The 70,409-nt window shown below is 46.3% G+C and overlaps 3 protein-coding genes, 1 non-coding gene and 1 pseudogene across 7 annotated transcripts; all 5 read right to left on the bottom strand.

Moving 5' to 3' along the window:
- Positions 1–6,065: 6,065 nt before the first annotated feature.
- Positions 6,066–11,353, bottom strand: LOC114699995 (glutathione S-transferase Mu 2-like). Of its 2 annotated transcripts, none has more exons than XM_028879410.2 (8): positions 11,250–11,353; positions 10,820–10,895; positions 10,411–10,475; positions 10,040–10,121; positions 9,841–9,941; positions 8,779–8,874; positions 8,584–8,694; positions 6,066–6,627 (listed from the first exon to the last, which is right to left on the bottom strand). In XM_028879410.2, exons 1-8 carry the CDS (start codon positions 11,283–11,285, stop codon positions 6,538–6,540), a joined length of 657 nt encoding a protein of 218 aa, XP_028735243.1. In that variant the 5' UTR covers positions 11,286–11,353; the 3' UTR covers positions 6,066–6,537. The 2 variants fall into 2 exon arrangements, with proteins under 2 accessions (XP_028735243.1, XP_037062887.1); XM_037206992.1 differs by having other exon boundaries at positions 11,172–11,339.
- Positions 11,354–18,300: 6,947 nt separating this feature from the next.
- LOC114700017 lies at positions 18,301–18,432 on the bottom strand. The gene has a single exon (XR_003735632.1). It is a non-coding gene; the product is annotated as a small nucleolar RNA SNORA70 (small nucleolar RNA).
- A 19,914-nt stretch (positions 18,433–38,346) lies between these two features.
- On the bottom strand, positions 38,347–44,237 carry LOC114699990 (glutathione S-transferase Mu 7). Of its 3 annotated transcripts, XM_037206993.1 has the most exons (9): positions 44,043–44,177; positions 43,698–43,773; positions 43,199–43,263; positions 42,836–42,917; positions 42,636–42,736; positions 41,476–41,571; positions 41,286–41,396; positions 40,861–40,973; positions 39,127–39,220 (listed from the first exon to the last, which is right to left on the bottom strand). In XM_037206993.1, exons 1-9 carry the CDS (start codon positions 44,076–44,078, stop codon positions 39,214–39,216), a joined length of 687 nt encoding a protein of 228 aa, XP_037062888.1. In that variant the 5' UTR covers positions 44,079–44,177; the 3' UTR covers positions 39,127–39,213. The 3 variants fall into 3 exon arrangements, with proteins under 3 accessions (XP_028735237.1, XP_037062889.1, XP_037062888.1); XM_028879404.1 differs by lacking the exon at positions 40,861–40,973 and having other exon boundaries at positions 38,347–39,220; positions 44,043–44,237; XM_037206994.1 differs by lacking the exons at positions 40,861–40,973; positions 41,286–41,396 and having other exon boundaries at positions 38,347–39,220; positions 44,043–44,174.
- Positions 44,238–50,546: 6,309 nt separating this feature from the next.
- LOC114699993 (glutathione S-transferase Mu 6) lies at positions 50,547–55,427 on the bottom strand. Its single transcript, XM_028879407.2, has 8 exons — positions 55,266–55,427; positions 54,938–55,013; positions 54,470–54,534; positions 54,095–54,176; positions 53,896–53,996; positions 52,919–53,014; positions 52,724–52,834; positions 50,547–51,032 (listed from the first exon to the last, which is right to left on the bottom strand). Exons 1-8 carry the CDS (start codon positions 55,299–55,301, stop codon positions 50,943–50,945), a joined length of 657 nt encoding a protein of 218 aa, XP_028735240.1. The 5' UTR covers positions 55,302–55,427; the 3' UTR covers positions 50,547–50,942.
- Positions 55,428–63,452: 8,025 nt separating this feature from the next.
- LOC114699950 lies at positions 63,453–69,185 on the bottom strand (annotated as a pseudogene).
- Positions 69,186–70,409: the final 1,224 nt, after the last annotated feature.

Below are 70,409 nucleotides of genomic sequence, written 5' to 3' on the forward strand. Positions count from 1 at the left end.
AAACACTGCCAAACTTTTTTTATGAGGCTACAATTACCCTGATACCCAAACCACACAAAGATACAACAAAGAAAGAGAACTACAGACCAATCTCCCTCATGAACATTGATGCAAAAATACTCAACAAAATATTGGCAAACCGAATCCAAGAATACATCAAAACAATCATCCATCACGACAAAGTAGGATTCATCCCAGGGATGCAAGGATGGTTCAACATACAAAAATCAGTCAATGTAATACACCATATAAACAAACTGAAAGAAAAAAGCCACATGATCATCTCCTTAGATGCTGAAAAAGCCTTTGACAAAATCCAACACCCCTTCATGATAAAGGTCTTAGAAAGATCAGGAATACAAGGAACATTTCTAAACATAATAAAAGCAATTTATAGCAAGTCAACAGCAAACATCAAATTAAATGAAGAGAAACTCAAAGCGATACCACTAAATTCAGGAACAAGACAAGGCTGTCCACTCTCCCCATATTTATTCAATATAGTACTAGAAGTTCTAGCTAGAGCAATAAGACAACAAAAGGAAATCAAAGGGATACAAATTGGCAAGGAAGAAGTCAAACTTTCACTATTTGCAGATCATATGATAGTATACATAAGTGACCCCAAAAACTCTACCAGGGAACTCCTACAGCTGATAAACTCCTTCAGTAAAGTGGCAGGATACAAGATCAACTCAAAAAAATCAGTAGCCCTCCTATACACAAATGATAAAAGGGCTGAGAAAGAAGTCAGAGAAACATCACCCTTTACAATAGCCACAAATAATATAAAATACCTTGGGATAACACTAACTAAAGAAGTGAAGGACCTTTTTGATAAGAACTTTAAATCTCTAAAGAAATAAATTGAAGAAGATATCAGAAAATGGAAGGATCTCCCATGCTCATGGATAGGTAGGATTAACATAGTAAAAATGGCAATCTTACCAAAAGCAATCTACAGATTCAATGCAATCCCCATCAAAATCCCAACACAATTCTTCACAGACTTGGAAAGAAAAATACTCAACTTCATATGGAAAAACAAAAGACCCAGGATAGCTAAAAGAATCCTATACGATAAAGCAACCTTTGGAGGCATCACCATCCCTGACCTCAAACTCTACTATAGAGCTATAGTAATAAAAACAGCTTGGTACTGGTATAAAAACCAACATACGGACCAATGGAATCGAATTGAAGACCCTGACATTAATCCATGCACATATGAACACCTGGTTTTTGACAAAGGAGCCAAAACTATACAATGGAAAAAAGAAAGTATCTTCAACAAATGGTGCTGGCATAACTGGATGACAATATGTAAAAGATTACAAATAGATCCATATCTGTCACCATGCACAAAACTCAAGTCCAAGTGGATCAAAGACCTGAACATAAATCCAGTTACACTAAACTTAATAGAAAAGAAAGTAGGAAGCACTCTTGAACTCATTGGCACCAGAGACCATTTCCTAAATAAAACACCAACAGCACAGACCCTGAGCACAACAATTAATAAATGGGACCTCTCGAAACTGAGAAGCTTTTGCAGGGCAAAAGACACGGTCAATAAGACAAAAAGACAGCCAACAGAATGGGAAAAGATCTTCACCAACCCCACATCTGACAGAGGATTGATCTCCACAGTATATAAAGAACTCAAGAAACTAGACATCAAAATACTGAACAGTCCAATTAAAAAATGGGCTAAAGAGCTAAACAGAGATGCTGTGGGATGGTCTGTATGTCAAATTGCTCTGATTGGTCAATAAATAAAACACTGGTTGGCCAGTGGCCAGGCAGGAAGTAGGTGGGACAAGGAGAGAGGAGAATTCTGGGAAGCGGAAGGCTGAGGCGGAGAGACACTGCCAGCCGCTGCCATGACCAGTAGCATGTAAAGACGCTGGTAAGCCACCAGCCATGTGGCTAGGTATAGATTTATAGAAATGGGTTAATTTAAGATATAAGAACAGTTAGCAAGAAGCCTGCCACGGCCATACACTTTATAAGTAATATAGATGTCTCAGTGATTATTTTATATGTGGATTGTGGGACTGCGAGGCTTAATGGAACCTGGAGAGAAGCTCTCCAGCAACAAACAGAGAATTCACAAAACAAGAACTACAAATGGCTGAAAGACATTTAAAGAAATGCTCAACATCCTTAATTATCAGAGAAATGCAAATCAAAACGACTCTGAGATACCACCTTACACCTGTCAGAATGGCTACGATCAAAAACACCAATGACAACCAATGTTGGAGAGGATGTGGAGCAAAGGGAACACTCCTCCACTGTTGGTGGGAATGTAAACTTGTACAACCACTGTGGAAATCAGTATGGTGGTTTCTCAGAAAATTAGGAATCGAACTACCTCAAGACCCAGCCATCCCACTCTTGGGCATATACCCAAGGAATGCTGATTCATACCATAAAGATACATGCTCAGCTATGTTCATAGCAGCACTATTTGTAATAGCCAGAACCTGGAAACAACCTAGGTGCCCGTCAACGGAAGAATGGATGGAAAAAAATGTGGTACATATACACAATGGAGTACTACTCAGCAGAGAAAAACAATGAAAGCATGAAATTTGCAGGCAAATGGATGGAACTAGAAAAAAATCATCCTGAGTGAGGTAATCCAAACCCAGAAAGACAGTCATGGTATGTACTCACTCATAAGTGGATTCTAGAAATAAAATAAAGAACAATCAGACCACAACCCATAGAGCCATGGAGGCTATATATATAGCATGGAGGTCCCTAGGATGACTGTGGCTTATAATAAATTTCGGTTTTACTCAATTATTGAAAAAAAATAGCCAAATGAATGGAAACACATGAACTATGAACCAAAGGCTGAGGGGCCCCCAGCTGGATCAGGCCCTCTGAATAGGTGAGACAGTTGATTGGCTTGATCAGTTTGGGAAGCAACTGGGCAGTGGGACCAAGTCCTGTGCTCAGTGCATGAGTTGGCTCTTTGAAACCTGGAGCTTATGCAGGGACACTTGGCTCAGTCTGGGAGGAAGGGACTGAACCTGCCTGGACTGAGTCTACCAGGTTGATTGCAGTCCTCGGGGGAGGATTTGCCCTGGAGGAGGTGGGTTGGGGGTAAGGGGAGAGTGTGGGAGGGGAGAGAATAGGGGAACCCGTGGCTGATATGTAGAACTGAATGGTATTGTAAAATAAAATAAAATTTAAAAAATAAATAAATAAAACCAGACACCATGACATCTCACCTGGCTCTTTTTTTTGGGGGGGGGCAGGGACTGGGGGTGAGGAGGTATACAGGGTCTTGTTATGTAGTTCAGGCTGGCTTGGAACTTAGGAACTTAGCTTCCCACGTATTGAGATTATAGATATGTCCATGGTTCACGTGGCTTTCTTAGCTCTTGTGAACAGTGTAATCCTGTCAATAGGTATGTCTTCAGAGAGACAACTGCTATAGAATCACACTAAGCCGGCATCTTGTTCTGCATTTCTCTACATTTAATTGTTTGAGGAACTATTGTACATTCCCACCAATGATGGGAAAGGCATTAACACCTCCACGCCCTCACCAAATGTTTTATTTTTTGAGTTTTCATGGTAGCCATCCTAATGTCCGTGAAGTAGAACTTCTTACAGCTTTGCTGCACCTTTCTCTAGTGATGCATGATTCATGACTTTCCCAATGCTCCCCGGCATTTGCATGTCTTTTTGAAGAGAAACAGCTGCTCTAGTCTTGTCCACTTTTGAATGGTGATGTTTGCTCTTCATGTGGTTGTATCACTTGTGTTTGTAAAGAAAGTTCTGCTGGGCTCGGCTCTAACCATTCATTATGCATGGCCTATGGCTGCTTCTACAGGAACGAGGCAGAGACGAAGCGTGTGAGGGACACGAGATTGCTAGTCCACCCACGATATTAGCCTGTTGTGGGAAGTGTTGTAAGTCTGCTCTAAATCTATGTGTAGATGAACAATCTTATTAAATAGGAAACACAGAGCCAAATTTAGAGTTAAAAGCCCAAGAGGTCAGAGCAGTAGCTAAGAGCTGAGGTTAAAAACCTTGCCCTTCACTGCCGCTGCTGTCCTACCTCTCCGCAAGAGACCTACTTCCTGTGTGTTTGTCCTTTTTATTGTTTCTTCTGCCTTCTCATTGGTTGTAAACCCAACCACATGACCTCCTCGTCACTGCCCATCTATATAGACTTCCAGGTCTCCTATGGTTGGTATTGAGATTAAAGGCGTGTGTCTCCATGCTGGCTGTGTCCTTGAACACACAGAGATCTGCCTGTCATGTGATAGGGATTAAGGGTGTGTGCTACCACTGCCAGACTTCTGCTAAATGGCTTGCTATCAGCTCTGACCTCCAGGAAACTTTATTTATTAACATACAAATAAAATCACATTTCAGTACAAATAAAATATCACCATATCTATGTGTACTGCAGTCTGGATTAATAATGTATTCTTTCTACTTAATTTTTACTATACTCTCACTCCTAACTTCCATTGCTTTCTTTCCATTTCATTTTAGTTTAGTTTTTGAAGCTCTGGGGATTGAATCTACCATGTGCATCCTAGGTAAACGTTCTACTACTGCCTTATACCCTAATCCTGTTTTCTTTTTTAAATTTTATTTATCTATAAAGTTTAATGAACCTTTAGCCTAACTAATTTTTATTTTATGAGTTTCACAAATTTTGAGCATCTCTGGGCTTTAATATTACTAATTATTTTTTATTTTATTATTTTTTATTAATCCCAAGAGACCAAATCACTCTATGCAGCCCAAGCTGGCTTAGAATTCACTATGTAGACAAAGCTGGCCTTAAACTCACATAGATAACCCTGCCTCTGCCTTGTGAGTGTGAGGATTAAAGGTGTGTACTACCACACCTGGACAGTTCCCTATTTAATGACTCATTTATTTCACAATGACCCTCACAAGTTGCCTGTAGTCCTTGGTTTCCTAAAGGCAGCAAGTAACTTCTAGCAGCTGGAACAATGCCCAGCAGGGACCTCCTCCAGATCTACTCCCTAGTACAGGCAGTGCTGATCAAGGTCAGAATCCATGGTCTAGCGGCTGTCACAGGAACCGGTTCAGCAGATGCTTCTCCAATTAGTCCAGCTCCTTTGTGGATGAGCTGATACAAAATACCCATGGCTCAGCTGATCACATGCGGCTGCACTGGGGCCCAACAAACTAGGCCTGCCCCATCTCAGACCATGCTCTTCCAAGGGCAGCTGGGGAGCCTCTTAAACCCTTGCATGGAGAGACTCTGGTTCAGACTAATTCCTGAATGTGGAAACCCTTCTGCATCTCATTCTGTACCTCGTCAGGCTAAGAGAATACTTCCCAGAGTGCCAAATGCCGCTGGCTGTATAGTTCGGCACAAGCATGGCTGAGCACGGTACTTTACAGTTTCCCAACTGCAAGAGCAATGGGGGCGGGCCAGGCTCTCTCACGCATATCAGAGATGCAAAGTCCAACAGGACCTGCATCTCCCCATTGATCATCTTAGGATGGAGTTCAGTAAGACACCCCAGACACAGAGTGTGAACGGTGGGGACTGTTTATGGGGAAGCATCCTGAGAATAGGAGGAGAGCTGTCTGGTTTAGGAAAGGCTTCTGGGAGAAGGAAACAAAAGGTGCTTAGCCTAATGGAGCCCTCTCCCATCAGCCCAGAACCTCTCTGAGGGAGGCACTGTGGCGGCTGAATGAGTGAGAAACCCCAGCACACAGGAGAAGAGAAGCACCCTTCTCTAGGAATCCCAGGGTGAGCAACACAGAACTAATGACCAGAATATCAGGGAGTTTCAGTGATCTTATATTTTGTATGACCATCAAGATCTCTCTCTCTCTCTCTCTCTCTCTCTCTCTCTCTCTCTCTCTCTCTCTCTCTCTCTCTCTCTCACACACACACACACACACACAAACACACACACACACACACACACACACACACACACACACACACACACACACCCCTGTCCCTTCTATGAACAACAGAACAATGACCACCCAAACAAGTCAATGCAGTCCTGAGAACCACAGGCAAGAAGGCACAGAGCAAACACGGTCCAGACTTTACCGAGGAGCAGCTGGTGCTGGACAGTCCCATATTGGGGGGCTAGGCTCTACACACTAGGGGACCGGTCTTTCTGGCAATGCTGGGCAGCCTCACACTGAGGGTGGGCACCTGAACATAGGCAGGACTGGCTTCTTTGGCAGTGCTGGGGAGCCACAGAGCCGAGTGCATCCCTTCATTACCCTCAGCAAAGCCGAGGGCTGCTTGGATCCGGGACAAAGACAAGGAAGGAGAGGAAGGGGACTCTGAAGGAATGGGGAGCCGGAGTTGACAAAAGCTTGGCTTGGGAGAGGCTGAGTGGGAAAAGGAGGTTGCTAAGGCCTTTCGGAGGAGAAGAGAACGGACAAAGGGAAGGAATGGGAAGACGGACGCGGAGGTGCGGGGACCCAGATGTGCCCCGGGCCAGTGGTCAGCAGGCGTAGTCACAGATCGCCTCCTGGCCCTGGCATTAAAGGGTCCTACTTGTTACCCCACAGGGCTGTCTTCAAATATATGGGGCCTGAGAGGAAGCGGCTGGACTTCATATAGGCAGCGATCTTCTCCAGGGCCTGTAAGTAGGAGAGAGAGAGCGAGCAAAGCTCAGGCCTGTAGCTTCGCTGGGCTGACCAGCTCCACCCCATGAACTCCATGTAGGCCCAAGATCCAGAGCAGAACAATCAATCTCAGCTCTGGAAAAGAAGCTCTTCAAATTCCTTTCCTTAGTGTCCTACCTGAAGAGGGACATCAGTGGAGAAACAGTACTATCCCGGGCCTTGGTGTCCTCTAGACAGTGCTTCATAGGTTTGGAAAAAGTACTCAATGGCCCTGCAAAATCCGTCCTAACAGATCATTTACCAGGAGGGAACCTGAAGTCCAGGGAGGTTAAGCAGCGCCCTCCTATTCACCCAGCCTTGTCGCTGTCTGCACAGGCCTGGTCTTTTTCCCCAGGGAAGCTCCTGCCTGTACTTGAGCGTGGAGGAAGGAGCTGGCAGGGAAAAGGAGTTCACAGAGCATGCCGGAGCAGCTTGAAAAAGAGCCCAGATCCCACCCCATGACTCGGCAAATCCTGGGTGGAAATATTTCAGATGGAGGGAGGCCCACCAGGAAAGGCAGGGCGGGGTTCTGACCCATTCCCAGAGAGGAAAAAAGTCCAAATTTCTCCATCTGGCACCTAAATCCAATATTATTATAGCCCAATCAAATTTATCTCTAGCTCTAATACAGGAATTGTGCCAAATTCAGTCACCCTGAGTGAATTTTATCAAGATTCAGTTCCCAGATAACCAACTGCTGAAGAATTCTAAACCCCAGGACTACCTGTTTGCAACAAGCCAGAGCACCAGCCCTCAGGGGGCAGCTCTTAGCTCTCCCTCCCCCTTCCCCACGGTGATGCCAGCTCTTACATAATCCCCAACTTGGACCAGAAGCAGAGCTAATGAGAACTAGCTGAGAAAGCACATCACTAGCTAGGAAGTGAGGGATGAAAACAGATTCCAGGCCTGAGAGAGAGAGAGAGAGAGAGAGAGAGAGAGAGAGAGAGAGAGAGACCAAGCCAACACACACACACACACACACACACACACACACACACACGCACGCACGCACGCACACATGCAAATTAAGTCAATGTTTCCAACTGTCTAATAAAGTAGATTTGGGGGTTTCAAACACAGGGACCTGGATGCCATATGAGCAGCAGTGAGGTGAGGCTCGGGCTTGGCTCTCTGGCCCAGGTGATACCACACACACCTCACAGTCTAGCGCGCCCCACCTCACTGTGAGCTCTACTTGGTCCAGTATGAGGGTATAGGACACGTCCCCTGGGACCTGACAACATGCTCACATGAAAGAGGTCAGCAAATAGGTGTTAAAATAAGTGTATGACCTTATCTCGCAGATGGAAACTGGAGCGTTAGAAGACAGAAGGGAGGAAAAGATAAGCCTTCTACAAGGGCCCTCCCTGCTTGTCCATGAAATCCAAGCACCTTCGACAGCCCTGAGCTCTCCGTGTGTCCACGGTAGGGACGTGAGAAGCAAAGTGCTCTCTCTGCAGGTCAGCTCTGAAGACTCTGCGTCGTGAGACTTCACATGAACCCTGCTGTCCCTTGCCTTCCTGATGCCTAAAGCCAGCTGACTGCACACTTCCGTCACATTCTACTTCTCAAAAGGGTCCCAGGCAGGAAACCCTGGCTGAGCGAAGGCCTGAAACCTCAGTTCGAGTGTTGCCCATAGAAGTCAGGGGCCCACACAGAACAGGCCTCCACGGGTGGGAGTTGAGACCCTGAGCAAGGGATTCACCCTCCAGTCTCAGTTTATCTTAGGGGTCTGATAATCCTATCTACCTCGTAGGAATCTTGTAGTGATAAATTTAATCCTATAAATGTTAGATGCTGAGCACAGGTCCTCCCAGAAAGCCGGGGCGCAAGAAATGCTAATTTTTTTTTTTTTAATTTAAAAGATTAGGAAATCATCCTGGAAAGGGGGCAGGGAAGGACAGTCAAGAGCAAGGAGGACCAGGGCATCACCTCAAAGCGGGCCAAGAAGTCCTTCAGGTTTGGGAAGGCATCCAGGCACTTGGGTTCAAACACTCGTTGCTGATCAAGGACATCATAGACAAGGAAATCCACATAGGTGATCTGCAGGAAGCAGGGTCAGTGGGATGGGATCTGGTAGCCCTGGAAGAATGGCAACTCCTTCTTCCCACCAGTTACCCTCTTGACCTTGTCCCCTGTGAACCATGGCCGCTTGCCCAGGAACTCAGAGTAGAGCTTCATCTTCTCAGGGAGACCCTCTAAGTACTCTGGCTTCCGTTTCTCCTGAGGTAGGGGGGAAAGCAGTCACCACCCTCAGACACCGGCTCCCTGGCAGAGTTTGACTTCACGGGAATGCGGGGGAGAGTGTCCACCTTCTCAAGGCTGGGCCCGAGTCGGCTTCCTGATTTTAAATTAGTTCACCACTACTAACCAGACTCCCACAGGCACCAGGTCCCATTTGTTGGAGATGATGAGAAGTCAGACAAGAATACAGCACTTTCATTGAACTCTACTTATTCCCCACGTCAGATCCTGTGGGTTAGACTCAGAGGTGCCCGTGTACCTGACACACTCTGGACTCAGACAGCTGGTGCCATGAAAGAAGCAAAAGACCGAAACAGCTCAGGGGAGAAGGCATTCCTAGTGGATGGCAGAAGAGTGGATACTTGAGTACTTTTTATGAAGTGAAGGAATGTCTGATGCTGAAAGGAAGGAGTGGCAGGGCCAGCGTCCCTCTGGCCAACCCCCGAGCTGCCTATTGGGAAGCAGTCCTGATTCCTGTGGCTACTGAGGGCACAGTTCTGGAGGGACAGAGAGCTGAGCTCGGAGAGATGTCTGAGGCCAGGGTGTATAACACGCCCCCATCACCACCACCACCGGCCACCCAGTTTCTTTATTTTAACTCATGGCTTGAGTCTCCATATTCCAAGAGCAGACAGAGGACATGAAGAGCCGGGACAGAAGGTCTATGGAAATTAAAGGAGATGAAAAGGACTCTTAATACATTCTCTAATGTTTAAAAACTGTATTTCCAGCTTGTGGAATCCAACCGCCTCCTAGGAGCGGTAGAAACTGACTCAGTGGTTATTTGGCAAGATTATGGAGTCATGAAGGCCACTTCGCTGCTGGGATAAGTAAGGCCTTAGAGAGTCAGTACTGCTAGAGTCAAGTGCTAACTTTGACCAATACAGGTGTGAACATAGGACTTTAACTCCAAACCCTGTCTTCCCCATCCACAGGGGGACTCACAAACTCAGGGCTGTAGCAGACCATCACAAGCTGCATGCGGGTATCCATGGCCTGGTTCTCCAAAATGTCCATACGAACCCTCTCCTCTTCCGTCTCCCCACCTGCAGCACGGACAGCATAGACTCACCCTCAGCATCCCACCCCAGCCAAGCCCAGGGCGATGGCCACCGTGCCCCTCCCTGCAGCCGGCCCCACTCACACAGGTTGTGCTTGCGGGCAAGGTAGCACAGGATGGCGTTGCTCTGGGTGATCTTGTGCGGCCCATCAATTAAGTAGGGCAGCTAGATGGACAAGCAAGGATGGTCAGATGGGACATGGGGTCCCTGCATCCCTTCTCTGGTGAGGACAGACATGGGGCCTGGCACTCCATGGGCCTGGCATGGTGAGCCCTCCATGAGCACACTGCACACTGAAAGGAGGAGCTGGGACCCAGCCCATCACAGAAATGCTGTGCAGCCACCAGGAGTGGGAGCAGGAGAGCAGAAGCTCTGACCCCAACCCCCTCAGCCAGGCAAGGAGATGAGGTGAGGACACCATGCCTTCCCCAAACCTCCCCTTCCCTGAACCTACATTGGGAAAGTCCAGGCCCAGCTTGAATTTGTCACTCAGCCACTGGCTTTGGTCATAATCGGGAGCTGTAGACAAGACGATGTGAAAAGAGATCACCCTAGTTCCCAGTCAGGCAAGCCCCCACCCCACCCCCACCCCCGCCCCCAGGCAGGGAATCTCAACCTCTCACGCTGAGTGTGTCATATTCCAAGGTTACCAGAGTGAAGTGTTTGGGACTGTGGGCCCTGCATATCAAAGGCTTACGAAAGGTTTAGGCAAACACTAAATCACAAATAGAGGAAAAGTCACAGCCCTGCATTGGAAGACCAAACTGTCTTCACAGGGGTTTCTTGAAGGTGTAAACTCTAGTTCTAGCTGGAAGAGGCCCCCAGGTCTGGGCAACAAGGAGCCAGGCACAGGGAGTCATTACCGTCCCCCATGGTGTATCTCTTCTCCTCATAGCTTGAGTCTGTGTACTCCAGGAACAGACGGATGGCCTGACACAACTAAGAGACAAGGCTGATCAGAGAGGTACTGGGACCCCTGACTCTGAGACGTCTTCTCTATATCTGAATCCCTACACACTTGATCTAACAGTACACACACACACACACACACACACACACACACACACACACACACACACGCGCGCGCGCGCGCGCGCGCGCGCACTCACACACACACACGCGCGCGCGCGCACACACGGGAGGCGGGGAGGAGATTAGTATCAAACATCTAGAGCTCTGAGACGTTACAGGCTGAGGAATTCACCAAGGCCTTACAAGAAAGATCCATTTCCTAGACCGGCACGTCCCCGCCCCGCGTCCCCATCACACTCCGCTGTCAAACTTCTCTCACACCCCACGGATATCCCAGTAGCCCAGTGTCATGGGCATGGCGCTGGTGCTGTCTGGCCTCAGCGAAGCTAGGCAAACTGTGACTGTACCCTGATGCACAGGAGAGAAGCAGCAGAACGGATAGTGAGTCCCGCCCTCCCGTCTTGGCTCCGCCCCTTCTTTCTCGGCCCCGCCCCGCTCCTGTTAGGCAAGGCTCTCGCGGAGGTCTTCTCTCAGCTTCCAAGCCTAAACAAGGCGGAGTCAATTTTAAAGTAGCTTTGGCTGTGTGACCCAGGTTGTCAGGTTTGGATATGACCCCTAAAACCTGATGGGTGACTCTGTAGGCCTTGTCCCTGCCTGCGCCACGCCGCTGCTCCGTCTCCTCCTTCCCTCCCCATTCCCCAAGCTGTCAGTGTCCCTGGAGAGAGGCCAGATGTTGGAAATGCAATGATCTCGCCTTTCCCCTCCTCTTATCACTCAGCCTGTTGCTAGTCCAAAACAAGACACCCTCCAAGGAATAGTTTAGTCCTATCTCTGGAACAGCAGGACCCTGGCCAATTTGAAAAACAAACTAAACAAGGAATGGTATTCGCTTCTTTACAGGCACAATAAAATGGACCTACCCAAGGACAAAGGGCAGACAGACTATCAAGTGGTTTCGGTGTTTAGCATCTTGGCTGTGTTTGCAACTCTCGGCTCTGAGCGCACTGCGAATCTGAGACTCCCACAATCACAGACGGCCTACCCTGACCACCAAAGTGGTCGACTGGAAACACAGTACTCACAGCTGGAGTATGCTAGGGTGGGAGAGCATGTGCTCCAAGGGAACAGACACCTCTCCTGCTTCCAAGGGACAACAGGATGCTGTCCAGAGGCGATCCTTGGGGAGCTCTGCACAGGACACAGGGAACCCAAGGCCAGATCTTCAGCTGTCAGGGTCCCTGACCCACATGTGTCTGGTTATGAGAGGGAGGTCCAAGGAAGTAGCTTTTCAAGTCACCCTGTGACATGGATTTTGTGGTGCAACCTCCAAAAGGACAAAGGCCTATCAAGAACACTGTCGCACCTGCCATCCCATGTCCTTGAAGGCAAGATTGTTTCAAAATCAAGGGGTGTGTGAGAAATTGAACTTTAGTTGACTTTGTCCCAATTAAGGAAAGGGAAAGACAAAATGAATAACGAAAAACGATGATCCAGACCTTGCAAATCAAAGGGCAGAGCTGTTGCTGTGCAAAGTACATTTTGAGAATTAATACCCGTTGGGACTTCAGGGTAAGGTATAAGCATTCCTGGGACAGGCAGAAGCTACCTCAGCACTAAGGGCAGAGAAACCACATACTCCGGGTCTTTGTGAAGCCCAGAGCTCAGAAACCATGTCATGGGGCTAGCAAGGCGCAGTGCTGTGGCAAATCCTCCCAACTCAGCTCACTAAACTGCACCTGAGCTCGAGAAGGAGCCGGATGCCCCAAAGTAAATTCTCACATAGCTTTCCCCAGACCACTGTCTACTACAAGGCACAAGTGCATGTGCACACATGCATGCATGGGTCCCTGAATCATTGTTAACTATCCATATGCTAGATACTTTTATATCAACTTGTCAAAAGCTAGAGTTGTCTGAAAAAGGCCTCCATAAGACTGACCTATAGGCAAGACTGTGGGCATTATCTTGATTAATGTTTTATATGGGAGGCCCATACCACAGGGGTGAAATGTGCAACCTCTGGGCTGGTGGTCTTGGGTGCTATAAGAAAGCAGATTGAGCAAGCCATGGAGAGCAAGTTAGTAAGCAGCACTCCTTCATGACCTCTGCATCAGCTCCTGCCTCCAGGTCCTGCCCTGACTGAATTCCTACCTTTATTTCACTCAGTGATGGACTGTGATGTACAACTACAAGCTGAAATAACCCCTTTCTTCCTGGTGTTGCTTTTGGTCACAATGTTTAATCATAGCAGTAGAAACCCTAACTAAGACAGGGCATGTCATTGTCTTCATAATTATGAGCAGGGAGATATAAAATTCCTGGCTCTAATTGAGGAGATAATCTCTAAGAAAAACTCTAATGTGAATTAAAATAATAATCTTAAAAATATAAAGCAGGGCTCTAGAGAGGTTGGTCAGCAGGTAAGAGCACTGGCTGCTCTTCCGGAGGACCCAGGTTCAATTCTCAGCACCCACATGGCATCTCACAACCATCCATAACTCCAGTTCCAGGGGATCTGCTGTAAGGATTCAGTCCTTGATTACATCATCAGCCTTCGATGGTGTCCCAGCCTAAAAATCGGGTGGGCCCTCAGTGCGTCTCTCTCTTTCCTTTCTGCTCCTTCCTTCCATCTGGACCTCCTTCTTCTCTTTCCTCTCTCTCTCTCTCTCTCTCTCTCTCTCTCTCTCTCTCTCTCTCTCTTTCCCTCTCTGTCTCTCCCCCACCCCAATAAAGCTCTAAAAAGGTAACCATGGCTGTGATTCTTCCAATCAGCACCCTCCTCCGCCGGCATGGCCACCGTGGGCAGCAGCCAGCCTCGAGGAGCCACAGCGTAACCAACATCTGCAACACCCTCTTCTGACCTCTGCAAGCAAAACACCCGTATACCTAAAATAAATTTAAAATATATCGAACAAATACTGGAACATTGCTGTTTATTCACCTGGTCCCTTCCGTACTATTTTTTTTTAAGCAGTTGTTGACACCTTCCCACAGTCTGGGCCCCATGCATAGCGTGACTCTTCTATAGACTGTCATGATTCAGGAAATATGAGGCACACGGGAGAGGAAGGCGAGGCAACACAAGAGGAGCAGCCATGCCGGCCAAGGTCTCCTCTGGAAATTTCTTCACAGTCTCTGGAATATCATTCATCTAAACTCAGAAAACTCCAGGATACAAAACAACATTTTCTTAAATCTAAAAATAGGAAAATAAAATCTCATTCACAGGACACTGACAAACTGGAATTCAGTAAAAGAGATTTCCCACCTGCCTCAGATACTAAGAATAAGGCAAAACAAAGTTTTCCAGAAAGCAGAAATGCAATAAAACCTGAAATTATAGAAAACAAGAAACATTTCTAAAAAGGGAAAGTTTTTTTTTAAAAAAAATATTTATTATGTAGTTTTATTTTAAGTGTATAAGCATTTTGCCTGCGTGAATGTCTGTGTCCCACATGTGTGTAGCGCCCTCAGAGGCCAGCACAGGGTGTTGGATCCTCTAGAACTGAAGTTATAGATAGATGACTATAGGCTGCTATGTGGATGCTGGGAACTGAACCCAGGTCTTCTGGAAGAGCAGCCAATGCTCTATGAAGGGACTCTGGCCAGCTCAAACATGACAGACATGCCTCTGACAGGCCTTGCTATTCTCCCCGTTCCCTCTGCCTTGCTAAAAACCATTAGATTACCTTCTGAAAGCTAGCCACCAAGGTCTAGTCCTTTATTTAGTCATTTCCTTCTCCTGAGGCTGACTACCAAGGTCCAGCAATCAAAGTATTGAAATAATCGATATTACTTCAATTACAGCAATCAAAAATCCCCTTTGGCTCACCTAATCAACATGCTCGATTAAACACTTCATTCTGACACAGGGTTTACCCTTTTCCCTGTATAAACTGCCATTTTCCTATGGGCCACACCTGTCTCCTCCCTATCCAGAGGCAGTCCCTTGGCCCACTCTGGGACAAGTGCCCCCACTCCCTCTCCCTGTCCCCTCCCCATTCTCTCTCATCTCTGTCTCCTGTCTTTGTCTCTTATTCCCCGTTCTCTGTCCCTCTAGGGCAAATAAGTCACCTTTGTGCTGAGAATTTGGTCTTGGATATCCTGAGCTGACACTTTTCTTTCCATTCTTAAGGGCCAAGTCACCTCTCCAGCCACAAAACCGAAAAACTTACCGATATGTTTCTTAAAGGGATAGCTGGGATTCTAAAAATAATGGATTTCTAACAACCCAAACATACAACTTTAGAAAAGGTCATCTGGCCTATCCATGTCCATACTCGGCAAGCCGTGGAGATTCTGGAGATATCCTTCATGTACCAAGGCTTAAAAATAGCCAGACTCCTAACTGCAGCTAGCTAGGAGTCTAATTGGAATAAATACACTGTGAAGTAACTCGAATTACACCCCTTCTCTGTGTATCTCTTAATAACATAGAATTTAGCGCTGTAGTCGAGAGATCCACTTGTCTCCCCATTCCTTCCCAGATTTATTTTCACTGTCTAAAAGCACAAAAGCATCAGGCTTTAGTCATTGCTTTAGACTTCAGTCTCGTGTGAAGATTCCCATGTCCACGTAGAGTAAATGAAATGCTTGTATTTTTCTCTTATATTACTTGGGCTCCTAGATCCAACCTACAATCCCAGATAAGAATTGTCCTCTGCAAATGGATGGAACTAGAAAAAAATCATCCTGAGTGAGGTAACCCAAACCCAGAAAGACAGTCATGGTATGTACTCACTCATAAGTGGATTCTAGATATAAAATAAAGAACAATCAGACCACAACCCATAGAACCATGGAGGCTATATATATAGCATGGAGGTCCCTAGGACCACTGTGGCTTATAATAAATTTTGGTTTTACTCAATTATTGAAAAAAAAAAAGCTAAATGAATGGAAACACATGAACTATGAACCAAAGGCTGAGGGACCCCCAGCTGGATCAGGCCCTCTGAATAGGTGAGACAGTTGATTGGCTTGATCTGTTTGGGAGGCATCTAGGCAGTGGGACCAAGTCCTGTGCTCATTGCATGAGTTAGGCTGTTTGAAACCTGAAGCTTATGCAGGGACACTTGGCTCAGTCTGGGAGGAAGGGACTGGACCTGCCTGGACTGAGTCTACCAGGTTGATCGCAGTCCTCGGGGGAGGACTTGTCCTGGAGGAGGTGGGAATGGGGGGTGGACTGGGGGTAAGGGGAGGGTATGGGAGGGGGGAGAATAGGGGAACCCGTGGCTGATATGTAGAACTGAATGGTATTGTAAAATAAAATATACATACATATATATATATATATATATATATATATATATATAATTAAAAAAAAAAAAAAGAATTGTCCTCTGACCTCTTGACACTCAATGTGTGGCTTACCCTCACTGACTGGAGCAGGGCTCAGCCCATCCCTAACCCGCACAAGCTGGCTCCGCTGAGATCCTGGGCCTCAGACTCAAGGCTGACACAGGGTGAGGCTACTTCCAGATCCTTCTGTACTGCCTCTCATAAGGCGTACAGCTACCAAGAAAGACCAACCATAGTCTTCCGAAGTCCGTTGTTGATACTGGCCTACAGACTGGTAAATCTATGATTCCTGTTATAGCAGTATTTGTTTAGACAAAAGCTTGCTGTGGATCCCTGAAACAAAATAAATAAATAAATAAATAAATAAATAAATAAATAAATAAATAAAAACACCCAAATCGAAATAACAACAGCATAAAACAAAAAAAAAAAAGTTAAGGTTCCCCCTTGTGCCCCTTGTGTTACATCCTAGGAGTTTGTTTTGATGAGCAAAGAGAACACCCTCTCCAAATTCTGCTTTCTGAGTGCACAAGTGTTCACCCATATCTAGGCAACCAGCTAAGAGTCCAGGAACTCAGTGTCCTGCCATGCCAAACTTGGGGAGTCTGTACAAAAGGGGTTTACTCATCGCCGTTGCCTGGCCAGTGCTGGCAAACTGTGGCTGGAAGCTAGTGTATTTTTGTAGGAGGCTGGATGGTATCATGCATACAGGCAAACACCATCTTTAATCTCCTGTGGCAACAAGTGTCTTTTACTGTTTCGGTCAGTCCCCAAGAGTGAACTGGGGTCCTAGCTGGGACATTCTTGTATCTACTTGGGGATAGCTCTGGCTTCCGAGTCAGTTTCTGCTGACACAGCCCTGTTTACGGTCTGCTTCTGCTAGCTTTATCTTGGAGTCTGTTACACATTGGCAGTTTTTCTTTGTATTTAATGATTGCTCCTGACTCACTACAGGTGCTTCAAATGGAATGGAATTTTATCAGCAAAATATTGCACAGTATGACGCCTAGGGCTGACTCTGCTCTCCCCTGTCCTTCTCACTGAGAAGTGATGAGGCAGGGGTCTCCGGGTGCTTTTCTCAGACAGATCTTACCATGTTTTCAAAATGGATTTTTTTAAATTTATTTAACTTTATTTTATGTGCATTAGTGTGAGAGTGTCAGATTCCCTAAAACTGGAGCTACAGACAGTTGTGAGCTGTCATGTGGGTGCTGGGAATTGAACCTGGGTCCTCTGGAAGAGCAGCCAGTACTCTTAACCACTGAGCCATTTCTCCAGCCCCTCAAAATGGATTTTTAAAAACATATCTTGTAATGCCTTCTCAGTATCTCTGTCTCATAAAATCACATCATAAACTCCTTTCTCAGTGAATTCCCTTAGGCTCAAGAGAAAAAAAAACTGCTTTATTTTAAATGGTTTGTGTGGCTCTTGAATTTGTATCATGATCATCTCTTCTTCCATGGACAGCTTTTGAATTCCTGCTTATCTTGCTGTTTTGACATTCCTTCTCTGAGGGAGTTACACAGTATATTGAGACTTTGTGTACAGAAGATCAGAATGAGGACCCCAAAATATGACTAGGCAAAAAAGCGGGTAACAACTCCTTTTGTAAAAATGTTTGTTTTGTTTTGTTTGTTTGTTTTCAGACTGGATGTGAGATTTACTACTGAACATGATTTGGTAGGTACAGGAGAGCACTGTGGAAGCCCTCAGGAGTGCAGGGCTCGCCCCTTGTCCAGGGGACCACTACTGGAGATATATTTGACCCCACGGTCATCAGAAATTAGCTGCTTCTCAGCAATCACGTCTTCAAATTCATCTGCATTAAACTTGGTGAAGCCTCACTTCCTTGAGGTGTGGATCTTCTGGCGGTCAGAGAACTTGAACTTGGCTCTATGAAGAGTCTCAATAATATGTTCCTTATTCTGCAGTTTGGTGCGGGTGGACATGATGACCTGGCCAATGAGAACCATGGCCACTGTGCCCTGGGGATTCCCAAAGGCACCACGAGTACCTATCTGGAGCCTAGACTGGGGACTGAAATCAGAGACTTGAAAAGAAGCTGCCAGAAAATTGTCTCCAAGGTCTCTTAGGACAACCCATATAGGCAACAGGTTGAATGCACTACAGTGAAGCTGTTGTTTATAACCATTGCACACCAGGCCCCCTGGGAAAGGGACCTGGTCAGCTTAATTAACTGCAAGTGGGTAACAACACTTGTGTGTGATGAGGAAATAAATCATTTTGTCTTTCACCTTGTATTAGAAGTCAATGGGGTTTTGACAGAAAGCATTGTTTCCTCATTGGAGAGCTTGATTCTTTTGATTTTTTTAAAATATTTTTTCTTAAAAAAAATTGTTTTCAGCTGGGTGGTGGTCGCGCATGCCTTTAATCCTAGCACTTGGGAGGCAAAGGCAGGCAGATCTCTGTGAATTCGAGGCCAGCCTGGTCTCCAAAGTGAGTTCCAGGAAAGACGCAAAGCAACACAGAGAAACCTTGTCTCGAAAAACAACAACAAAAAATTGTTTTCCCTTTTCAAGATTAAACCCAGGGCCTTGCACGTGCTAGGTAAGTGCTCTACCAGACAGAATTCCAACTCCATCTCATTCTTATTTGTTTGGGTTTCACTGGTAAATAGTGGTTACAGTTTAAGCACACCTCTGGTTTAAAAATTTGCTTCATTTCCAGAACATGACCATAATTTTGCTTTATTTTTTTCCCTCTGGAGCTGAAATGAACTATAGACTCAAGAGAAGAATCATTTAGGATATATCTCAATGATAGAGAACACACCTACATGGATGAATTCCTAGGTTCAGTCTCTAGCACACTGTCCCCAAAACCCACTTGTCAAGACATTTAAAAGACAAGCCATTTGTGCATTTGTAGTGGTCAGTTTTCCAATACTTCAGCCAAAAGCCTGAAGTAATCAGCTTAAAAAGATGAAAGGTGTATTTTTGGTTCAGTTTGGAATGTTGAGTCCATGGTTCACAGTCCACCGCTTTGGGGCCTGCAGCAAGGTAATCCATCACAGTAGGAGCACGTGGCAGAGGAGGCTCCTTCACCTTATGGATGAAGAGAGAGAGAGAGAGGAGACAGAGCCCCACAATCCCTTTCAAGGCCATATTCCTATTCCCCAAAACCTCCCACTATATTCTACCTTTCCACCAGTTCTCAGCCATGGCCAAGCTAAGGACCATGCCCTTAACATGTGGGCCTTTGGAGAATGTTCCAGATCAAAACTATAGAACCACTCTAAATTTATACCAGAGAACTTTTTTGTCTTGCTTTATTGAGACAGGATCTCACATATCCCCAAGCTGGCCTTGAACTCACTATATTGTAGAGGATGACCTTGAATTCCAGGTTCTCCTGACTCCACTTCCTGAGTACTAGGACTGTGTGTCCAAGAACCTGTCCACACATAACCATACCTGGCCAGAGAAACTTCACTCCCATTTGTTGTAATTTGGATGTTGAATATCCCAAGGTCTGCCTTTTAAAGCCTTGGTGCTCAGAAAGTCCTACAGGGAGGTGATAAAGACTATGAGAGGTAGAACAGAAGGGAGATTATTATTGCATGGATATGAAATGTCCTTCCAAAAAGGTTGTGATACTAATCGTGTCAGCTTGACACACCGGCAGTGGGAGAACCTCAACTGAAGAATCACCTCCATCAGATTGGGCTGTGGACATATTTGTGGGGCATTGTCTTGATTGTGGTTGAGGTAGAAGGGCCCAGCCCACCATGGGCAGTACTGTCCCTAGAAAGGTTGGCCTGAGCAGTATAAGAAAGCTAGCTGAGGATATAAGGGTCATCCGGCTGAAACATCTGTCACCCCATTGATCGCCAGTGTTGATTTGGCTGATGTGGCGGGTGTTCCTCACTGTTCAGTGTGCATCCCTCCTGGTCAAGGGTGTATGAGTAGCTGTGCTTCTCTGCCAGAACCTCCAAACAAGCTCTCAAGAGAGCTGGCTGAGCATGCCAGGTAGAACAGCAAGCCAAGTAAGCATCCCTGCACTGTGGTTTCTGCTTCAAACTCCTGCCTTGACTTCCTGTCATGGCTTCCCTCAATGATGAACTATACCCTGTAAGCTGAAAGAAACCCTTTCTTCTCCAAGTTGCTTTTCATCATGGTGTTTATCACCATGACAACAACAGAAACCAAACTAGAATGGATATCATATGTTAAAAGCTTGGTTGCCAGCTGATAGGGTCTCAGGAATTAATAAGATGAGGGCTTGACCTTATTAGTAAATTCTTGATAGGCTCATAACATGCTATCATTTTTGAGAGATGGGACCTACTTGGAAAAAGAAGGTCACTTAGGGGGCATGGCCTGGAAAGATACTGGGTCCTTCCAGTCTCTTCTCTAGTTCCTGGCCACATTAGGTATCTTTTCTCTGCCACATGCTCCCTGCCAGGCTGTTTTAGCCTTGCCTCAGGCGTATAGTAATGGAGCCAGAGCATGGGACTCTTAATCCCAGGGTCATAGGTTCATGCCCCACGTTGGGCCCCAAATGTAGATGTAACCAACCATCTTATTAAATAAGAAACACAGAACCAATATAAAAGAGAAAGCCACGAGGTCAGAGCTCAGAGCTAAAATCTTATCCTTCCTCCTGTGGTGCTCCTAACTCTCCGAAAGAGACCTACTTCCTGTGTGTATGTCTTTAAATAGTCTTTCTGTTCTGCCTTCTCATTGGTTGTAAACCCAAACACATGACTGCCTCGTCACTGCCTGTAAAGTACAGCCCTCCAGGTCTTAAAGGTGTATGTCTCCAATGCTGGCTGTATCCATGAACACACAGAGATCTATGGGATTAAAGGCGTGTGCCACCACCGCCACGCTCTTCCTATGGCTCTAATAGCTCTGACCCCCGGGCAACTTTATTTATTAACATACAATTAAAAATCACATTTCAGTACAAATAGAATACCACCATATTACTCAGAGGCAAGATAAACTCTTCTTCTTAACGCTCTGTCAGGTGCAAACCCAACCAGCACAGATGTCCTTTAGGGGTTTGTCTTTGAAGAGGATCATCAGACTCTGGCTCCTTCCTGCTCCTCCTTTGCTTTCTGGCCATGTGTTCTACCACATTCTCCTGCCGTCATGTGCTGCTCTGCCACAGGCCCAAAACAATGGGACCAATCAGTCACAGACTGGCACCTCTCAATCTGTGAGCCACAGAGGCCACCATGAGCAAGGCAGTCATGGTGGGCTCTCTGGGAGAGATGAGACCTTGAGAGTTGACATCTGCTTTGCTAGGCTTCCATTTGGCCATTTAGATAAAAATCTATACCCTTGTTATCTTCCTAGTCCTCTCTTTCAGAATAGGAATATTTACACTGTCCTTCTCCAAGCACTGAATCTTACAAGTATGTAACTTTTAAAATGTGTGTATGTATTTATTTATCTATTTTTATAGAGCCTCCTGCCTAAAAAAGGTTTCTTTGAGATTTGAGGTTTTGCACTTGGACTTGTAAGCCATTAGACTCTGGGAAGAGGTGAGATAGAATATATGATTTGTATTGTAAGATAAACATAAACATTTGGAGGTCAGAGTCAAATAGCTATAGTTTGGACATGGAATGTTCCCCGTAAGTCCATGTAATAAAGGCTTGTCCCAGAGTGGCATTATACATGGTAATAGAGCTTTGGAGAGATGGGGTGTTACGGGTAGCCCTTGGGACTTTGGAGGCACACCATTAAGCAGATGTGGAACCCTGCATTCTTCCTCTCTTGCTTCCTGACTGCAAATTGAGTGGTTTTCTCTGTCTTGCTGTGGTGTGCTCATGACTGCTCCAAAGACTGGAACCTTCATGACTATGTGCTAAAAATTTCTCTTTGTGAGTTAATTATCTCAGGTATTGCTTTATATAGCACAAAGTCAAACAATGTGCTACCTTAGCTAAAAATCTGTACCCTGCTGTAAAGGAACAGATTACCAACTACACAATTAGGTGGTCATACCCACCTCTGGAGATTCAGATCCCATCACAGTTCTTGGGGAAATTAAAAATTGAGTGTCGTTCTTTTTCTTGGCACACTCTAGGAGGTCAGTTAAGCCAAATGAAGCTGAATATCTCCTTCCAGACACGACCTATCAGAAATTTACTGAAGTGGCTCATGACCACAAACTTTGTCCTTTCTGTGAGATAGATGTGCATGGTTACAGATATTGCTGCTGATGTTCTGGGTGAATATGGAAGGGTTATGTACTCTGAATCAGTGCCCAGATCAGTAAACATGGTTTTCTCATGAAGCAAGGTGTCTTGGTCCACAGCAGAGTGCTCCTGTTATTGATTGGGGGTCAATCTTTTTATTCCTATTTATTAACATTATTCTGTTTATTAACAAATAAATGACCATTGTTATAGACCAAGGGGAACTGGAGAGAGGAAGCACAAGTCTGTTCAGGATGCATTGTGGATGTCAAGCTGAGTGTTCTCAACTTGGTTATTGTTTTAAAGACACACGGATACAGACACACACACACACACACACACACAGAGAGAGAGAGAGAGAGAGAGAGAGAGAGAGAGAGATCCCTGGACTTACAGATACTACTACTGTGCCTTGGCAGTTGGGGCCCAAAAGAGCTAGCAGAATCCAAAAAACTTTCAATCTCACTAAAGAAGATGATGTCCACCAATGCTGTTAGAAATCCCTCAAAGAAAGAAAGTAAGAAGGCCAAGACCAAATCACCCAAGATTCAACATCTTGTTACTCACATGTCCTGCAACACACATGCTGATGTATTGCTCTGAAGAACCCAGGCACTAAGAAAAACAAGGAGCAGGCTGAGGAATCTGCTAAACTTTTGGCCAAGAGAATAAAGGAAGCCAAATAAAAATAATTTTAAAAATGCCAGGAACGCATTGCCAAGAGACGGGGGCTGTCCTCGGTGAGAGCTTTCACTTCTGAGTCTGAGTCCAGTCAAAACTAAATCTTTAAGAGTAACAAATAAATGAACAAACCTTGGAGTAGAGGGAAGCAAATGTCTTTGTCTTACAAATCGAACCACTACAAAGACAGAAATATACCTCTGAAAACCTACCCTATCTATCTCAGAATACCTTCAGGTATTATTAAAATTAAAAAAGAAAAGAAAAGAAGTAGGAGAAGCGAGATGGCTAAGTGGATAAAGGTATCTGCTACCAAGCTTGATGACCTGAGTTTGATTCCTGGTGAACCACACGGTGGAGGGAGAGCCCACCCCAGGGGTCACCCTGATTCCACACACCCACTGTGCCACTACCCCAAACAAATGCTTTAAAAACATTGAAACTGAGTCTGCTTAAACAGAAGGTCAGGGATGTGGTCATCCAAACAGTGCCTGTCCAGGTCTGTCCCACCTGCCATTGATGAGCTGTCTGGAATTCAGGCTCATCCTGCAAGGTGGTCTGACAAGTTATTGAACTGTGTTATTAGAGCTGTGAGGAACCTCTCTTCAGGGAAGAGATTTCTTCCCACTGTCTGGTTTCAGGCTTCAACCTTTTCCTTCTCCCAGCAGGAGATGCCTGGAGAAAACTCCAGTTTCCTGGAATCCATCGTTTCAATGGTCTGAAAGCCAGATTGGGGGACACAAGTGTCTCATTAGAATTGACTCCTTCCCTCCAGGCCAGTGACAAGTTTGCTGTGTAGATTCCCACAGGGAAAGGAGTTCTAAAGGTGGCATTGTTAGCCTGCTCTGTCCTTGTGTGACCAGCATACCAAGGAACAGCTGATTTCATATCCGCACGGGAGGCAGGTTCTCAAGTCGATAACACAAGTTTGCCCCAGTTCCCAGCATGCCTGACTGGGAGGCAGTGGCCCTCTAGATAATCCCTATCTGAATGTCCTTCCTGGTCTTGGCCCACTTTCTTTCTTTCTTTCTTTTTTGGTTTTTCAAGACAGGGCTTCTCTGTGTGGTTTTGGCTCCTGTCCTGGATCTCACTCTGTAGACCAGGCTGGCCTTGAACTCACAGAGATCCGCCTGGCTCTGCCTCCCGAGTGCTGGGATTAAAGGCATGTGTCACGACCACCTGGCCTTGGCCCACTGTCAACAGAGGCCATGGTGCTAAATGTCTTTCTTTCTTTACTCATTGGACATCATCAGCCAGGGATGTTTCTTTGTCTTGGATGGAGATTCCTCATGTGGCTGTGGTGGATTGTTGACTGACAGTAACTGTCTCTCGTGCCTTTAGCCTCTAGGGTAGCCTGGGGCTTCTGTCATTGATTAATCCTGAAGTCAAGAACATTAAAACAGCCAGCGCCTCAGAGCTTTTGACCCAGTTCCAAATAAGAGGATCCAGGACGGTGGCGTATGACACCTACAGGAGACTGTAAACAGACTACAACAGCACTGAAGGACTTTGTAGAGTGTAGTTGCTGTTAAATGCTAAAACCTGAGAGTTCTTAATTCATTCCTTCAGAAGCTCTTAATTCATTCCTTCAGTCAACACATCACTACACAGTACCTTGGAATTTTTTTTTTTTTTTACAAAGTGTAGGAATTTCCCAGAAATTAATATTATATGAGGAAAGTTTGTTCCACCTGAGAAACTAGAGAGCGTTCAGAGAGTGGCAGGGGTCCCTATAACCTTGCCTCACGTTGCTGGTATTGGAGTAAAAATCTCAGCTGGGAGTCCAGCACAGGAATGCTCTGGGTGGTTGAGCTTGTTCTAAAGGTAACAATCTTAGCTAGCTCTCCTCCAGGCCAGGTGCGCATGCAAAGTCAAGGAATGAGCCTGTACCTGAGAATGGCTTGGAAGTGTGATGTTTACAAACACAAAAACATACAATTTAGCTTTCAAGAAAAAAATGCCATAAAAAAAAAAAACAACAACAACAAGAAAAGCCCCAGGTGGTGGTGGCAGTGCACGTCTTTAATTACTGCACTTGGGAGGCAGGTGGAACATATGTGCATTTGAGGCCAGCTTGATCTATGGAGCAGTTCCCAGACAGCCAGGGCTACACAGAGAACCCTGTCTCAAAAAACAAACAAACAAACCAAAAGAAGAAGAAGGAGGAGAAGGAGAAGGAGAAGGAGAAAAGAAAAAAGAAAGAAAGAAGGAAAGAAGGAAAATGATCATGAAATAAAAAGGCTGAAATTCTTGGACACCTTTACTTTATCTATATTGCATGGCTTATTTTATAGATAAAAAGAGTTTATTAAGATATGATATGATCTAGTTATTGATGTATCCAACCGTCTTATTAAATAAGAAACACAGAAACAATGTAAAAGAGAAAGCCGAGAGGTCAGAGCTCAGAGCTAAAATCTCACCCTTCCTCCTGCTGTCCCAGCTTCACGAAAAAAGACCTACTTCCTGTCGGGTCGTTTTTTTATAGTATGTTGTTCTGCCTTCTCATTGGTTGTAAACCCAAACACATGACTGCCTCGTCACTGTCTGAATGTACAGCCCCCTAGGTCTTAAAGGCATATGTCTCCAATGCTGGCTATATCCCTGAACACACAGAGATCTTATGGGATTAAAGGCGTGTGCCACCACTGCCACACTCTTGCTATGGCTCTAATAGCTCTGACCCCCAGACAACTTTATTTATTAACATACAATCAAAATAATAATTCAGTACGATTAGATTACCACCACATTTCCCCTTTTCTATTTTAATAAAAAGAAAAAAAGCAAAAGGTTATAACTAACAAAAGAAAAACTATATACAAAAGTACAATAACTATATACAATATATACAAGTAATAAATACCTAAACAGGTATTTGACAAATCAGAGAAAACAATTCCATTATCTATCCTATTTTGGTAAATCCAAGATGTATCTAATGCACTTTCTATCCTAATTAATTTTCAACTATAACTAACTAATCTTCAACCATAACTAACTAATCTTCAACTCCCTCAGAGACCCAAGAAGGGAATAATATTAGCTAACAAAAATAAAAACAGGAAGTGCATGCAAGCAACTTCCAAAAAATTTTGTGAGTTGACAGAAACAGCCAGCTGCCTGGGCAGTCACCTGAGGTTTCTCCGCAGTGTTGGGGCATCATCTTCAGCCTATAGGCTTAGTGTATCTGACAGACTTATTTGTGAAGTAGGATGTACACAAGGTCAACAGTTCAACCTCACATTGGGTGAGAGCAGTCCACGTACCAGAAACACCTGAATTCCACTAGTGTCCTGTCATGATTCAGGATTTTAAATTCTGGAAATTGTTGACAGTTTTTTAATTCAGCTGTCCATTCTTCTTGGCTGTGTATATATGGCTTCATCTCAGCATCCCCTTCTTCTCCACATCCCTCTATTAAATGCCAGTCTACTTTTGAGAGGCATGAGCTTTCAGCTGCTGTTCCATTGTACAACAGAATCCATCGGCCCTCTGCCTGTTAAGCTGCCTTCAAAGAAAAGGGCACTGTACCTTTTCCGGATGCGAAGGCCACTTCAGGGATGGGGCCATATTGTCCTGGCCTCAGAAGATGCCTTTTGATAAAGCCATAACCACACTTATTTTGGCAAGAATCAGTAGTCCCTTGTTTCGTGATCTGTCTGTCTATTTTGTCCTGTTGATTCGAGGATACTTTGTTGTCCAGTGGCTAACTTTTGCCAGAATGAAAGTTGACTCCATATGCAGTTTCTTCAATGCCCATATTTTCTCTAAAGTAGATTGGTACTGCCAGGAGCCGACATGTCTCAAAAAAGAAAAATTTTCTAAGTTATTAAAACATTTTAAATGCCATATTCTGTAGATCTCTGAAGGGTTTGAAGATGACCTGTCTAAAACATCTCTGCTCAATTTTTAAAACATATCTAATATGACTACAAGTTCTATGATAATGTCTAACTACTAGCTTTCATTTCTTTATATCCTAATAGTTGATAATAATAACATTCAAGGATCAGAAATTTGCATTACATTGTTAAATGGATGGAATAAATACAATTAGAAATATACATATAGCATTTTCTAACAATATCAGTTTCAAATTTGTATACAATATAAAACAATTCAATCCAATGTAAAGTATTTAAAACTAGTAATTGTCTTTTTCTTTTCTTTCTTTCTTTTTTTTCTTTCTTTTTTTTTTTAAACAAGAACCTTAAATCTAATCTCCTTTGCTTAGCCTTTTTCCTAACCCTTGACAATAACTTGTAACCAACCCCCCTAAATACTGAAAATTATCCCAGACCCAAAACCCATTAAAAAAACCAAAAAACCACCCGCCCCACACCACCTCTTTGGGAATGTGGGCGTCGTATTCTTAAAATTGCTTCCTGCTGGGTATGGGCGAAGTTTTCTTTATCCTGAAAGAAAAATTTTAGGTTAATTGTCAAATTCTAGGAGAGGTAACTATATCCTTCATTATCCAGTCTGTGTATAATGCCAAAGTTCAGGGTTTATCTCAAGTCCTTATTCAAGTAGTCTTTGAGACTGGATCATCTCAGCTAGTCATCTCAAATTTGCTCTGAGCACCTTGTAGTTCAAAGCTGATCTATGGATGATGTTTGTCAGCTTAATGATATTATTATTGTCCACGTGGAATTGTTGTTGTTGTGGGCCCCATCTTCTTTCTGGAGACTTCAGTTGATGTTAGGCCTGGCCGTGATTTCCTGCAGAAAACTGATAAGAGACTCGAACACAAAAACATATATATGCAGCTAGCCTTTTTTCTAGAATTAGTTAGTACTCTATGTGACCATTCATATCTTAACAAAGTTTAAAATGTATATATATATTAATCTTGTAAATTTTGATATAAAATTTATACTTTGAGAAAAGTTTAAAGAATCAGAATAGAATCAAAGAGTTGAGATTAGTAATAGAATAGTCCCTTAATTAATTTTGCTTTTGTCCTGTACCATAGCAGAAGATGGCTCTTATTCTGGCATGATACAGGGAGTTTGCATTTTCCTTTTAACAACATGCTTGAGTTTAAAGAAGGAGAGAGCCATTCTCCAACTCCAAAGTCAGCTTTAAATTTTAATTGAACTGGGACTATTAGAAAACCAATAGTGTTAAATCTTTAGAGAAAAGCAGAAACAAACATTTAGGAAGACATAAAAAATTTTTTAGATAATATATACCCATACACCGTTTCACTCTGTTTCTTGGGATAGATGATTTGTCACTTTTCTTCAGTTGTCTCATTTGTCCAGTGTTCTTCAGATTCCTTAACCTTCATTCTCCTAAAAGACAAAAACAAAAACCTTTCCCCAAGACTAATTTTGGGGATGTTTCCTTTTGACAAGTTATTATCTGATTAAATGAAAAGGCATGTGTTATTGATACAAGTTAGTTTAAATTGGATGTTCATGCTGGTTGATGAACTATCACCTCCTCAATTAAGAGGTCTCTCTTGTTCAAATCGAACCTTTATCAATTTTGATGGTACCCACAGCTTATCTTCTCCTGTAGAAACAAAAGCAAAACCTCGTCCCCAATGTAATACATACCCTGGTTTCCATTCTGAGGTCAGCACATCCTTAAAGTATATAGGCTGATTTAATTCTGTAGTTTTTTCTATTATCCAATGTCTCTCTGCAGCTGTTGTTCCTTTCTCATTGGCATTCAGAAAATTCAAAGTTAGAAGAGCATTATGCAGTCTATTTCTGGGGGTTTTTGTTACCCATTTCTGTTTGTTTAGCATATCCTTTAGAGTTCTGTTTGATCTTTCTATAACTGCTTGACCTGTAGGATTATGTGGTATGCCTGTAATATGCTTTATATTGTAATAAGCAAAAAACTGTTTCATTTTAACAGAGACATATGATGGAGCATTGTCAGTTTTGATTTGTGCAGGTATACCCATGATGGCCATAACTTCTAGCAAATGAGTGATTGCAGAATCAGCCTTTTCAGAACTCAAAGCAGTTGCCCATTGAAATCCTGAAAAAGTATCAATGGTGTGGTGTACATATTTCAGTTTTCCAAATTCTGCAAAGTGAAACACGTCCATCTGCCAGATTTCATTTCTCTGAGTACCCTTTGGGTTACATCCTGCTGGTAATGGCGTTTGATTGTAGAAGGAACAAGTAGGACATTTCTTTACTATTTCTTTGGCTTGTTGCCAGGTTATGGAAAAATCCTTTTTTAAACCTTTACTATTAACGTGATGTTTTTTATGAAATTCTGAGGCCTCCAGCACATTTCCTATCAATAATTTATCAATCTCATCATTGCCTTGTGCTAGAGGGCCTGGCAGACCAGTATGGGATCGAATGTGAGTTATATATAAAGGATGATTCCTTTTCCTGATTGTATCTTGTAATTGAATAAATAGTGAAGTTAATTCTGAAGCATCAGGGATAAATTCTGCAGTCTCAATATGTAACACCACTCTTTCAGCATACTGAGAGTCAGTTACTATGTTGAGAGGTTCTGAAAAATCCATTAATACCAATAGAATAGCATACAATTCTGATTTTTGAACTGAATTATACGGACTTTGAACCACTTTACTTAAATTTTCTGATTTGTAACCTGCCTTTCCTTCTTTGTTGGCATCTGTATAAAATGTACGAACTCCAGATATGGGTTTTTGCCGTACAATTTGAGGCAAGATCCATTCAGCTCTCTTTATAAGATCAATTCTATTGCTTTTGGGATATTTGCTGTTAATTTCTCCCAAAAAATTACTGCAAGCTCTTTGCCAACGTTCACTTTCTGTCCATAATTTTTCAATGTCCTCCTTAGTTAATGGTATGACAATTTCTGCTGGGTCTATGCCTGCTAATTGACGAAGTCTCAGTTTTCCTTTGTAAATAAAGTCAGAGATTTTTTCCACATAAGTTTTTAATTTTTTATTTGGTTTATTTGGTAAAAATATCCATTCCAATATAATATCTTCCCTCTGCATTAATATTCCAGTAGGAGAACGCCTAGAAGGTAAAATAACCAAAATGCAATCCAGCTTTGGATCAATACGATCCACGTGTCCTTCATGCACTTTCTTTTCTACCAAGGCCAATTCTTTCTCAGCTTCAGGTGATAATTCTCTTGGACTATTTAAGTCCTTGTCACCTTCTAAGGTTTTGAACAAATTAGTTCATCATTTTTTACCCCAACAATAGTTCATAGATGAGAAATGTCTCCAAATAATCTTTGAAAGTCATTAAGAGTCTGTAGTCTATCTCTCCTAATTTGCACCTTTTGGGGTCTAATTTTTTGTAGCTCTATTTTATATCCTAAATAATTAATAGAATCTCCTCTTTGTATCTTTTCAGGAGCAATTTGTAATCCCCAGCAAGGCAAAATTTTCTTTACTTCTTCAAACATTATTTCTAAAGTATCTGCATTTGAGTCAGCTAGTAAAATATCGTCCATATAATGATAAATTATAGATTTAGGAAATTTTTTACGTATCACTTTCAATGGCTGTTGCACAAAATATTGGCACAGAGTTGGGCTATTCAACATTCCCTGTGGGAGGACCCTCCATTGAAATCTTTTAACCGGTTGAGAATTATTATAAGTAGGCACTGTAAAAGCAAATCTTTCTTTGTCTTTTTCTTGTAAGGGTATTGAAAAGAAACAGTCTTTTAAATCAATAACTATGAGAGGCCATCCTTTTGGTAACAGAGTAGGCAAAGGCATCCCAGATTGTAGAGAGCCCATTGGCTGAATTACTTTGTTAATTGCTCTAAGGTCTGTTACCATTCTCCATTTACCAGATTTCTTTTTAATAACAAATACAGGAGAATTCCAAGGGCTGGTTGATTCTTCAATATGCTGAGCATTTAACTGTTCTTCTACCAGCTCTTCTAAAGCCTGGAGTTTCTCTGTTGTTAAAGGCCATTGCTGGACCCATACAGGCTTGTCTGTTAACCATTTTAAAGGTAGAACTGTTGGTGTCTTTGGAAGATCATCAGTTATTGTGCCCTGTTCTTGTATAATATGGGTGGCTGGTGACCACTCATTAGAACAATATCTTCTAATATTTCTCTCAGTAACATGTGCTAGTTTATGATTTGTTTCTGAGATTGGAGGGATGTTAATCTGAGTATTCCATTGTTGCAACAAGTCTCGACCCCACAGGTTCATAGTTATGTTAGCCACATATGGTTTTAATTTTCCTCTCTGTCCTTCTGGACCTATACATTCCAGCCATCTTGCACTCTGTTTCACCTGAGATAATGTCCCAGTTCCTAATAGTTGAACGTTTACCTCCTGAAGAGGCCAAGCTGGATGCCAAAATTCTGGTGCAATTATGGTAACGTCCGCACCTGTGTCTACCAGACCAGACAACAAAATACCATTTATTTTTATCGTTAATTTTGGTCTCTGTTCATTAATAGAAGTTTGCCAAAAAATTTTCTTTATGTTTTCTCCTGAATTTTCTATTCTCTCTGTTTCATCATCCTGACCAGCATGATTTATTCCAATAGGCATTTGGTTATTTAATTGCTCTCCAGAGCAGGCATTTCCTCTATGGTTGCAGGAAAGGTTTGAACTGGATTTGCACTGGGGGCCTGCGCGAGGCCCCTCTGGGAGTTTCCCGAAGACTGAGGCAAAGGATTACCCTGTCTGTCCTTTGTTGATCTACATTCATTGGTCCAGTGTTTTCCCTTACCACACCTTCTGCATACTCCAGAAGGAAGGGGCATTCTGTTGCCATTGTTCCTTGAAGAAACATTGTTTCTGGAATGACCTGTCTACAGTCCCTTTTCAAATGTCCTTGCTTTCCACATCCAAAACATCTAACACTCCTCAAACCTTTTGAAATTACTTCTCCTACCCATGTATCATCATGCTCATCAGCTTCAACATTAATTGTTTCTCTAATCCAATCTTCCATAGGTGCAGATCTTGCCCTTAATGGCCTGATTATTCTTTTGCATGCTGCATTCGCATTCTCAAAGGCCAAAGATTCAATTATTGCCTTACCAGCTTCTGAATCCGAGACCATTCTCTTTACTGCTGAAGCCAGTCTTTGTAAAAAATCTGTAAAAGACTCTTTTGGGCCTTGCTTCACCTTTGTAAATGACTCAGATTTTTTTCCTGGTTCCTCAACTTTGTCCCATGCATTCAAGGCTGCCGTTCGACATAAAATTAGGGTTTGGACATCATATAAACATTGTGTTTGTGCTGAAGCATATTGGCCTTCGCCCATAAGCTGATCCTGGCAAACTTGTATTCCTTTATCCCTCCATTGTTTTTCTATGTTTTTAGCCTCCTCCTTAAACCAAGTCAGAAATTGAAGTCTCTGGCTGGGTTCCAGAACACCTTGTGCAAGGTCCTGCCAGTCCTGTGGTACTATCCTATTATATGTTGACCAAGAGTTTAACATTTGCTTTACATATGGGGAATGCATGCCATAAGATACTATTGCCTCCTTAAACCTTTTTAAATCCAACAATTCAATTGGAGCCCAATTATTTTGTGTAGCCATTTGATCAGGCATCTGCTGTACAGTTACAGGATAAATTAAGGGTGACTGTGTGAAAATAGGCTTTCTTTCTGCAACCTTATGATCCCGACTTGAAACAACTTCACTGTTAATTTCTTCTGTCTGAATTTTTACAGGTTTAACAAGTTCTTCTAAAGCTGTTATCCTGGCACTTAAATTGACTATCTTTTTAAATATTAAAATGTGGATTATTATAGTGATAAGGTGCATAATTCCACCAATACTAATATTATATAGTTGTTCCATTGCCAGACTGCCTAAAATTTCGAACAAAAACCAATTTTCTTCCAATGTACACATAAAACCCATTTGTTTTTTAATGTGGAAAAAATTCTCTTTTAGATAGTTTCCTTTAAAATATCTGATATGTTATGACTTACCAAATCTGCGTAGAACAGTAGAAATCCGAGGGGATTTTCAAAGCAGCCACCTAGTGTCCCAGGTGTAAATCCAAAGAGAAAGAGAGAGAGAGAGAGAGAGAGAGAGAGAGAGAGAGAGAGCAAGAAAGCGTAGCTGGCTAAAGTTTAAATGCAGCCACGTGTTCCCTCTTGTGCCGAGTCAAGGCTTGGGTCTGGCTTCCCTAAGCTCCGACCACGTGCGTTGGCTTTACAGGCAGGGCCCTGTTCGGCAGGGCAACTCTGAGTTGTTTGTAGCACCGGCTTTAAGCAAGCAGGATTTAAGCAAACAGCTCACCGATAGTCCAGCCTGAGGTCAAGCAGAACTAGACCCAGGCTAAGAAGCCACTGCTCGGACTAAGAAGCCGATCGCCGCCGGCCGCCGCGTGCCGCCTGCCGCCCTTGCGGGAAAGCGGACCTGCCGCCAAGCCAAGCAGTTTTTAATGGATTCTTGTCACGTTGGGCGCCAGATATTGATGTATCTAACCGTCTTATTAAATAAGAAACACAGAAACAATGTAAAAGAGAAAGCCGAGAGGTCAGAGCTCAGAGCTAAAATCTCACCCTTCCTCCTGCTGTCCCAGCTTCGCGAAAAAAGACCTACTTCCTGTCGGGTCGTTTTTTTTATAGTATGTTGTTCTGCCTTCTCATTGGTTGTAAACCCAAACACATGACTGCCTCGTCACTGTCTGAATGTACAGCCCCCTAGGTCTTAAAGGCATATGTCTCCAATGCTGGCTATATCCCTGAACACACAGAGATCTTATGGGATTAAAGGCGTGTGCCACCACCGCCACACTCTTGCTATGGCTCTAATAGCTCTGACCCCCAGACAACTTTATTTATTAACATACAATCAAAATAATAATTCAGTACAATTAGATTACCACCACATCTAGTAGCTTCAGTTCCTTATTCTTTATTATGAAGAGTGTGTACATTTCATTTTATCTTACAAATCAAACACATTTTTATCTGCCTGCTTGCACATAACACAATGTACTGTGTATGAAATAGACAATGTACAGAAATGTGTATCACCCAGGTCCCTCTTCATTAGAGTCTAGTTACAGGCAGCGGGACTAACTGATAATAACCTCTTATCTTTGGGAAGATAAAATACATTTTTCTCCTGGTAGAAAGCAAATGTTAAATATGTGATGGATTTAAACTCCCATATAGAAATCAAGATGGTTAGTGTCTGTTCACCTACTGCAGTAAAATGAAGTGATGTGTGTGGTTTTTTGTTTTTGTTTGCTTGTTTGTTTGTTTTAATTATTAAGCAGAAAGAGTTTTTTTTTAAACTTACTTTAAAATTAAGTTATGGAAATTCCCCATTTTCACTAACTTTTTGTAATTAAGATGGAGAGGACCCAGTCTATGATTCATGAATGGGTTAAAATCTGCAATTGAATTTTAACTACTTGAGAATTGCTGGCTGGCAGGTGAGGGACCAGACTGGACATGACCCTGGAGGAGGAGTTACCTGCAGGGAGAACCTGGAAACTGTCCTGCCCCAGGGGCATCAGGCTGTACATAAGAAGGAGAGATGGAGAGCTGGGCACCCAGAGAGGCAGCCTAGTCCTCTAGGGTACAGGGTAGGGAGGGGGTGACTCTTCAGTCAGACAACTGCCCCCCCTGCAGTCTTCAGCGGCCTGTCCCAGGCCCCAGCAGCCCCTCCTGTGACTATGGAGATGGAGGAAGTCCCACCACCCTCAGTCAGAAGGAAGCAAGACTAACTGGGCTGTTAAATGCATCTGAATTGGTAGCCATGACAGAGGAGTGAGTGACAGGGAGATGACGTAAGTCTCTGCTTACCCAAGACCAGAGAACCAGGAGCACAGAGTTCCCAGCACCAGAGATGGATGTCCTCACCGAGCAAAGCTACCAAGTTCACACTTCCCCAACTTCCATCAGATCTAGGCCCTGATGGATGGAATGTCTATCTGCCTGATCGGTCAGGATGTTTCTTCGATACTCAGTCTCCTCATTCATACTAATCCCTTCTGCAAACAGCCTCACAGACACAGCAGAAGAGTATCTTCACAGCTGTGTGGGCATCCATTTGTCCAGTCAAACTAACACAAAAAATTAAGCATCTTATTTTATGATAGAAACCCTGACCCTGAATATCAATTCATAACACTGAGCTAGAGGGGAAGAGTAGATCTTAACTGCCAGCAGCCCATCTTTTAACTGTTCACCAGAAATTGGCTAAGCCCTGCGGAGATTTTGGACAAACAGTTTTACACGGGGAGATTTGTAGGCCTTGATCCATCAAGCGGAAACAGGTACACACAGTAACAATTAGCCAAGAATGAAGGCAAAAAGCATCAAAGAGTCATTGTAAACTTCAAAGGCACCAAGACATGGAACAGTGGACTCCAGTGCTTCCATGACACATGAAAGGGGCCACATGTCTTCCTGGTGACACTGTCAATGTACTCATAGAACAGGCACATAATCTCTGCAAACACCACACAACTGTTCTTTTCGTGTGCCCCAGACTCTGTCCTTTGGGGATCATCGAAAACCCAGGAACCAAAGAAAAGGGAGACAACACAATTAAAGGCAACCGTACTGGTGTAAAGAAAGCTAAAGGTTAGAGGTACCCCGTAGCATGAGAAGGACTAGGAAAATCGTGCTTTATCTACAGGTATGATTACTAGATAGCAGCTAAGTCTCATGAATGTACATGTAAGCGAAATGCTGATACATCCCACTTTTTAAAAATAGACACTGCTGGGGGCTAGAGAATGGCTTACTGGGTAAAGTGCTTGGCATGCGAGTGTGAGGATCTGAGTTCGGATCCCTAGTATCCACTTTAATAAGGCAGACTTGGGCTGGGCACCTGTAATCCAGGCCTGGGAGACAGGGACAAGAGGATCCTAGAAGTTCACTCACTAACAATTCTAGCCAACTAGAGGTTCAGATTCAGTCAACGACCTGTCCTAAAACTTAAGGTGGAGAACAATAGAGAAAGGCACCCATTGTTGACCTCTGGTCTCCACATGTTCACACACAGACACTTGCAACTAACACACACATGTATGCACACACACCATATACATATACATCACACAGAGAAGGGGGGAGGGAAGAAGGAGACAAACAGAGAGAGACAGAGAAAGAGAGAACAGACTATGGTCTTTCTTTTCCTTTCATTTCTTTCTTGGGCAGGCAAGGGGGTCCCAGCCAGGGCTCTGTGGGTGCTAGGCAAATACTCTCTACCAATGAGCCACACAGCCAGCCCCAAAATGTTTTAAATAGAAGGTTAAAGCCAGGATGAGCAGATCTTGTAGGGAACAGAGGAAGCCCTAAGTGAGCGAGGTCCTGAGTGAATGTTGTTTTGATACGGGCGCAGCTACATTGAGAACTACAAGACCTTGGACCCATGAGACTATTGGCAGAACCATTATGGCTCAGATTCAAGAGGAACATAAAAGCTTTTCTTGGGGTCAGAGTCTTTATGAACAATTGATCAGCGTGTTCAAAGACTAGCAACTGTAGCTTCCTCCTCCAGGATGTTCACAGCCTAAGACTGTATGATTACAGTGACCTCCAATCTAGACTAGCTCACCCCACCCCTGTGCTCTACCTAAAAAACAAGCTGAGGATCCAGGTTATAGTGGTGGCAGAACCCTACCGGATCCTAGCGTCACTGTATGTGTGTCTGTCCTTTCTCCGTTCCCTCACTGCCCCAGTCAAGGTTCTGGGACCCAAGCCACACTGATCCTGGCAAGAATGTATGTGCACAGATTAAAGCAGGCATTATTAAAAGTCAAGAGAATCTGAAGTGATGTGGTTAAATAGACATTTGTCAAGTCTCTACTATGATCTGGGCATTTTCTAGGCCCTGAACACTAGAATACTAATGAACAAGAAGAAACCAAAATACATGCAATTTTGCCATTATCATCCATAGGCAGAAGCACACAATAAATGTGAACAGTAAGGTACGCAATATGCATACTTTCCACCAATGTGTAACTCCCATGCAATAAATGTACAGCTCTTCAGTGTATACCTATGTGAATTTGCTCTCTGTATTCTTCACGTAATTACCATCCAGATCTAGGTAAGGGATGTTTCTAGCACTCCACAAGTTCCTGTCAATAAACAACCCTGCCAAAATCAACATGCGTTTGACCCAATCACACTTCCCATCTAAATGGAATGATAAAGGATGTACTTTCCATGTGTGTGAATCAACATTATGTCATTATCAACATCGGTCAACATTTTGTCACGGAGATCCATCCATGCTGTGGTGTAGAGCATTGCCCCGTTTATCTTATGACATACTATTTCATTACATGATAATGGCTTTATATTAGTAAACTACACTAGATTTATTAATTTCCTGCTGGCGAAATTGAAAACTAAGCTACTTCCCACATCCTTGCATAAGTCTTTCACAGCTTTTGGAAGACAACAGCACAGGGAGACAGTCCTGGGTGAAAGGTCTACTTGCTCAACACGAGTTGACGTTGTCAGCGTTCCAAAGTGGTTATACTCCCAGCAATACACAAGTTCCATTACTTCATAAATTACCAGCTGTTGTCATCCTGTTGGATCTTAGCCATTCTAGTCGGGTCTATACTTGGATATTACAGTGTTTACCATGACTGGGGTTTGTTGTGACTTTACAAACTAGTAGGCTACTTGGATATTCACTTTTAGGAAATGCCTGTTCAAGCCTTGATGGGTTTTGCAAGTTATCTTTCTGGATATATTGTTTCTGGATAAGCAGTCTTTGTTGAGTAGCCATATTCTCCCAACCAAGCCTGGCCTGAATGCCTACCTGTAAAGCAGCTCATTCTGGTACCATGGATGGGAATCACTGAGATCCTGAAGGAATTTCCCAGGGGTTCACTCTTTGGTGTGGTTTGAAATCACTTTGGGAGTATGTGACGCAAACGAAGAACTGGTGATGAAGGAATCTGAGTCGACCAACTCTTACACTAACAGTGTGTATAAAAGAATGTGAGGGGGCTGGAGAGATGGCTCAGAGGTTAAGAGCGCTGACTGCTCTTCCAGAGGTCCTGAGTTCAATTCCCAGCAACCACATGGTGGCTCACAACCATTTGTCATGAGATCTGGTGCCCTCTTCTGGCCTGCAGTCATACATGCTGCATACATAATAAATAAATTTTAAAAAATCTAAAAAAAAAAGAATGTGAAGAGTCACATGGCCCCATGAAGTGTGGCTTTTGACTTAGAGACCTCAGAAGGACCAAGGAGATGGCCTTCAGTGTTGAAGAGCATCTGAAGAGGTACTGAGTCCATTAGCATCAGGCTTCTCATTGGTTATTTGTTGTTGTGACAAAATACCAAACAAACATGACCTAAGTGGAGAACGATTTATTCTGGTTCATGGTTCAGGAGATAGAGCTCAAAGTGGCAGGGGAGGCTAGCAGTAGGCCTGAGTCACAGATGTAGTGACACATGCTTCCGTCACAGTGCAACTTGCTCATGTCTTGTTCAGCGGGACACAGAGAGCAAGCAGAAGAGGACTTGGCTACAAAGGTCAAAGTCTATGCTCCTAGCAACCTACTCTCTCCAGATAGACCCCCACCTGCCAGAGAACCCACAACTGCCCAAAGTGGCCATCCGTGGGAACCAAGTATCCAAAGACATGAGCCTGTAAGGGGCACTTCAGTATAGAAGGGTACCTTGGAGCCTGTAGGGGGCATTACAGGGTAGAAGGGTACCTTGGAGCCTGTAGGGGGCACTGCAGGGTGGAAGGGTACCTTGGAGCCTGTAGGGGGCACTGTAGTGCAGAAGGGTACCTTGGAGCCTGTAGGGGGCATTACAGTGTAGAAGGGTACCTTGGAGCCTGTAAGGGGCACTTCAGTATAGAAGGGTACCTTGGAGCCTGTAGGGGGCACTGCAGGGTAGAAGGGTACCTGGATCATGGAAAGGAGTTGCTGGGCATAGAGCACCTATGTTGGGCAGGCACTGAATGAGCCTAAAAAGAGAGCTGGTGAGCCTTGGGGGTCTGGACGGGATGGAAAAGAAGGGAGAAGGAAACAGTGGCTCTGGGGCTGCAGAGGTCCTGGCTGCTCCACAGGGCTCCCTGCAAACCAAGGACATCTGGCATCTCAATCCTAAATCCCACCCCGCCAAGGCCCTACTTGTTGCCCCAGATGGCGATCTTTAAGAACACGGGTCTTGGGAGGAAGCGACTGCTCTTCATGTAGTCTGAGATCTTCTTCAGGCCCTGTGAGTGAGAAGGAGGGAGTAGGAGCTCAGGCCAGCGGCTCCTGGGATAAGCAGCCCCACGCCAGGAGCAGCTTTTCCCGGAGGCTCTGGTATTAGAGTTCTGGATAGGGAACTAACTCTTCAGTTCCCTACAAAGACTCTGCGCAACGACGGCTTTGGACCCATATAGATTATGCTCATGCTCAGAAAACCCACTTGATCCTTCAAGATCAGTCTCACTGTGTCTACACATCAGCAAGAGCTGAGGTCCAGAGGGGTGAGGTGGCTTCCTCCTGCTCACACAGCTAGTCCACGGGACAGGGCCTGAGTCAGCTGCCTCTAGGGCTCCCATTCTGTGCCCTCTCTGCCCAGTCCAGTGCCCTCCTGTCCTCCCGCAGGAGACCCTGTCACCCCCAGTCTTCACAGACACGCTCCTTCTTCACAGGGAACACCTTCCTGGCTGGTGTACACAGAAACTACCTGTCACAGGACAAGGAGGGTCAGAACAGGCCAGTGCAGCAGAACAGAGAGCCCAGACCCCAGCCAGTGACCTCCCTGGCAAACCCTGGATGAAATGCACAAGGGGGAGGGGCGACTTGGAGTGCTGAGCAGCTCTAATCACCCCTGAAAGTAGTGGTCCAACCTGTTCTATGTGCAACCTCAGGCCCATCTATCTCACTGTGCCCCAAGCTGCCTCATATCCAGCCCTGCTACAGAGGACCGTGCAAAGAGACGCTGGGTGTGTTTTGTTCCATCCTGCCAGGAGAGCCTGCTCGGATACTTCCTACAGTGTTCAGAGACCTAGAGCTGACTGTTACCAAGCAGGCAGGTGGAGCAGGCCGTGGGCTGCAGCCCTCAGCTCTTTTATCCTTCCCTATCATGAGCACACCATTCTGATACACTTCAAGGCCACTGTGTGTGGACCAGAGCCAGAGCTGGTGAGAACTAGCTGAGATGTATCGCTTGCTATAAGGAGCAGGTTCCAGACTACAAACCTGTTGTTCCGGGGCCTGCAGTTGTCAAGTCTCTAAAAGAACAGATTCTGTGGGTGCTGAGGAGACTCTGGGGGACCCATGACTAGCTTCGCAGTGAGGGCCAAGCCTCGATCCCAGCACCCAGTTGGTACCATGTCTGTTATGTCCATAGCTCTCTGCTACTCCGTCTCTGAACGGAGTTCTTTCCATGTCTCATTGGGTCTGACACTGAGCCTCATATAGAGGAGAAGGCCGGTGAATAGGAATGGAAATAAGTAGGTGAATACACAATGGCCTCATGGAGACACGGGGAAGAAGACAGGGAAGGAAAGCCCCACACCATGCAACACTGGAGAAGAAAACCCTGAAAAGGGCCCACATACACTCTCAAATCCAGCACCCAAAAACAGCCCTGGGGTTTGGCATGGATTCAGATGGGGTGAAGCATTCTGAGGATCAGGTGTAAGTATTGTATACACACGGCTAGTTCACACAAATCCTACTATGCCTCCCTCTCTGAATGCCTGTGGCTTACACACTCCTGCCATGTTCTTCCTTCTCCAGAGCAGCACAAGGGTCCAAGGCTCTTCCTTTGGGCACAAAATAGGGACACAGCTACTGCCTGCTGACCTTAGAGGCCAGACATAAGAGACCCTGGTGCAACCTCTGCTAGTGAGGGACTTACCCTCTATAGTCTGTTTCCTTATCTATCCAACGGGACTCGAAGTTCAATCTGCCCTGTAAGCCGATCATAATGATCAATTTCACCCGGTAGATAAAAGATGCTGAGCACAGGTCCTGCCAGAAAGCAAGCACTCAATAAATGCTACTCTGGTGGTTTTTTGTTTTGTTTTGTTGGGTTTGGTTTGGTTTGTTTGGTTTTTTGAGACAGGGTTTCTCTGTGTAGTTTTGGTGCCTGTCCTGGATCTCAACTCTGTAGACCAGGCTGGCCTCAAACTCACAGAGATCCGCCTGACTCTGCCTCCCGAGAACTGGGATTAAAGGAGTGCACCACCGCCACCCAGCTGCTGTTCTTAATATAGTTCCAGGACTAAGGACCTATCAGGGAAAGGAAAGACATTGAAGAAGAAAGAAGATGAGGAGTTTCACCTCAAAGCGAGATATGAAGTCCTTCAGGTTTGGGAATGCTTCCAAGCACTTAGGTTCAAATACTTGGTTCCTCTCAAGAACATCATAAGCAATGAAATCCACAAAGGTGATCTGCAGGAAGCCGACAGTGAGTGCGCTGGAATCTGGTGACCTGGGAAGAACGGCAGCTCCTCCTCCTCCCTCTCTTTACCTTGTCCCCTGCAAACCATGGCCGCTTGCCCAGGAACTCGGAATAAAGCCTCATCATTTCTGGGAGTTGCTCCAGGTACCCTGGCTTCAGCTTTTCCTACAACAGAAAACACCGTGACCACCCTCAGTCACAAGATTGTGGGCACAGGCTGGGCCCATAGGGTTGTGAAGGCCTCATCTGGGCAGAGGTGCAACCACCTTCCCGAGGCTGGGCCTGGGTTAATCCAGGCTTTCATTTATTATGTCACCACTGATTAGCTCCTACAGGCACCAGATCTGATATCAGAGGCCACGAGAAGGCACACAGGCACACACTGTCCCTGCGACTCACCACCGATGTTCAGAACCACTCTTGTGGGTCACACTCAGGACTGTGTGGGCAGGCAGGGGACTCAGATGTTAGGCAGAGAGCAACTAAAGCATTCTGGAAAAGAAGTGGCATGTTCTCCATAGTAAAGTGACAGGAGAAGGACAGGACTTCAGTGCAGTTTCAAAAAAGGTGAAGTGAATTTGAGAGGGTGGAAGGAAACAAGTGAGGGTTGGTTGGCTGTGAATTGCCAACTGGGAACATCTGCCTATCACCATGGGCACCCCGGACCTGGCTCTGGGAATCTGGTTGGGAACAGTCCCCAGGTGATGACGCTCTTCCGTGTCCAGGTTGCACCACTTTTTCTGCTTGTTTGCTTATGTACAAAGCAGCGATGATTTAAGCCAAGGGGAAAACATAACCCAGGGCAGGAGTGGCCGGAGAGAGCTGGGGGATTCTAAACACAGTCTTTACCACCCAGGTACTCATGCCCACTGTGGAGGTTTGCTCTGTTTGCTAAAGGCAGTGAAGCTCAGTGGGAGTCTCATTTGACAAGACTCTGAGGTTTGAGGATCACTCTGTGGGCAGGGGTGTGTGTGTGGTGTGTGCATGGAAGGGTTGGTTTTGTTTTGGTATTTTTGATTTTGAGACAACCTCATGCTATGTAACCAAGAAGGTCTTAAACAGTCCTGTCTCATCCTCCAGACTGTGCCACGTGACTCCACTGCAGTCCAGAACACCATTTATAGGTGAGCAGCACTAAGAAGTTTAGATATTAAACACACAGAGCAGATGAGAAGGCAAGAGTACAAACTTCTGTTCCCCCACCTCATCCAGCCCAGAGTAGGACTCACAAAGTCAGGGTTATAGCAAAGCCTGGCTAGCACCATGCGGTTGTCCATAAGTTGATTCTCCAAAATATCCACACGAATTCTCTCCTCTTCCGTCTCCCCACCTGCAGCACACACAGCACACAGGCTCACTCTCAGCATCCCACCAGACAAAGCCCAGGAGGGTGGTCACCATCCCCCTCCCTGCAGCCGGCCCCACTCACACAGATTGTGCTTGCGGGCAAGGTAGCGCAGGATGGCGTTGCTCTGGGTGATCTTGTGTGACCCATCAATTAAATATGGCAGCTGGATAGACAAGCAAGGATGGTCAGATGGGATATGAAGTCCCAGCATCCCTTCCTTGGGTGAGGACAGAAATGGGGCCTGGTACTCAAGGTGCCTCACATGGAAAACGTTCCATGAATACAACGCACACTGAGTGGAAGAGCTGGGATACAGCCCATCCCAGAAAGATGATATTGGCAGGGGTGCACAGATGAGAGCAGAAGGGCTGATCCCAGACCTCCTGATCTGTGCAAAATAAGGACACCATCGCCTTCCCCAAACCTCCCCTTCCCTGCACCTACATTGGGAAAGTCCAGGCCCAGCTTGAATTTCTCGTTCAGCCACTGGCTTTGGTCATAGTCAGGAGCTGTGGTGGACAAGATAATATGAAATCAGAGGATGCATGTGTTCAATCCCCTTTCCCAAGACCCTCCCAAGGAGTCAGAGACAAGGCTCTCTGAGGCAGTAGACCTGCAAGCTGACTCCCGCAGTATCCCACTGCAAGCTTTCAAGGATGAAGATCTTGTAAGGGCTGTAGGCTCCTTCATCATCACTAAAACTTACAAAAGATTTAGCCAAGTGCTAAGGAAATGGAGCCCAGTTATATATACAGAGGACCCACTAATCTTTCCTCGGCATCTTCCATTGGTAGAGCTAACCACACAATTAAGGGTTCTGGAAGGGACACAGTCTAGATCCAACAAGAAGAGGAAGAAGTGAGCAACAAGGGGCCGAGGCATGGGCTGCTGGGCACCAGTGGGCAGGAGTTGGGCAGGAATCTGGCTAGAAAGGTGCAATCACCGTCCCCCATGGTGTATCTCTTCTCCTCATAGCTTGAGTCTGTGTACTCCAGGAGCATGCGGATGGCATGGGCCAGCTGTGAGAGACCACCAGAGAGGGTGAGATTCTTTACCCCCTCCGGATGAGTCCCCACCTCCCTGTCCTAATTTTGCCATCTCCATGCATGGACACGCGCAGGGCACACACACACACACACACACACACACACACACACACACACACACCTGCAAGAGCATGCCTCCACAGATTGTCTTCCGGCAGACAATCCTCCTCGGCAAACCCATCTACTGAGTGCGTCCTTACCCCTCCTCCAAGTCCTACTCTGCATTCGGACCCCTCACTCACCCCGCGGATGTCCCAGTAACCCAGGGTCATGGACATGGTGCTGTGGTCTGAAAGAATAGGCTCAGTGTCAGACTAGCCTCGACTTTCTGAGAGCAGCCAGGGAGCAGGACTTGGCTTTGTCAGGTCTTCAGACCGCCCTTCCCCACCCCTAGTTTCGACCAATACCGGAGTCCAGGGGGAGGGCCAGGCCAACCCCCCGCAGGGGCGGCTGAGAGCCAATACAGCCTGAGCTCAGACACAGAGGTTTGGCGGGACGCCTAAAGCAAAAAGCGGGACTGGACTCGCCTGATCCTGGTTAGTGGCTCCATGCTCTTTTTGATGTGGGGCTGCCTAGAGATGACAATTCAGAAGGCCTTGAACCTTAACAAAAGTGTCCTGAGGGCAAAGTTATCTCTTGTATTTTGAGTACATGAAAAATGAAGAACTGGAAAACATGATAATATATATATATATATATATATATATATATATATATATATATATATATATATATATATATTCATGCATGCAAGATAAGTCTTTCTAGTGTGTGTGTGTGTGTGTGTGTGTGTGTGTGTGTATGTGTGTGAAAGAGAGAGAGAGAGAGAGAGAGAGAGAGAGAGAGAGAGAGAGAGAGGGAGAGACCTGGATCATATAGTAAATGTATTTATTTTTCCAGGTTTTTTATTTTGAGAAAATTTATAACAGAAAAAGTACATGTATCTCCTATGTACCCTAGCCGCTCCCTTGTTCAGGTCCCTCCCCCAGCCTCAGTCCTTCCTAGCCCAAGATCTCATTTTCTTTCTCTCCAGCATCATCCTGGGGGTAAGACACTGAGGAGCTGTGATTTATAATCACTTCTGTTGTGCCGACTCCCAGCCGGGCCTGTTTATGTGGACCTGTAATTTATGACAATTGACGGAACACATTTCTCTTTACAACACTTGAAAACCTTGCCCCGAATTCCTGAGAAACAACTGCTCTTTGTCTTTTTTTTTTTTTTTTTTAATGGTTTCAGAGTCTGGACTTGGAACTCTGGGAAACCCGGGCTGGCCATGAATTCGCCTCAGTTCTCCTCCCTCAGCTCCCCAGGGCTGAGATTAAAGGCATGCAGCACCACGCCTAGCTCTCTGAGAAGGTACCACCAACTCACTCCAATCTTGATTTTTTTTTAATGTTTTATGTTTGGTTTTATTTGGTTGTGTTAAAACACAGCTAAAGAAGAGGAAACGTCCTCAAATTTGTGAAATCGTTGTACTGATATTTTTTTAGATCTGATTTTTATTAACTTGCAAATCTCAGTAACACTGAGGCACAAGATTCCAGCCACAGAAAGTGCCCTTCATGTTCTAGAGACCCTGCGAAGGCCGCCTGCTCTGGGGGTACCCTTCTTAGTGCTCTAGAATTCCTGTGAACCAGGCACTATTCGGGTCACCAGGCAGTCCTGAGAGGCAATGGTGAGCTGGTGGGCAGGCCTGACAGCCAAAACAAGTGTGACTCTGGCTTTATGGGGACCACACAGGGCCGCTCAGGGACCTCACTGGGGGACACTGCAGATAAAGGGGGGAGGTCCACCAGGCTCCTCAACACAGCACAGCCACTGCCAGACAGGACAGTCACTTCAGGAGGCCACTCTGTTGAAGGAAAAGAAGGAGCTGCGGTTTTAAAAGGCAAGAATGGGACAGGAATCAGGGGACAAGAAAGGGGAAGGGGAGACCTGGGGGTCAGTTAGAGAAAGGAAAGAAAGGAAGAGAAGGTGGAGCCAGGGTGGCAGGGGCATGGCTGCTATGGAGGACCTCCAGCATGACAAGGAAAATGAGCTTCTCACCCCCACCTCGTGTCCTGTTGAGGCCCTAATTGTTGCCCCAAGGGTCCATATTTAGTGGCCATCTTTGTGAGCACAGGTCTGGGAGAAGCAACTGGTCTTCAGCAGGCAGCCATCTGCTCCAGGCTCTGTGGGTGAGGAGAGAGCAGGAGCGGAAGCAGCAGGAGCGGAAGGCCGTGTCCCCAAGGGGCCTCATAGCTCCACTCTAGGAACAGCCGTTCCCTGTGGACTCTCATGCAGGCTCTCTGGAAAGCCAATTCTTCAATTTCCTGTACAGAAAGGGAGAGTGTAGAGGATGTGGAGGGGTTATACCCTAGAGATTCAGAAAACTCACTTAATAATCCTGCAGGATCTATCCCACCACAACTAGCTATCAGCAAAAGCTGAGGTCCAGAGGGGTGAGGTGGCTTCCTCCTGCTCACACAGCTAGTCCACGGGACAGGGCCTGAGTCAGCTGCCTCTAGGGCTCCCATTCTGTGCCCTCTCTGCCCAGTCCAGTCCCCTCCTGTCCTCCCGCTGGAGACCCTGTCACCCCCAGTCTTCACAGACACGCTCCTTCTTCACAGGGAACACCCTCCTGGCTGGTGTACACAGAAACTACCTGTCACAGGACAAGAAAAAGAAAGAAATGGAGACACAAGCATGGCCGGAGTTTGTTGACTAAAAGCCTGTCTGAAAAGCATGAGCTGAACCACTAGGTTCAGATAGAGATTCTGCCTCAAAGGAATAATGTGGAAAGCCCTGATGTCCTCCCATGCCCCTGTGCATGAATGCACCTCTCTCTCTCTCTCTCTCTCTCTCTCTCTCTCTCTCTCTCTCTCTCTCTCTCTCTCTCTCTCCCAACTGGGCTCCTACCTGTCTACTCAATGCAAGCACCACTATATCCCTTGGGTCTCAGTGCTTCTCAGTTTGGAATATAAATCAGTAAGGTATTCTGTAGAGGGAGTATAAATACTAGCTGTCTTGTGAACCTGTGCCCAGCTTGTCCCCCACAATCTGGCAGCCAGCCCCATTCACACATGCTGAGCTTGGTACAATATAGCAGAAGGCACCATTTTAGCTGATCCTGTGACCGGCCATAGCAAACGGTGCCTCAACCATGGGATGCGTCTGGCCTCTGCCTCACCTGCAGAGGGGGAACTTCCTGCCTTGGTTCGGACTTGTTTTCTCTCTTCTTTTCCCATACTTGAGATATAACTTCATCTAAGGGCAGAAGTGCCAGACAGAGCGCGCAGGCAGGGAGCTGGTCTCTCGCTCCCCAAGGGCCCTTCCAGATAGCATAGCCCTGAACAGAGAAGGACTACAAGTGACCACTGTCCTATCACAAAATAACTAGGCCCTTTGTTCTTCCAGAAGCCCGTGTCCAGAAATGGCCTTGGGACTTTTCAACAAGAAATACAAAAACATGCAATCTCTCTTAGTTTAGTTAGGTGGCATCAGCTGACCTTGAACCCAAGTAACCCCCACTCTCCCATCCTAGGTGTCCTCACAGGACCTTAAAAGAACAAGCCCAGAACTCCATACTTCAACCCCACCAAGCTGTACTTCCGTCCTTGGGGTGTCGATAAGGCCTGGCCTGAGGGCAATGTGACTCAACACTTCTCTCTTGAACCCCTTTCTCTTCTCAAACCCCAAAACTCAACAAAGAGGAAGCGCCCTAGGGAATGGAGGGACCACAGATAAAAGGAGACTGAGACCTGAAAAGATTCCATGAATCAGAGCTGTCCGTTCCCCTCGTTCCCCTCGACTCTCCCTATAAGTGAAGATGAACTGGGGACAGGTCCTTGCAGATGTAGTCTCTGGGGACAGGTCCTTGCAGATGTAGTCTCCAGCTCCTTATGTCACACTCTGACTCTTACCTACCCAGAAATGAAACCAGTCCTGCCATACGCTCTGACAGTCATAATATTCTGCCAAGCATATGGGGCAACACACACATATATACACACACAAGTACAATGTATATGTATGTGTGTGTATACTCATGAACTTCAAATTACTTTTAGTATATATTCAGAAAAGGAAGTAGTATGTCATACAGTAATTTTTTTTTTTAGAAACTAATTACTAACAGTCTAATTTCCACAGTAGCTGTAGCATTTTATATTCCTAGGGACAAAGCAAAAGCCTTCCAGTCACTCCACATAATCAGCAAGTCTACCATCTTGACCGTGGCTCATTTGATGTGTGTGTGTGTGGGAGGCATATCTTCAACATAGTTTCATTTTATGTTTCTCCAATGATTAGTGTTGAGCAACTTTTATGTGCTTATTGGCAATTGTACATCTCCTCTAGAAAAATGTCTATTCTCCTCTAGAAAAATGTCTATTCAAATCTTGTACCCAGGTTTGAGGTATTTGGTCTTTGTTGCATTAACTTGCATGTACAGGTATATTCAATAGAACACAGCCAGACCGATTCAATATGTGGTTTGACATCCAGCAGAGGTATTAAAAACGAACCAGGGAAGGATGGGGAGATGTCTCAGTCTACAAAGTACCTGTATGCCATGCAAGTACAAGGGCATGACTTCAGTCCTTTGCACAGGTCAAGCCAAGTGCTGCTGTGATGAACTTATCATCCCCAGGCTGGAGAGATGGAGACTCTCTGGACTTACTCTGTAGACAGCTTACCCAAACCAGGTTCCGTGAGAGATCATGTCCCAACAGGTAAAGAAGAGGGAGCATGAAGGAGATACCTGATATCAACCTCTGACCTCCACATACAGGTGCTCGTGCTCGTGTGCGCGCGCACACACACACACACACACACACACACACACACACACACACACACACGGCCAGGAACTATTGACCATCATGGAAAGTATTTTCTAACTTCTGTCTTCCTAACTTTTATACACTTCCATTAACTTATCTTTTTTCTGATGTTGTTGTATCTGTGTTTAAGTTAGTTTTAAATAAAGGCTGGCTTCTTAAAGGTTTTTGATGTTACCAGATTAATCAATACTTCTCTTCAATGAATAAAGGAAATAATCTCTTCTCTTATCTCACAAGCTTTTAATTAATCACTTATTTCACAGTGACCTCACATCCTGCCTGTGAGTGCTCATTTCTTAACTGCTGTAGTTGCAGCAGCTGGAACTTGGCATAAGGACAGTGCCCTGCAGGGCTGTCCTCCAACCTGTTCCTAGTTACAGGTAGGTCGAAGGAAGTGCTTGACAAAGGACAGAATCCAGGATCTGGCTACCACTGAGGATCCTGCTCATTGGGTGCTTCTTCAGTGAATCCAGCTCCTTTGTGGGCGACCCGACAGCACCTCTGGTCACACACTGCTGCTCTGGGGCCTGAGGAAAGTAGACCCGCCCACCTCCAGTTGCTCAAGGCCAATTGCAGTCTCTTAAGTGCTTAGGCGTGAGAGGGCCTCTGGGTCAGACTACACCTCCACATGGAAAATCTTCCGTACCGCATTCTATGCCTTCTCAGGAACCATGGTTATTTCTAGAGCTCTTCCTTGAAACACTGGTACAAGAATCTCTGAAAGCAAATCTTCACAATTTCCTGAACTTCAACCATGTGCCAGATACTGTCCGACATATCAACAAGGCCAGGCTCCTCCCTCAATGAGCTGATGATTGAATTTCTTGAAGATCCCACAACACAATCACCAACAGTAGGGTTATTTATAGCAAAACATCTTGGAGAGAGAGATGACTTCCAGGTGAGGCCTGACATTGAACCTGGAGCTTGCTCCCTGTCTGCCCACCAATCCGCCCGGCACCTCACTGATGCAAGACTCAGGGGTGCACATGGCCAATGGAGGTACTGCACACTGAAGGATAATGAATGAGGGGCCCCTATAAGAATCCCAGGTGTGTGGTGGTACTGTGTTCCCCAAAATATTGTGAACCCTAATAAACTTAGCTGGGGTCAGAGAACAGAAAAGCCACTAGATATTTAGGATAGGCAGTGATAGCACATGCCTTTAATCCTAGCATTCCAGAGGCAGAAATCCATGTGTTCAAGGATACAGCCAAGCATGGTGACTCACGCCTTTAATCCCAGAAAGCGAGCCTTTAATCCCAAGGAGTGATGGTAGAAAGCAGAAAGGTATATAAGGCGTGAGGACCAGGAACTACAAGCATTTGGCTGGTTAAGCTTTTAGGTTTTGAGCAGCAGTTCAGCTGAGAACCATTCGGATATGAGGACACAGAGGCTTCCAGTCTGAGGAAACAAGATGGGCTGAGAAGTTGGCCAGGTGAGGTTAGCTGTGGCTTGTTCTGTCTCTCTGATCTACCAGTGTTCACCCCAGTACTTGGCTCCGGGTTTGTTTTATTAATAAAGACTCTTTAAGATTCCTGCTGCACAGGTGAACATCTCTCTCTTTTTAAAAAGATTTATTTATATATGTATGTGTGTCTGCTTGCCTAAGTTCATGTGAACCAAGTGTATGCAAGAGTCTAGGCAGGCAGCAGACAGCATCAGATTCCCTGGAGTTGGGGTTACAGGTCATCGTGAGCCACTGTGTGGGTGGTGGGAACCCAATCTAGGTCCTATGCAAGAACAGGAAGTGCTCTTAACAGATTAGCCTTATTTCCCACCCCTGTGCATGATCTTACATCCTGCCTGAGAGCCCGCCATCCGCCATGTTCCCAACTGTCCTTATGAATAACAGAACAAAGACTGCACATCAATGCAGTCACTCCTGTGAATTCTAGGAAATAAGACAGGACACAAAGCAAGTATGCCTCACACTTTACTAGAGATCAAACAAGGTTGGGCCATCCCAGTCTGGAGACTGAACCTGCATACCAGGCAGTATGGATCTTTGGACAACTGTGGAGAGTAAAGCCATCATCGGAGCTGCTCAGAGTACAGTGAAGGTCGTCTGATAAAAAAAACTTGACAATAAGATGCTTGCCAAGGATGGGGATTTGAAATTTAGAGGCTTGAGTGAGAAGAGGCTGTGTGAAACGGGAGACAAGCATTCTTGTAGAGGGGAAGGTGATGAAAACACAGAGAAGGAAACAGAAGGACTGATGCAGAGAAGTTACTGGAAGCTAGCTGCAGCCTAGTCAGGGTCCAGGGCGCCGGGGGCATGACAGGTCTCCCTACCAGGACCAGCAGTGCGGGGTCCTACTTGTTACCCCACGTGGCCAGTTTTAAGTACATAGGCCTTGGGAGGAAGCGGCTGCTCTTCATATAGGCAGAGATCTTCTTCAGGCCCTGTCACAGGAAGGAGAAAGAAGGGCATCAGGTGGGCAAACTCACCCTAGGAACATCCAAGAGACTTTAAAGGCCAGATCTAGAAAATCCACCCAAACACTCTGCAAAACCAGTCCCAGCACCACCAATCAGCAGGGATGCTGGAGTGCCCAGAGGTTAAGAAACTTCCTCATTCTTCCATGGCTAAGAGGATCAGCCCAGCTCTGTGGCTGCCACTCTGCTCTCTGTGCACTTCCCTCCTGCCTCCCATAGGGGGCACTGTCACTCCTGGCTGCCCTATGATGAAAAGAAGCAAGGAGCCAGAAAACCAACAGGGCTGAGAACCTGCATGGGGCTCAGAAGAGAGCCCAGGTGCCGCCCAGTGATTCAGCAAACCCTGAGTGTGAGTGGAGAGGGCCAGGGGGATGCAAAGCAGGGAGAGGCCAGCTCCAACTGTCCCCCTGAAGCTGAGGCCTCTCCACTGGAGCCCTGAGCACTCTGCCTGAGCCCCAAGCAACCTCATCTCTAGCTCTGAGGCAGTGGAGTGTGTCCCAGGACACCTCAGCAAAAGTGCACAGATCATTTCTAAAGACCAACAGAGAGCCAGAGCTACCCCAACAAGCCACACCCATCTGTGCTCAGAACAGGGGCTTCTGTCCTCCACAAACACCCATTCCTCAGCCAGGCCACCTCCTGCACACTCCCAAGGCCACGCCATGTGGACCAGAACCAGAGCTGGTGAGAACTAACTGAAAAACAAGTGCATCCCTTCCTGGAGAGTGGAGGAGAAGGAGAAACGCTGCCAGGCTGAGGTCTGTGGCTGCACTAACGACTCCAATACACAAATCTGAAAAAAAATAGGTCTTGTTCGTGTCCAACCAGAGTGTTCAGCATGGCTGTGAGTAACTGTGAGATGAGGGCCTCCACTAATACCACGTGCATCTCTGCCCTGCCTACTGCTTCCAGCTGCACTCAGCCCCAGGATGGAGGGACATTATCGCATGTCCTGCTGGGCCTGATCCTGTGCTACACACAGGGGAAAATTCCAAAGAATCGAATAAAAATAAAAGTATGACTTCATCTCACAGAGGAACGTGAGATATGAAAGAAGAAAGGAGGCAAGAGCCTCCCATCAACAGACCTCGAGATAAAATCTTCCATGGGAACAGCCAGGATCACAATGCTTCCCTACTCAGGAACATGAACTGACTACATCATTCTGCAGATCAGGCAGGACCATTGAGGATGTCTTGGTGCTGCACACCAGTCTGCCTTGGTCTCAGCCTAATGGCTGCAGGAACAAACACATTCTTCACATGTTCTGCATACCACAGGTCCTGGGCAGGAAACCCAGGATGTACAAAGGCCTGACTTTCCTTTTTGCACAAATCAGAGACAGACACTGAAAGCTGCCTTTAGAAGCCAAAGGCAGTCAGGAGCCCAGAACAGTCTCTGCTGGCACCAGGACCTTGAGCAAGCAGCTTGCCCTCCAGATTCCTTATCAGTCCAGTGGGACATCTAATTCTATCCAGGTGGCCAGCTGTTGCAATGATAAATGGACTCCACAGATCTAAGCGGCTGATCACAGGGCCTGGCAGAAAGCCAGTGCTCAATAGATCCTTGTTAGTCTTCTTTTAACCCTCAGAATAGGGAAGCATCCTGGAAAGGGGGCAGGGAAGGACAGCCAAGAGCAAGGAGGACCAGGGCATCACCTCAAAGCGGGCCAAGAAGTCCTTCAGGTTTGGGAAGGCATCCAGGCACTTGGGCTCAAATATTCGGTGCTGGTCAAGGACATCATAGACAAGGAAATCCACATAGGTGATCTGCAGGAAGCAGGGTCAGTGAGATGGGATCTGGTCATTTGGGAAGAATGGCAACTCCCCCTCCTCACCAGTTACCCTATTGACCTTGTCCCCTGCGAACCATGGCTGCTTCCCCAGGAACTCAGAGTAGAGCTTCAGGTGATCTGGGAGGCCCTTCAGGAACTCTGGCTTCCGTTTCTCCTGAGGTAAAAAACAGCTGTCATAACCCTCATACAGTCCCCGAGGGAGAAAGTATGGCCTCTCGGGGCTGGGCAAAGGAGTAGGCACTTTCCTAATCCTGGACCTACACCATTTAATGCCTCACTGTTTTAGTGGTTAGACTCCTGTCTGCTAGCAGGCTTCATCTCTCAGGGGTGACTGGAAGTTATACGGGAACGCCACACTGTCCCATCTGTTATGACTGACATCTAATCTAGGATTTCCTGGGTAGCTGGTAGCTTCTTGACCCAGAGGTCCAGTAGAAGCAGAAAAGCAACATATTTAACAATTTCAAGAGAAGAGGAGAGTTCTAAGAGATGGTACAAGGACAAATACACAAACAGTATCTGAGTAGGGCGAATACAGTTGAACAGTGTTGGATGTTGAAAGGACAGTGGCCCTCCAGCTGATCATAAGCTGCCTTTTAGCAAGAGGCCCTGCTTTTTGCTGCTACTGAGGACTCAGCTCTGGGAAAACTGTTGGGTACATTTCTGAACACCCATGACTTCATTCCATCTGGGTTTCATCTGTGAACTCCAGGAGTGGTAGCTGGTGTGCGAACTAGACAAGGTGATACACGGCAGTGGTCAAGGTCAAAGTTGAAGAGAATTGAACATATGAATTTACTATATAGGAAATGAATTCTCAACCATTGGTGTCACAACACCTCCAAACTTCTTGGAATTGATTCATGGTGTTTATTGACAAAATGAGGCTGGGTTGGGAGCTCAACCTGTTGGTAGGATAGGAAAGCTTGGCGGTTCAGGATGGGTGGGTCCAAACCCCAAAGAGGACAAGTGTGGGTATGAACACAAGCTCTCAACTCCTGCAAACCCAGTCTATGCCATGCAGTGGGGACTCACAAAGTCAGGACTGTAGCAGAGCATGCCCATCTGGATGCGGCTGTCCATAGCCTGGTTCTCCAAAATGTCCATACGAACCCTCTCCTCTTCCGTCTCCCCACCTGCAGCACGGACAGCATAGACTCACCCTCAGCATCCCACCCCAGCCAAGCCCAGGGCGATGGCCACCATGCCCCTCCCTGCAGCCGGCCCTACTCACACAGGTTGTGCTTGCGGGCAAGGTAGCGCAGGATGGCGTTGCTCTGGGTGATCTTGTGCGGCCCATCAATTAAGTAGGGCAGCTGGATGGACAAGCAAGGATGGTCAGATGTGATGTGGGGTCTGTTCATTGCTTCCCTAGGTCGGGACAGACATGAAGCCTGGCACTCCATGGGCCTGGCATGGTGAGCCCTCTATGGAACTCACACTGCACACTGAAAGGAGGAGCTGGGACCCAGCCCATCACAGAGACACTGTGCAGCCACCAGGAGTGGAAGCAGGTGAGCAGAAGCTCTGACCCCAAACCCCTCAGCCAGACGAGGAGATGAGGTGAGGACACCATGCCTTCCCCAAACCTCCCCTTCCCTGCACCTACATTGGGAAAGTCCAGGCCCAGCTTGAATTTGTCATTCAGCCATTGGCTTCTGTCATAATCGGGAGCTGTAGACAAGACGACGTGAAAAGAGATCACCCGAGTCTAAGCCTCCTTCCCCAGAACCCTCCCAAAGAGTCGAGGGCAGGACTGACTCCTTGTGCAGAGAATATGCAGTTTGACCCGGTAAATCTTTCACCCCAAAGCTGAGTATTTGAATAGTGCCTTAGTGGCTGTGGGCCTTGCATGAATAAGGAGTACTGGGAGAACCTCCCCCAGTTACAGGAAAAGGGCCAGCATACCACCAGCAAGATTCTGTATGAAAAACAAAGCTGCACCAGCAGGAGGTTTCTGGAAGGGGTAAGCTCTGGGTGCATCTGGAGGAGAGCTGAGAAACAGGGAGCCAGGCAGAAGCCCCTGGGCATCGATGGGCAGAGTTGGGGAAGAGTCTGACCAGAAGAATGTCATTACCATCCCCCATGGAGTATCTCTTCTCTTGGTAGTCTGTCTCTGTGTATTCCAGGAGCAGGCGGATGGCGTGACCCAGCTGTGAGAGATGGCCGGGAACAAGGCACCGTTAGCGAGATCCTAAATTGACCTCACCTCCTCTAGGAAAGCCTCCCCGCCTTTTACTAAAAAGAGAGGTGGAGGTGAGGGAGGGAGGCAAGGAGAGAGGAGGGCCTGGGCAGGGTGGTTCTGACAAAGACAGGTAAAGGACTCAAGAAAACCCTGATGGGAATCTTCCTTTTGTGTTCTGACCCTGGGCTCTTCCCACCTAGCGGCCCAGCCTTTCACTTACTCCACGGATATCCCAGTAACCCAGAGTCACGGGCATGATTTCTATTCCAGCCTTGGAGACTGTGCAGTCAGGCCACGGTCAGAAAAGACTCCACTTTCTGAGAGCAGCGCACAGTGTGAAGAATCAAAGAGCAGTTCCAGAGCGGCTCTGCCCCGCCCCTGCAGGAGCCAACCAGCGAGCCTTAAAGCCCAACCCACCATGACTGAGGGGAGTAAAAGCCAATCCAAGCCCGGGGGCCAATATCCGGAGGCGGGGCTGAGTTTTCAAATACCAAAGGCAGGCCTGCTCCCGTCTGCCACCTGCTGGATCCTCAGGAAGTTGGCGGTATCCCTGGAGACAGTCCTGTTCTGCCCCTCTCCTTTTCTTGTAGATGGGTTTTCACACCTAGACTGTGGGAATCTGTCATTCAGGGAGGCTCAGATCTCAGCGTATGCCTAAAAAGGCATTCTCTCAACCTGAGAGTCTATTCTTATACCCGTCACTGGAAGAAAGGACCCTGCCAACCTAACAAACTGCAGGCTTTATGGTCCGCACAACCTGCAGGTGCAGGATCCGTGAAATGGAAACTGCCCGGGGAAAGGATCAAACAGAAGAGTGTTTGTCTCTTCGGGGGGATTTGAAGGCTGCCTTCCTATTGCTGTGACAGACACCATGACCAAGGCAATTGTGGTGGTTTGAAAGGAAAATGGCCCCCAGAAGGAGTGGCACTATTCGGAGGGGTGGCCTTCTTAGAGGATGTGTGTCGCTGTGGGGGCAGGCTTTGAGGTCTCTTTTCTCAAACTTCACTCAGTCGACTTCCTCTTGCCTCTGAGTCAAGTCAAGATGTAAGGCCTGGCTGTCAGCCAGCATCACGTCTCCTTGCATACCACCATGCTCCCTGCCATGATGATCATGGCTGAACCTCTGAAGTTGTAAGCAAGTCGTCCCCACAACTAAATGTTTCCTTTATGAGAGATGCTGTGGGCGTGGTGTCTGTTCACAGCAATGAAAACCCCAACTAAGACAGCAACTTACAGAAGAGACATTTAGTGAGGGCTTACAGTTTCAGAGGGAGAGTCCATGATCATCATGGTGAGGAGCATGGCAGAGATAACCAGACAGGCAGGCATGGTGCCGGAGCAGTAGCTGAGAGCTCACATCTGATTCACAAGCAGGAGGCAGAGAGAGAGAGAGAGAGAGAGAGAGAGAGAGAGAGAGAGAGAGAGAGAGAGAGAGAGAGAGAGAGAACTAACTAGGAAGGGCATGAACTTTTGAAATCTCAAAGCAGACCCCCAGTGACACACTTCCTCCAGCAAGGCCACACCTCCTAATCCTTCCCAAACAGTTTCACTAAGTGGGGACCGGGCACTCAAACATAGGAGCCTACAGGGGGCATTCTCATTCAGCTCACCACCAGGACCCAGCCCTTTGGCCATCAAGCTAGTAATTAATAAATTAATGAGTACTTTGGCCATATTTGTGAGCTAGATCCAAGAATCAGATACAGAGGGCTTGTGAAATTCTGTCCCACCACCATGGACAGAATCCTGAACTCAACAGCACAGTGGCCAGGAGGGACCAGATACCTCTCCTGATCCTAAGGGACAACAGGATTCTGTCCAGAGAGGACCTTGAAGGACTCTGCAGAGGACCCAAGCACCTAAGAGTCAAACTCTCAGCTGTCCAGCTCATTGGGTTCAGCCCCGGCCCAGGCTCCTGAATCAAGTGTATTTGGGTACAAGAGGGTGGCTCAGATGTCTTTCTAGTCACTGTGGCACGTGTGGTTAAAACTCAAAGACAAAATCCTACCAATGTCACCCCAGAACCAAGGCTCCCTTTTTCAGGCTCTTAGCATCAGTGATGGACGAATTTTAAAAACAGACTCCAGGTGGCAGGAGGGATGGCTCACTTGGCAAGTGTTTTCCAGACCAACTCTAGGATCTCAGTGCTAACCCATGTGGGAAAGTTTGTCATGGTGGCAGGCACTTAGAGAGCCCAGTGCTGGGGACACAGGCTGCAGCAAGATTCCAGCTGCCAGACCAGCTGGTTCAGCAGACTCAGGATCTGTGAGAGAGCAGTCTCAAAAACTTCACGCAAAGGGAAGCCAGAGGTCAACCTTTAACCTCCACATACACATGTTCACATGCGTATACAAGGAGCACATGTATACACCTGGGGGCTCAGGGTCGGTCCTGAAGTCAAAACTTAGCTCAGTGGGGAGGCAGAGGAACGAGTAAATGCTTGGCCATTTCCATGAAGTTGGGGAGTACCTGAGGCTGAGAGGGAAGAGAGAGAGAGTCCTTTGGCTGCCCATGGGCTGGCTATTAGAAAACTCAGTAATGGATCTGAACAGGCAACAGGTGAGCATGGGTGAAGTCAAGGGTTCATGTCCGGACTTCATCCTGAACCACTTCTCCTCAATGATTGAGCCTGTTAATTCCAGGGGTACAGAGATTATCTGAGCCAACTGGAACAAAGCTGTGGCACAGGCCATAAGCAGAAGTAGAGAGTTCTACACACAGGCTGAAGGTCCACTCTGGGGAGAATCCACTCTGTTCTGACATTGATAATAATAGTGTTCGTTCATTGCAGTGGGGTGTTAGGAGCGATCCTGGGGGCAGCCTGTGGAATGAACTGGATTGTAAGTAGTTTCAACAGGTTCAGAGGAGAACACAGGCTCTGTGTGATGATCAAAACCCTTCCTGGCCCTGTCTAGCAGGGGACATGAGATGTCGTGCAAAGTCTGGGCTATCTTAAAAATGTCCACAGGTAGCCCACACAATGACTGACGCTCAGTATTTCCCCTCTGGTAAATTCAAGAGATGGCCTCTGACCCTCTACCCCCACTCCTGCAACTTGCAGCTAGCTCCTCTCATATAGGCTGACATCATTCTCGGGTGATTCTGTGCCTGATTATGGCACGCTACACTTCACCAATGAGATGTGATTGGTCTTGACTGCTGCCCCTCCGCCCCATTTCCATGTTGGGAACGTCTGCCTTGGCCTGTTGTCTTCTCTCTCTCTCTCTCTCTCTCTCTCTCTCTCTCTCTCTCTCTCTCTCTCTCTCACTCTCTCTCCCACAATTGAGAGAGCATGTAGGCAGGGAGTTAGTCTTCCCGTCCCTGGTAAAGAGCCCCTCCAGGTAGCAGAGCCCTCCATGGAGGACTGCAGGCAAGACAGGACCACTGTCCTATCATGTACTAACTAGACCCTTTGTTCTTCCAGAAGCACTTGTTCAGAAATGGCCTTGGGACTCTCAGGCACTTGTTTATGCCAGAAATAAAGAAAACACCCTGTATCCTAGTCTAGTTAGGTGTTATCAGGGGACCTTGGACCCAGTTCCTTGAGATACAGCCCTTCCTCGTTATTCCCCTCGCCAGGGATCTTACGGGAACAGGCTCTGCTCTCCCTCCTAGAGGGGCCTGGAACTTCCCTCTTGAGACCCTGACTGTGTTGTGCTGCCTGCCTGACAGCGGTTAACAAAACTCCGGCCTACTGTCAACTCGACTCGGTGCCCCCTTCTCCTCTTGAACCTGAAAACCTCACAGGGAGAAAGTACCCTAAAGAAGGAGGCTGAGACCCTGAAAGATTCCACCGAGTGGAGATGCCCCATCTCCTGGACTCTCCCCAGGAGATGAACTGCTTTCTAGAATGCTATCTCTTTGAGCTGACTCCTAGTCCACTGACACCATGGAAACGGGGAAAACCAGGCAAAGAAGTCTAACAAACAGTGACGGCAGACTGACCCGGCCAACTCCCATGCAGTTGCTTTTTCTTTTCTGGTTTGTTTTTTGAAGAACGCCTGCCCCCCACCCCCATTCTAGAGAGCAAGAGGCCCACCGAATGGACGGAGGCACCCTGGAGCCTAGCCACAGCATATCGTGTTTGGTTGCCTGTGTCTACAGTATTCGTCCTGTGCTGCTCCCAGCTGAGACCCTCCGGGGGGGATTTTTATCCCTTCTAACTGTGAACACAATGTGCAGAGACCTTGTCATTTGCAGTGGACTTCTTTATTGTATACTTAGGATAGGAGAATGAAGTTACTCTTGATTCTTTCTTTAATAACCACACTTAAAATCTGGCTTTCTAGCAGCTCGCCTTTTTAATGGGCACATCTGAATTTGGGGGTGGGGACAGTGTGACCACCTATTCTTTGTTTGCTTTCCCATGCATTTGTCATATTTACTGTGGTAATACTGAGAGCCCTTGGTAGCAAAAGACCATGGGAGTATACAGCAGGTGACAACTAGAGTTCAGAAGGTCAACCTATCAGAACTAAGGGGTTCTGTTCAGTTATGGAATTACTGCCTTTTGAATGAGCTGGCTGTCTCTTGTTGTAAACCTCTTGTGCAATAACAGCTATTATTCTCCCCATGTACCCTGCATCTCCAGGGTATGTGCACATGTAATCTCATGCTTGCATCTCAACCTTATGGGCACAACTTCTCCTGTACATTTGGGGCAATGGGATAACTGTCCCCAGCTGTCTTTATTCTTCATTTACACATATCTGGTCAGGGCCATTCTCCAGACAAAAGGATTTTAGCTAAGATATCTTTTTATCCTAGGACAAATGCAGACAGAAAAGCATTAGCTCATTTCACCCACAGACAGAGAAAATAACCATTAGCAATTAAGTCCTCATCTCCTTACCCTCACTCCGGGTTATTTACATAAGATTTTAATTTAAGAGATTTACTGCTCACATTCCTGAAATGATGTTTTAGTCATTTGCTGGTTACTGAGTGAAGGTGGTTATTTCCCATTGACCTGAGGAGATTTCTGACAAGGCCAGGTGCCAGATAGGTGCCAAGCTTCTTGTGCAAATTAAGTTTTAAACTTCCTTAGCAATTACTCTTAGTGAAAGTGCTTTTACTAACCAAATGCTACATGCTAAGAACTAGGTTGCCTAGCAACCGAGCATAAGTCGTCCCCCCCCCCTTCCAGAAAGTGGCTGCAACTGGGATGAGCAGGAAAAAAAACAGTTAAAGGCAGTTTTGCTTTTCTAGTGACTTATTTACGTTTATAGACCTCTAACATTCTACCTAGCCACTTCTAGATTATACTTTGAGCACATAAATTCCCTAACTGATCTCAGCTTTTAGTTGACCCCACCAGAGAACTCCCCTTTAGTCATTCCCCGCCAAAGAGTTACTGTTTGGGTATATATATGGTTTCCCTCGGAGCAGAAGGAGAATTGATTGAGAAGAACAAGATGAGGCCGGAGATGGAAAGAACTAGGTAGAATGATGAGAGAAGAGCAGGAGGGACTGAGAGGAGCTAAGAGTGAGAACAGAAAAGAAACTGTGCAGATAGACTGGATTTAGAAGAATAAAGTGATGGACTGAAGAACTCAGTGTGCTTAGATTCATTGGATATCCCTCAGACTAGAATCCTCAGCTGGTTGTTAGGTTCTTCCATGGACCCCGGGAGCAAACAACAAAGGCTGGACCTTATATCGTTTTGGGTATAGTAACTTCTATAAGATCACATTCCCGCTGTGTCAGCTCAGTATTGTCACAGGCACTGTGCTGGCAGCTGCCACCACTCATCTCTGGGGCCCTTTTCCTTCTGTGAAGTTGGAGGTCCTGCCAGCTCCCTTTCCCTGCAGCCTGCAGAAGCCACCATCTCCATGACTATTGGGCCTTCCTCATGTTGTAGCTCAAATACGACTGTGCCCGCAGGGTCATATTCCGGACACTTGAGTGCGGCACTGTCGTGTGAGGTGGTGGAAAATTTAGAAGATGAGACGGAGCTGCAAGAGGAGATGCCTGGGAACGGGTCCTTGCCGAGGACAGTCTAAGGACTCTTCCTGTGACACTCTGCCTCTGACCCACCAAGAAGGGAAACCCAGCCTCTACCGTATGTCCTGGCCACCATGTTAATCTGCCTGAGCACACAGAGCCAAGGGACTGTGGGTCAAACTTTATGAAATATTTACCTAAATAAATCTTTTTGCCCTTCAGTTATGTCCTGCCCAGTATTTTGTCAGAATGATAGGGAAAGTAGCTAATATAATCAGAATTGTAAAATGTCTGCAGTGGTGTTTTGGGGTTTTTTGTTTTGTTTTACCAGTTCTGATGGCTCGAGTTTCATCTAAGATTTACCATGTGTCAAAATAGCCCTCCTGTTTAACACTGAAAAGTATTCCTCTGTGTTCCTATACTGCATTTTCTTTTTACATTCATTTGTGGATAGGTTCATGGGTTGCTTTCATATTTTATTCATCAGAATAATGCTTCTTTGAACATGGACATACAAATACATATTTGAATATACATATTTGGTGGCACATATCTGTAATCCTAAGGACTCAGGAAGCTTTTAGGCAAGAAGATTATAAGTCTTGGCCAATCTAGGCTCCATAAATAATTCTAGCCAGTTTGAGAGCTAAACAGAGAAATTTTGTCTAAAAAAGCCAAAATAGTTGTATAAATCCACTATATATGGTACATATATACTATATATTATATGCATATATGTTATATATGAACCTTGAATTATTTTGAGTATATACCTAGAAAAGGAATTGGTTCACCATAAGTAATTCTATCACTTCTTTTATGAGGCACAACCTAATTTCCACGGTGCTGTAGCAGTTTACAACCCAGAGCAAAAACGTCCCAGTTACTCCACACAATCACCGGCTGTGGCTTGCTGACAGTGACTAATGAGATGTGTGTCAGGCAGATGCTGAATGCTGCTGTGTCCTGCATTTCTCTAGTGATAACTGATTCTTGAACAATTTTTCCTGTGCTTATAGACGCTTGCATATCTTTCCAAGAAAAAGAAAAGTCCATGTAGGTCCTTTGCCTGAGTTGAGTTGTGTGGTGTTCTCTGTGTTGCAGCCACTGTGTGTGGAATGCGTTCAATGAGACTTCTACAGAACAGCATGCAGCGGAGGAATCAGAAGAGCCCAGGAGGGGCTGGAGGGATGGCTCAGTCTGTAAAGTACTTGCACACTGTGCGTGCTCGACCAGCTGAGTCCAGTTCCTGGCACCTGTGTAAAAGCCAGGCTAGGAAGTGTGAGCCTGTCCATTTCAGTGCAGGGAGAGGGAAGCAAGAAGAGTCCTGGGACTTGCTAGCCAGGTGATTCAGCCAACTCAGTGAGCTTCAGGACCAGTATGAGACAAAGTCTGAAAAACAAGAAGTAAGGTAGAGGATAGTTGAAGAAGACATCTGACATTATCAACCTCTGATTTCCATATTCACACACACACACACACACACACACACACATATGCACGCACGCACGCACGCACGCACGAAGGCACACACTTTTAATCCCATTTCATATTTGTGTCTACCTACTTAACTTTGATCAAATTCCCTTTAACTTCTCTTTTTCCTGTTAGTTCATCTGTGTTTGAGTTAATGGTTTTGTTTTTGGTTTGTTTGTCTGTTTGTTTGTTTTAAATTTTATTGACTCTGTGAATTTTACATCATGCTTTCCAATCCCACATATCTCCCCATCTCCTGGAATCTGCCCTCTGCCCTTGCAACCTCTCCTACAAATCAAAAACAAATTTAAAAGAAAATCCAAAACCAAACCAAACAAAAAAAACAAAACAAACAAACACACAAAACCCCCAAAAACAAAAACAAAAAAAAAAAGAAGACGACTCTTATGGAAGCTGCAGTGTGGCCCTCTGAGACACAGTTTACCCTTTAGTCTACTCACGTGAGTCAAAGTTTAATAAGGGCTGGCTTAAAGAATTTTGATCTTACCGGATTAATCAATAAATAAAGGAAATAATCTCTTCTCTTATCTCACAAGCTTTTAATTAATCACTTATTTCACAGTGACCTCACATCCTGCCTGTGAGTGCTCATTTCTTAACTGCTGTAGTAGCAGCAGCTGGAACTTGGCATAAGGACAGTGCCCTGCAGGGCTGTCCTCCAACCTGTTCCTAGTTACAGGTAGGTCGAAGGAAGTGCTTGACAAAGGCCAGAATCCAGGATCTGGCCCTCATCAAAGGAGGCTTTAGCATCTAACAATGCCTGGATCCTGCAAAGGAGCCTATGATTGACTTAGGCAAAAACACCCGCAACCCCAGTCACAAGCAGTGGGAATATTTATAGGGAGACATCTTGAGAAGAAAGAAGAATGTTCAGAAAACTGAACATTCAGTTCACGAAAGACTTCTAGGTGAGAACAGATGTTGAGTCTAGAGCCTGCTCACCTCTTCCCATCAGGCAGGCATTGCTTCGAGGCCCGACACACAAGGATACACGGCCAATGGAGGTACTCCATACTGCAGGATGAACGAGGACCTGGCACAGAAGGAGCACCATCCTGAATCCCAGGGTCAGAATTTCCAGACGACATCAAGGACCGTATTTGATTGGGAGCTCCGGTCACAGTCTCATTACCCACCTCTTCCCGTGAACTCTACCGAGTCTACGTGGTCTGTAGCGCCACGGGCTATAAGACAAGACACAGAGTAGGTGGAGTCCAGACAAGGCTGATCTCAGGCAAAGTGGAGAGTATGGCGTCAATTAAGCTGCTCAAAGCAAGGCCTGGGACTGTCTGGTTGGAAACTGAAGAAACAAGGACGAGAAGGAAAGAACCAACGAAGTGATGAGCTGAACGCATACAGCCTTCACTATGACTGGGGATGGAAGGGACGCAGTGACCCTGGTGGAGGAGAAGGAAATGGAATAGGCGCAAAGGAAGGGAAGATTGAAGCAGAGTAGATAGCAGGAGCCAAGGACGGTTCAAAGTCCAGAGTGCCGGGGGCCATGACAGGTCTCCCTACCAGGACCAGCAGTGCGGGGTCCTACTTGTTGCCACCCCACGTGGCCAGTTTTAAGTACATAGGCCTGGGGAGGAAGCGGCTGCTCTTCATATAGGCAGAGATCTTCTTCAGGCCCTGTCTCAGGAAGGAGAAAGAAGGGCATTGGGGGGGAAACTCACCCTAGGAACATCCAAGAGACTTTAAAGGCCAGATCTAGAAAATCCACCCAAACACTCTGCAAAACCAGTCCCAGCACCACCATTCAGCAGGGATGCTGAGGTGCCCAGAGGTTAAGAAACTTCCTCATTCTCCCATGGCTAAGAGGCTCAGCCCAGCTCTGTGGCTGCCCCTCTGCTCTCTGTGCACTTCCCTCCTGCCTCCCATAGGGGGCACTGTCACTCCTGGCTGCCCTATGATGAAAAGAAGCAAGGAGCCAGAAAACCAACAGGGCTGAGAACCTGCATGGGGCTCAGAATAGAGCCCAGGTCCCGCCCAGTGATTCAGCAAACCCTGAGTGTGAGTGGAGAGGGCCAGGGGCATGCAAAGCAGGGACAGGCCAGCTCCAACTGTCCCCCTGAAGCTGAGGCCTCTCCACTTGAGCCCTGAGCATTCTGCCTGAGCCCCAAGCAACCTCATCTCTAGCTCTGAGGCAGTGGGGTGTGTCCCAGGACACCTCAGCAAAAGTGCACAGATCATTTCTAAAGACCAACAGAGAGCCAGAGCTACCCCAACAAGCCACACCCATCTGTGCTCAGAACAAGGGCTTCTGTCCTCCACAAACACCCATTCCTCAGCCAGGCCACCTCTTGCACACTCCCAAGGCCACGCCATGTGGACCAGAACCAGAGCTGGTGAGAACTAACTGAAAAACAAGTGCATCCCTTCATGGAGAGTGGAGGAGAAGGAGAAACGCTGCCAGGCTGAGGTCTGTGGCTGCACTAACGGCTCCAATACACAAATCTGAAAAAAAATAGGTCTCGTTCGTGTCCAACCAGAGAGTTCAGCATGGCTATGAGTAACTGTGAGATGAGGGCCACCACTAACACCACATGCATCTCTGCCCTGCCTACCGCTTCCAGCTGCACTCAGCCCAGGATGGAGGGACATTATCGCATGTCCTGCTGGGCCTGATCCTGTGCCACACACACAGAAAAATTCCAAAGAATCTGAATAAAAATAAAAGTATGACTTCATCTCACAGAGGAACGTGAAATATGAAAGAGGAAAGGAGGCAGGAGCCTCCCACCAACAGAACTCCAGATAAAATCTTCCATGGGAACAGCCAGGGTCACAATGCTTCCCTAGTCAGGAACATGAACTGACTACATCATTCTGCAGATCAGATGTACCACTGAGGATGTCTTAGTGCTGCACACCAGTCTGCCTTGGTCTCAACCTAATGGCTGCAGGAACAAACACATTCTTCACATGTTCTGCATACCACAGGTCCTGGGCAGGACTTTCCTTTTTGCACAAATCAGAGACAGACACTGAAAGCTGCCTTTAGAAGCCAAAGGCAGTCAGGAGCCCAGAACAGTCTCTGCTGGCACCAGGACCTTGAGCAAGCAGCTTGCCCTCCAGATTCCTTATCAGTCCAGTGGGACATCTAATTCTATCCAGGTGGCCAGCTGTTGCAATGATAAATGGACTCCACAGATCTAAGCGGCTGATCACAGGTCCTGGCAGAAAGCCAGTGCTCAATAGATCCTTGTTAGTCTTCTTTTAACCCTCAGAATAGGGAAGCATCCTGGAAAGGGGGCAGGGAAGGACAGCCAAGAGGAAGGAGGACCAGGGCATCACCTCAAAGCGGGCCAAGAAGTCCTTCAGGTTTGGGAAGGCATCCAGGCACTTGGGCTCAAATATTCGGTGCTGGTCAAGGACATCATAGACAAGGAAATCCACATAGGTGATCTGCAGGAAGCAGGGTCAGTGAGATGGGATCTGGTCATCTGGGAAGAATGGCAACTCCCCCTCCTCACCAGTCACCCTCTTGACCTTGTCCCCTGCAAACCATGGCTGCTTCCCCAGGAACTCAGAGTGATCTGGGAGGCCCTTCAGGAACTCTGGCTTCCGTTTCTCCTGAGGTAAAAAACAGCTGTCATAACCCTTAGGCCAGTGCTCTGGAGAAAGGCTGACCTCACAGGGCTGTGCAGAAGAGTAGCCTCTTTCTAATCCTGGGCCTGTGCTGGTGTGCAGGCTTCTCTGTAAGGCACCACAGTCTTGGAAATCAGACTCCTACTTGGTAGCAGAGTTCACTCGGAGCTTAAAATGGAAATGCCACACTAATGCCTAAGCTAGATGGGAATGCCACACTGTCTCTGAATCTGTCACCACTGGCATCCAAACCAGGCATGGTGTATTATACCCAGGACTTTAGGGTAACTGACAGCTTCTGCACCTGGAAGTCCAGTGTAACCAGAGAAGCCCAGTAGTTAACAGTCTCCAGAGAAGAGACCAAATTATTTCCAAGGGATGACACAAGACCAGAGTCAATATTTGAGCAACGTGAGCAAAGCTGAGCCCTGTTTGATGCTGAAAGGGACAAAGGTCCTCAGGCTGACCATGGGCTGCCTATTAGGGAGAGAAGCCCTGAGCATTGCTTTGACGGGCAACTCAGCTCTGGAAAAACTGTTGGGTAGATTTCTGAACATATTAGACATTTTCTTCTGGTTTGAATCTGTTCACTCAAGGAGCAGGCAGATGATATGTGACCAGCTAGGCAAGATGAACAGTGGTCAAGTTCAAAGTTGGAGAGAATTCTGAATACAAGAATATATAGTAACTAAATAACCAACCATGGCAGTCACAGTAATATTAAATACTTCTAGGCATTGATACGCAGTGTTTATTAATAAGATTTGGGGGTTAAGGAGGTGCGTGTGTTGGCTGAATAGGAAACCTTGGAGAATCATAATGGGTGGGTTCAAATACCAAATAGAACAAGCATAGATGTGAACACAAGCCTTTAACTCCTGCTTCAACCCCCTCCCTGCCCCGGTAAGGACTCACAAAGTCAAGGCTATAGCATACCACACTCATCTGCATTCAGGCGTCCATAACCTGGTTCTCCAAAATGTCCACACAAACCCTCTCCTTTTGTCTCCCAACCTGAAGTACACACAGCACAGACTCCCTCTCAGCATCCTACCCAAGAGGATGGCTTCTGTCCCCCACCTTCAGCCAGCCTCACACAGGTTGTGCTTGTGGCCAAGGTAGAGCCAGATGGCGTTGCTCTGGGTGATCTTGTGTGATCCACCAATTAAGTAGGGCAGCTGGATGGACAAGCAGGGGCAGTTCAATAGGATATGAGGTCCCAATGTTCTTCCCTGAGGGCCTGGCACTCAGTGTGCCTGCCATTAGAAGCCCTCCATGAACACACTGCCCACTGAATGGAAGAGCTGGGACCCAGTCCATCACAGAGACACTGTGCAGCCACCAGGAGTGGGAGCAGGTGAGCAGAAGCTCTGATCCCAAACCCCCTCAGGCAGGCAAGGAGATGAGGTGAGAACACCATGCCTTCCCCAAATCTCCCCTTCCCTGCACCTACATTGGGAAAGTCCAGGTCCAGCTTGAATTTCTCACTCAGCCATTGTCTTCAGTCATTAGGACAAAATAATGTGAAAGTATCTCTCCCTGCACATTCTTCCCTTGCTCTGAGATCCTCCCAAAATGTCAGGGGGAGCCCCCCCTTGTTAGAATTCTGCCCTCACTCCAGCTGCACGATGGCACATATGCAGTTCAGGAGTTAAGCAAAGGGTCTTGTGTCTTGCGTCTTATGTCATCAATGTGCGCTGGTGACTACATGTGTGCAGCGTGGTCACACAGTCAGCGCATGCATGATGGAGCTCCATAAGAAGCCCGCCTGGGCATGTTCACCAGGAACCCTTAAAAAGCCAGAGGCAGGCACCACCCTCTTTCTGTTCTGCTGTCTCCCCCAGGCCTGGTTCTTCTCCTCCCATCCCTCTCCCTCCTAATAAAGCTCTCTGCTACTAGGCAGTCGTGGCTGTGCCTCGTGACCTTTGCGCACGGTAACCAGCGCCGTTTATCATTTATTTCACCCTGAGGTGGGGAATCTGTAAACTGACCCATTCATTCTCATATTCCAAGGTTGCACATGTGAATATTCCTTCAAAACCTGTAGGTCCCACGTGACTAAGCTTTACAAAAGGTATGGGCAAGCACTAGGCGAACCCCACACAATTACAGGTTGAGAGGGAGGGAGCCCGCGCTCCACTCACTCCCAGGGTTATGTATTGAAAAACGAAGCTGCACCAGCAGGAGGTTTCTGGAAGGGGTAAGCTCTGGGTCCATCTGAAGGAGAGCCACGGAGCTGAGACACAGGGAGCCAGGCAGAAGCCCCTGGGCATCGATGGGGAAGAGTCTGACCAGAAGAATGTCATTACCATCCCCCATGGAGTATCTCTTCTCTTGGTAGTCTGTCTCTGTGTATTCCAGGAGCAGGCGGATGGCGTGACCCAGCTGTGAGAGATGGCCGGTAACAAGGCACAGTTAGCGAGATCCTAAATGTGAGACTTCACCTCCTCTAGGAAAGCCTCCATCTCTATTCCTAACAATAGAACAGAGGCAAGTATAGGACTCCTGACAGGAAACAAGAAGGAGACTCTAGAAAGCGCTGAAGAGTTTCGTCCTCCTGGAACCAGGCCAAACACTTCACTGGGCCCCAATGCAGGGTCCTTCCCACTTAGCAGCCTAACCTTTTAGCTCACCCCACAGACATGCCAGTAGCCCAGAGTCACGGGTGTGTTTTCCGTTCTAGCCTTGGAGACTGAGCAGGCAGGCTTCAGTCAGGACGGACTTCACTTCCAGATACCAGTACCCAGGGGGCAGTGTCTGCTTGCATGAGGTTCCTGAGTACACACACACACACACACACACACACACACACACACACACACACTCCCAGATGGCCCAAACTAAAGGCCTGAAGCCCAACTCAGCAGGACTGTAGTGAAATTCGGTCCAAACTCTACAGTCTCCAGGGGCAGGTCTGAGCACTCAGATACCATAGGCAGTGACTGGCAGCCTGCTGTGGTGGCTCCCTGCCCACAGCCCCTCCCCCTACCGGGTCCTCAGGACGTTGGCAATGCCCTGGAGACTGGCCAGATAGGCAGAGAACAAGGCGGCTCGCCCTCCTTTCGCTGAAGGGCTCAATTTTCACACCTAGACTGTGGGAATCTGTCATCCCAGGAGGCTTACCCCTCAATGTAAGGACCAAAAAGTCATGCCCCCAACTTGAGAGTTTAATCCAGCACGTATCACTGTTTCCAAGATTCCTCTAGTCTAAAACTATCAAAACTTCATTGTCCCACAGCCTAGAGTTACAGGAACAAGAAGTGACATGGGAACAACCCCAGGACCGTGACAAACAGCACAGCTAGAGTCTCTGTGTTTCCTTTAGGGGATTTAGTTGGAGACGGAGGCCTTTGATCATCAAGCTAATGAGCATATAAATGAGTCAGTACATTGGCCATAATTGTGATTTCAGTCCAAGAACCAGACACAGAGGGCATGGGGACGCGGGGTTTCCCACCACCACTGACAGCAGTCTGCTGGCAGAGCCTCACACTCACCAACAGGGTGGGAGGGAATACAGAGCTCACAGCTGGAGTTTGCTGGGGTGGTTGAGCATGTGCTCCGAGGACCCAGACCCCTCTCCTGCTTCCAGGGTTACAGATTCCTGATCAGAGGAGAGCCTGCAGTATCTGCAGAGGATCTAGGGAGCTCGAGGCCAGACTCTCAGCCGTCCAGCTCCCCAACATCAGCTCAGGCTTCTGATTCATGTGTGTTTGGGCATGAGAGGGTGGTTCAAATGCCCTTCAAGTCATTGTGGGGCCTGGGACTTGAGGTTAAAACTCAAATACAATAGCCTACCAATGTTACTTGAGAGCCAACGTTCCCTTGTTCAGGTTTTTAGTGTTTGTCTTAGTGATTGTTCTATTGCTGTGCAGAGACACTGTGACCATGGTCACTCTTATAAAAGAAATTTATAATTTAATCTGGGCTTGCTTACAGTCTCAGAGGTTTAGTCTATTATCCTCGTAGGAGAGAGCATGGTGGCGTGCAGGCAGACATGGTAGCGGAGAGTTCTACATCTGGATCCAGAGGCAGCGAGAAGAGAGAGCCACTGGGCCTGGCTTGGAACCTTGAAACCCCAAAGCTCACACCCAGTGAGAGACACACTTCCTCCAACAAAGTCTCACCTAACCTGACAAGGCCACACCTCCAAATCCTTTCAAACAGTGCCACTTCCTGGTGACCAACCATTCAAATCTATGTGCCTATGGGAGTCATTTTTATTCAGACTGCCACAGCATCACTGAGGAATGAGTTTAAAAACAAACTCGGGAGAATGGAGAGATGACTCTGTTGGTAAAGACTTGCCAGGTATTTTAGTTAGGGCTCCTGT

The sequence above is a fragment of the Peromyscus leucopus genome, chromosome 6, assembly GCF_004664715.2.
Source record: "Peromyscus leucopus breed LL Stock chromosome 6, UCI_PerLeu_2.1, whole genome shotgun sequence".
NCBI lineage: Eukaryota > Metazoa > Chordata > Mammalia > Rodentia > Cricetidae > Peromyscus > Peromyscus leucopus.

Coding starts and splice junctions, on each gene's coding strand:
- LOC114699990 (XM_037206993.1), bottom strand. CDS start 44,078: ATGTCCATGACCCTGGGTTACTGGGACATCCGCGGG. Junction 42,918..43,198: donor TGGGCCTGGACTTTCCCAAT/GTAGGTGCAGGG, acceptor TTGTCTATCCAG/CTGCCATATTTAATTGATGG. Junction 41,572..42,635: donor TTTGCTATAACCCTGACTTT/GTGAGTCCTACT, acceptor TTTCTGTTGTAG/GAAAAGCTGAAGCCAGGGTA.
- LOC114699993 (XM_028879407.2), bottom strand. CDS start 55,301: ATGCCCGTGACTCTGGGTTACTGGGATATCCGTGGA. Junction 54,177..54,469: donor TGGGCCTGGACTTTCCCAAT/GTAGGTGCAGGG, acceptor TTGTCCATCCAG/CTGCCCTACTTAATTGATGG. Junction 51,033..52,723: donor ACTTCTTGGCCCGCTTTGAG/GTGATGCCCTGG, acceptor TTCCTGTGACAG/GGCCTGAAGAAGATCTCTGC.
- LOC114699995 (XM_028879410.2), bottom strand. CDS start 11,285: ATGCCCATGACACTGGGCTACTGGGATATCCGTGGG. Junction 10,122..10,410: donor TGGGCCTGGACTTTCCCAAT/GTAGGTTCAGGG, acceptor TTGTCCATCTAG/CTGCCCTACTTAATTGATGG. Junction 9,942..10,039: donor TGCCCGCAAGCACAACCTGT/GTGAGTGGGGCC, acceptor TCCGTGCTGCAG/GTGGGGAGACGGAAGAGGAG.